Consider the following 72,089-nt stretch of genomic DNA (forward strand, 5'->3'; position numbering starts at 1 on the left):
TATTCACAAATAAATCAGTGTCATACACCACATCAACAAGAAAAAGAATAAAAACTATATGCTCATTTCAATAAATGCAGAAAAAGCAATTGACAAAGTATAACACCTGTACATGATAAAAACCCTCAGCTAAGTAGGTTTAGAGGGAACATACCTCAACATAATAAAGGACATATACAAACAACCCACAAATAACATCATACCCAATGGGAAAAAATGGAGAGCTTTTGCATTAAGGTCAGGAACAAGGCAAGGATGCCTACTGTCACCACTTTTATTCAATATAGTATTGGAAGTCCTAGCCACAGCAATCAGACAACAAAAAAAAATAAACGGCATCCAATCTGGTAAAGAAGTAAAGTTTCACTACTTGCAGATGACATGATACCATACACACACACACACACACTATATATATATATATATATATATATATATATATATATATATAAAGATACTATATATATATATATATAAAGATACTATATATATATATATATAAAGATACTATATATATATTACTATATATGTGTGTGTATGTGTGTGTGTGTGTGTGTGTGTGTGTGTGTATAAAGCCTTAAAGATTCCACCAAAAAACTACTAGAACTGATAAATAAATTCAGTAAGGTCACAGATACAAAATCAATGTACAGAATCCATTGTATTTCTATACTAATAATGAAGTAGCAGAAAGAGAAATTAAGAAAACAGTCCCATTTACACTTGAACCAAAAAAATAATAAAATACCTAAGTATAAACTTAACCAAGGAGGTGAAAGACCTAAATTCTAAAAACTATAAAACACTATGAAACAAACTGAGGATGACATAAGTAAATGGAAAGGTATTCCATGCACACGGTTGGAAGAATTAATATCCTAAAATGTGTATGGACCCAAAAAAGAAACCATGTACCTAAAGCAATCTTTAAAAAGAAAAACAAAACTGGAGGTATCACAATCCCAGATTTCAAGATGCACTACAAAATTGTAGTAATGAAAAAGGTATTGTACTGACACAAAAATAGACACAAAGATAAACAGAACATAATACAGAGCCTCGAAATAAACCGACACTTATATGGTTAATTAATCTTCAACAAAGGAGGCAAGAATATTCAATGGGGAAAAGACAGTCTCTTCAAAACATGGTGTTGAGAAAACTGAATATCTACATCCAAAAGAATGATGGGGTGCCTGGGTGGCTCAGTCAGTTAAGGGCCCAACTTCAGCTAAGGTCATGATCTCATGGTTTGTGGGTTCGAGTCCTGTGTCGGGCTCTGTGCTGACAGCTCAGAGCCTGGAGCCTGCTTCAGATTCTGTCTCCCTCTCTCTCTCTGCCCTCTCCCCCACTCGCTCGCTCTCTCTCTCTCTCAAAAATAAACAATAAGCATTAAAAAATTTTTAAACAAAAGAATGAAATTGAACCACTTTCTTTTATTTATTTTTTTAATGTTTATTTATACTTTTGAGAGAGAGAGACAGAGCACAAGCAGGAGAGGGGTAGAAACAAGGAGACACAGAATCCAAAGCAGGCTCCAGGCTCTGAGCTGTCAGTACAGAGAACAATGCAGGACTCAAACTCACAAACCATGAGATCATGACCTGAGCTGAAGTTGGACGCTTAATCGACTGAGCCACCTAGGCACCCTGAAATCGAACCACTTTCTCACACCATACACACATATAAACTCAAAATGGACTAAGAACCTAAATGTAGAGGACTTTCGGCAAGATGGCGGCTTAGGAGGACGCTGGGCTCACCGCACATCCTGCTGATCACTTAGATTCCATCTACACCTGCCTAAATAACCCAGAAAACAACAGAGGATTAGCAGAACGGAGTCGCCAGAGCCAAACGCAGACGAGAGGCCCGCGGAAGAGGGTAGGAAGGGCGGCGAGGCGGTGCGCGCTCCACGGACTGGCGGGAGGGCGCCGGGGCGGAGGGGCGGCTCGCCGGCCAAGCAGAGCCCCCGAGTCTGGCTGGCAAAAGCGGAGGGGCCTGACGGACTGTGTTCCCACAACAAGCGCGACTTAGCGTCTGGGAGGTCATAAGTTAACAGCTCTGCTCGGAAAGCGGGAAGGCTGGAGGACAAAGGGAGGGAGAGTTGCTGAGCCCCCTGACAACAGAGCTCAGTTTGGTGGGGAACAAAGGCGCTCGCCAGCGCCATCTCCCCCACCCATCCCCCAGCCGAAATCCCAAAGGGAACCGGTTCCTGCCAGGGAACTTGCTCGCTCCGCGCAAACACCCAACTCTACGCTTCTGCGGCGCCAAACCTCCGGCAGCGGATCTGACTCCCTCCCGCTGCCACAGGACCCCTCCTGAAGTGGATCACCTAAGGAGAAGCGAGCTAAGCCTGCCCCTCCTGCCCCCGAGCACCTTGCGTACCCACCCCAGCTAATACGCCAGATCCCCAGCATCACAAGCCTGGCAGGGTGCAAGTAGCCCAGACGAGCCACACCACCCCACAGTGAATCCCGCCCCTAGGAGAGGGGAAGAGAAGGCACACACCAGTCTGACTGTGGCCCCAGCGGTGGGCTGGGGGCAGACATCAGGTCTGACTGCGGCCCCGCCCACCAACTCCAGTTATACACCACAGCACAGGGGAAGTGCCCTGCAGGTCCTCACCACGCCAGGGACTATCCAAAATGACCAAGCGGAAGAATTCCCCTCAGAAGAATCTCCAGGAAATAACAACAGCTAATGAGCTGATCAAAAAGGATTTAAATAACATAGCAGAAAGTGAATTTAGAATAATAGTCATAAAATTAATCGCTGGGCTTGAAAACAGTATACAGGACAGCAGAGAATCTCTTGCTACAGAGATCAAGGGACTAAGGAACAGTCACGAGGAGCTGAAAAACGCTTTAAACGAAATGCATAACAAAATGGAAACCACCACAGCTCGGCTTGAAGAGGCAGAGGACAGAATAGGTGAACTAGAAGATAAAGTTATGGAAAAAGAGGAAGCTGAGAAAAGGAGAGATTAAAAAATCCAGGAATATGAGGGGAAAATTAGAGAACTAAGTGATGCACTAAAGAGAAATAATATACGCATAATTGGTATCCCAGAGGAGGAAGAGAGAGGGAAAGGTGCTGAAGGGGTACTTGAAGAAATCATAGCTGAGAACTTCCCTGAACTGGGGAAGGAAAAAGGCATTGAAATCCAAGAGGCACAGGGAACTCCCTTCAGACGTAACTTGAATCGATCTTCTGCACGACATATCATAGTGAAACTGGCAAAATACAAGGATAAAGAGAAAATTCTGAAAGCAGCAAGGGGTAAACGTGCCCTCACATATAAAGGGAGACCTATAAGACTCGTGAGTGATCTCTCTTTTGAAACTTGGCAGGCCAGAAAGAATTGGCACGAGATTTTCAGGGTGCTAGACAGAAAAAATATGCAGCCGAGAATCCTTTATCCAGCAAGTCTGTCATTTAGAATAGAAGGAGAGATAAAGGTCTTCCCAAACAAACAAAAACTGAAGGAATTTGTCACCACTAAACCAGCCCTACAAGAGATCCTAAGGGGGACCCTGTGAGACAAAGTCCCAGAGACACCACTACAAGCATAACACATACAGACATCACAATGACTCTAAACCCGTATCTTTCTATAATAACACTGAATGTAAATGGATTAAATGCGCCAACCAAAAGACATAGGGTATCAGAATGGATAAAAAAACAAGACCCATCTATTTGCTGTCTACAAGAGACTCATTTTAGACCTGAGGACACCTTTAGATTGAGAGTGAGGGGATGGAGAACAATTTATCATGCTACTGGAAGCCAAAAAAAAGCTGGAGTAGCCATACTTATATCAGACAAACTAGACTTTAAATTAAAGGCTGTAACAAGAGATGAAGAAGGACATTATATAATAGTTACAGGGTCTATCCATCAGGAAGAGCTAACAATTATAAATGTCTATGCGCCGAACACCGGAGCCCCCAAATACATAAAACAACTACTCGTAAACATAAGCAACCTTATTGATAAGAATGTGGTAATTGCAGGGGACTTTAATACACCACTTACAGAAATGGATAGATCATCTAGACACACGGTCAATAAAGAAACAAGGGCCCTGAATGAGGCATTGGATCAGATGGACTTGACAGATATATTTAGAACTCTGCATCCCAAAGCAACAGAATATACTTTCTTCTCGAGTGCACATGGAACATTCTCCAAGATAGATCATATACTGGGTCACAAAACAGCCCTTCATAAGTTTACAAGAATTGAAATTATACCATGCTTACTTTCAGACCACAATGCTATGAAGCTTGAAATCAACCACAGAAAAAAGTCTGGAAAACCTCCAAAAGCATGGAGGTTAGAGAACACCCTACTAACGAATGAGTGGGTCAACCAGGCAATTAGAGAAGAAATTAAAAAATATATGGAAACAAACGAAAATGAAAATACAACAATCCAAACGCTTTGGGACGCAGCAAAGGCAGTCCTGAGAGGAAAATACATTGCAATCCAGTCCTATCTCAAGAAACAAGAAAAATCCCAAATACAAACTCTAACAGCACACCTAAATGATATAGAAGCAGAACAGCAAAGGCAGCCTAAACCTAGCAGAAGAAGAGAAATAATAAAGATCAGAGCAGAAATAAACAATATAGAATCTAAAAAAACTGTAGAGCAGATCAACGAAACCAAGAGTTGGTTTTTTGAAAAAATAAACAAAATTGACAAACCTCTAGCCAGGCTTCTCAAAAAGAAAAGGGAGATGACCCAAATAGATAAAATCATGAATGAAAATGGAATTATTACAACCAATCCCTCAGAGATACAAGCAATTATCAGGGAATACTATGAAAAATTATATGCCAACAAACTGGACAACCTGGAAGAAATGGACAAATTCCTGAACACCCACACGCTTCCAAAACTCAACAGGAGGAAATAGAAAGCTTGAACAGACCCATCACCAGCGAAGAAATTGAATCGGTTATCAAAAATCTCCCAACAAATAAGAGTCCAGGACCAGATGGCTTCCCAGGGGAGTTCTACCAGACGTTTAAAGCAGAGATAATACCTATCCTTCTCAAGCTATTCCAAGAAATAGAGAGGGAAGGAAAACTTCCAGACTCATTCTATGAAGCCAGTATTACTTTGATTCCTAAACCAGACAGAGACCCAGTAAAAAAAGAGAACTACAGGCCAATATCCCTGATGAATATGGATGCAAAAATTCTCAATAAGATACTAGCAAATCGAATTCAACGGCATATAAAAAGAATTATTCACCATGATCAAGTGGGATTCATTCCTGGGATGCAGGGCTGGTTCAACATTCGCAAATCAATCAACGTGATACATCACCTTAACAAAAAAAAAGAGAAGAACCATATGATCCTGTCAATCGATTCAGAAAAGGCCTTCGACAAAATCCAGCACCCTTCCTTAATAAAAACCCTTGAGAAAGTCGGGATAGAAGGAACATACTTAAAGATCATAAAAGCCATTTATGAAAAGCCCACAGCTAACATCATCCTCAACGGGGAAAAACTGAGAGCTTTTTCCCTGAGATCAGGAACACGACAAGGATGCCCACTCTCACCGCTGCTGTTTAACATAGTGCTGGAAGTTCTAGCATCAGCAATCAGACAACAAAAGGAAATCAAAGACATCAAAATGGGCAAAGATGAAGTCAAGCTTTCACTTTTTGCAGATGACATGAGATTATACATGGAAAATCCGATAGACTCCACCAAAAGTCTGCTAGAACTGATCCAGGAATTCAGCAAAGTTGCAGGATACAAAATCAATGTACAGAAATCAGTTGCATTCTTATACACTAACAATGAAGCAACAGAAAGACAAATAAAGAAACTGATCCCATTCACAATTGCACCGAGAAGCATAAAATACCTAGGAATAAATCTAACCAAAGATGTAAAGGATCTGTATGCTGAAAACTATAGAAAGCTTATGAAGGAAATTGAAGAAGATTTAAAGAAATGGAAAGACATTCCCTGCTCATGGATTGGAAAAATAAATATTGTCAAAATGTCAATACTACCCAAAGCTATCTACACATTCAATGCAATCCCAATCAAAATTGCACCAGCATTCTTCTCGAAACTAGAACAAGCAATCCTAAAATTCATACGGAACCACAAAAGACCCCGAATAGCCAAAGGAATTTTGAAGAAGAAGACCAAAGCAGGAGGCATCACAATCCCAGACTTTAGCCTCTACTACAAAGCTGTCATCATCAAGACAGCATGGTATTGGCACCAAAACAGACACATAGACCAATAGAATAGAATAGAAACCCCAGAACTAGACCCACAAACGTATGGCCAACTCATCTTTGACAAAGCAGGAAAGAACATCCAATGGAAAAAAGACAGCCTCTTTAACAAATGGTGCTGGGAGAACTGGACAGCAACATGCAGAAGGTTGAAACTAGACCACTTTCTCACACCATTCACAAAAATAAACTCAAAATGGATAAAGGACCTAAATGTGAGGCAGGAAACCATCAAAACCTTAGAGGAGAAAGCAGGAAAAGACCTCTCTGACCTCAGCCGTAGCAATCTCTTACTCGACACATCCCCAAAGGCAAGGGAAATAAAAGCAAAAGTGAATTACTGGGACCTTATGAAGATAAAAAGCTTCTGCACAGCAAAGGAAACAACCAACAAAACTAAAAGGCAACCAACGGAATGGGAAAAGATATTCGCAAATGACATATCGGACAAAGGGCTAGTATCCAAAATCTATAAAGAGCTCACCAAACTCCACACCCGAAAAACAAATAACCCAGTGAAGAAATGGGCAGAAAACATGAATAGACACTTCTCTAAAGAAGACATCCGGATGGCCAACAGGCACATGAAAAGATGTTCAGCGTCGCTCCTTATCAGGGAAATACAAATCAAAACCACACTCAGGTATCACCTAACGCCAGTCAGAGTGGCCAAAATGAACAAATCAGGGGACTATAGATGCTGGAGAGGATGTGGAGAAACGGGAACCCTCTTGCACTGTTGGTGGGAATGCAAATTGGTGCAGCCGCTCTGGAAAGCAGTGTGGAGGTTCCTCAGAAAATTAAAAATAGACCTACCCTATGACCCAGCAATAGCACTGCTAGGAATTTATCCAAGGGATACAGGAGTACTGATGCATAGGGCCACTTGTACCCCAATGTTCATAGCAGCACTCTCAACAATAGCCAAATTATGGAAAGAGCCTAAATGTCCATCAACTGATGAATGGATAAAGAAATTGTGGTTTATATACACAATGGAATATTACGTGGCAATGAGAAAAAATGAAATATGGCCTTTTGTAGCAACGTGGATGGAACTGGAGAGTGTGATGCTAAGTGAAATAAGCCATACAGAGAAAGACAGATACCATATGGTTTCACTCTTATGTGGATCCTGAGAAACTTAACAGGAACCCATGGGGGAGGGGAAGGAAAAAAAAAAAAGAGGTTAGAATGGGAGAGAGCCAAAGCATAAGAGACTGTTAAAAACTGAGAACAAACTGAGGGTTGATGGGGGGTGGGAGGAAGGAGAGGGTGGGTGATGGGTATTGAGGAGGGCACCTTTTGGGATGAGCACTGGGTGTTGTACGGAAACCAATTTGTCAATAAATTTCATTAAAAAAATAAATAAATAAAATTAAAAAAAAAAAAGAAAATTAAAAAAAATAATAAAAAAAAAAAATAAAAAGGCTACATGCTTCCAAATACGACCTTGAGAACCAAGAGAAAAAAGACATACTTAAATACAAGAGATCTGAGGATTTTTTTTGTAATATTTCATTTTGAAATATTTTCAGCTTTATAGAAAAGCTGCAAGAATAATATGGAACTTCTATATGCCCTTATTCCAGATTCCAAATGGTTAAAATTTATAATTGCTTACCAACCCCCCCCCCTTCTCTCTCTCTCTTTCCCTGTGCATGTGTCTTGTTTTTCTCTACATAGATACCTTTGGAGAGTTAGTTGCGGGCATCTTGCCCCTGTTACAGCACGCCAGCTGGGTTTAAGGGTTAACTCACCTTAAGGGAACACACTCTGCTTGCAAACCTAAGCGCCTTGATCTGTAACAGAACTAACTTACTTTCCTTGAGGTTTGCCGACTGCTGGCTTTGAGGAGTGACGGACCAGAACTTTCCCAGACTGCAGAGGCCAGCAAATCTCCATTTTCTGATTAGCCTAGCAACTTTTTTTTAGCAATTTTTTTTCTTTTTTTAGGTCACACAAATGATGTTACTAACCTCTTTTTGTGTATCTGTAAATCTTGCCCTCCTTTTCAGAAAGAAGAGAGTACTCCTGAACAAAACAAGAACCGGAGGCCCTCACACAACCCAGGAGCACTGAGATAACGTTTGCAGCTGGCACCAGTGAGTATGCACGTAATTGAGAAATGCTGCAGGCTATTACATTTCTTTTGCTGATTAACTACCTTAAACCCCTTTAAAAACTCCTGGGCAGGGCAGAAACCTATGGACAAGTCTGTCTTCTCCCCAGTTGACCCACTTCCTGAATAAAGCTCAAATTTCCTTTCCACTCAAAACTTGTCTCTTGAGTATTGGCATTTCAAGCAATGGGCAGCCAAACTTGGAGTTTGGTAACACCATTACACTTCAATGTTTCAGTGTGTATTTTTTTTTTCTTTTTAAGTTTTATTTATTTACTTTGAGACAGACAGCACAAGTGGGGAAGAGGCAGAAAAAGAGAATTCCAAGCAGGCTCCATGCTACCTGCACAGAGCCTGATGCGAGGCTCAAACTCATGAACCATAAGATCATGACCTGAGCTGAAACCAAGTCAGACACTCAACCAACTGAGCCACCCAGGTGCTCCCAGTATGTATTTTCTAGATATAAGGAATGGTTTCTCACATAACCACAATATGTGGTTTATATTTATATTGATATAATACTATTATCTCATTTAGGTCCTTATTCTATAATTTCCCTGATTATCCTGTTGATATCTTTTATAGTAGGAGGGAGGGACAGATTTCTTTTCCTGGTCCAGATCCAATCAACATTACAAATTGACCATTTTTAAAATCAAATGAGCCTCAGGGCGCCTGGGTGACTCAGTCAGTTAAGCATCCAACTCTTGGTTTTGGCTCAGGTCATGACCTCACAGTTTGTGAGTTGAAGCCCCACATCAGGTTCCGTGCTGACACACACTCTGACCAAGTGTGGGGGGTAATCTAGGAATCCCCCAGGCTTACACCAATGGGTTAACAAGGCATAAAGAAATACAAAGTCACAAAATGCTCACACCCGAATTTGGGTAAACCAGATTGGAACTCCTAGAATTGGGGGGCGCAAAGACACCCCGAGAAAAGGGAGACACAAAGGTGCCAGAAATAGGGAGATGTGAATGCACTCCAAATTAGGGAGGGGGTGTAGAGCCCCCAAAATAGAGAGGGAGAGGCAAAGACCTGAAATAGAAATGGCGCAAAGGTGCCCAATACATAGGTATATGAAATAAACAAGATTAGATGTTCAGGGTGGAAGCACCCCCAATTTAGTACTATAGCAGAAAAGCTGCTTTCACAGGAGGATAGGGCCAGGTTAGGTAAGTTGGTGAATTGGACTATGGACCCCTGTGCTGCAGGCAAAGCAGCCCAGAGCGGAGATGGTTAACAAAAGAAAAGGTGCCTTATTAACCCTGAGGTTATTCCCCCTGTCTCATCCCCTAGGCTAGCTAAGATAAACAGGCACGGTGCCTCCTGTCTGCTGTTTACAACCATTTACCCATCTACCAGGCATGGGATTTTGTTTTGTATTGACTCAAACCCCAAACGCTTTTCCCTCACATCCACAAGTTAATGCTCACAGTTTCTTTGTCTCTTTGTTTTTTTTTTTTATGAAATTTATTGACAAATTGGTTTCCACACAACACCCAGTGCTCATCCCAAAAGGTGCCCTCCTCAATACCCATCACCCGCCCTCTCCTCCCTCCCACCCCCCATCAACCCTCAGTTTGTTCTCAGTTTTTAACAGTCTCTTATGCTTTGGCTCTCTCCCATTCTAACCTCTTTTTTTTTTTTCCTTCCCCTCCCCCATGGGTTCCTGTTAAGTTTCTCAGGATCCACATAAGAGTGAAACCATATGGTATCTGTCTTTCTCTGTATGGCTTATTTCACTTAGCATCACACTCTCCAGTTCCATCCACGTTGCTACAAAAGGCCATATTTCATTTTTTCTCATTGCCACGTAATATTCCATTGTGTATATAAACCACAATTTCTTTATCCATTCATCAGTTGATGGACATTTAGGCTCTTTCCATAATTTGGCTATTGTTGAGAGTGCTGCTATGAACATTGGGGTACAAGTGGCCCTATGCATCAGTACTCCTGTATCCCTTGGATAAATTCCTAGCAGTGCTATTGCTGGGTCATAGGGTAGGTCTATTTTTAATTTTCTGAGGAACCTCCACACTGCTTTCCAGAGCGGCTGCACCAATTTGCATTCCCACCAACAGTGCAAGAGGGTTCCCGTTTCTCCACATCCTCTCCAGCATCTATAGTCCCCTGATTTGTTCATTTTGGCCACTCTGACTGGCGTTAGGTGATACCTGAGTGTGGTTTTGATTTGTATTTCCCTGATAAGGAGCGACGCTGAACATCTTTTCATGTGCCTGTTGGCCATCCGGATGTCTTCTTTAGAGAAGTGTCTATTCATGTTTTCTGCCCATTTCTTCACTGGGTTATTTGTTTTTCGGGTGTGGAGTTTGGTGAGCTCTTTATAGATTTTGGATACTAGCCCTTTGTCCGATATGTCATTTGCGAATATCTTTTCCCATTCCGTTGGTTGCCTTTTAGTTTTGTTGGTTGTTTCCTTTGCTGTGCAGAAGCTTTTTATCTTCATAAGGTCCCAGTAATTCACTTTTGCTTTTATTTCCCTTGCCTTTGGGGATGTGTCGAGTAAGAGATTGCTACGGCTGAGGTCAGAGAGGTCTTTTCCTGCTTTCTCCTCTAAGGTTTTGATGGTTTCCTGCCTCACATTTAGGTCCTTTATCCATTTTGAGTTTATTTTTGTGAATGGTGTGAGAAAGTGGTCTAGTTTCAACCTTCTGCATGTTGCTGTCCAGTTCTCCCAGCACCATTTGTTAAAGAGGCTGTCTTTTTTCCATTGGATGTTCTTTCCTGCTTTGTCAAAGATGAGTTGGCCATACGTTTGTGGGTCTAGTTCTGGGGTTTCTATTCTATTCCATTGGTCTATGTGTCTGTTTTGGTGCCAATACCATGCTGTCTTGATGATGACAGCTTTGTAGTAGAGGCTAAAGTCTGGGATTGTGATGCCTCCTGCTTTGGTCTTCTTCTTCAAAATTCCTTTGGCTATTCGGGGTCTTTTGTGGTTCCATATGAATTTTAGGATTGCTTGTTCCAGTTTCGAGAAGAATGCTGGTGCAATTTTGATTGGGATTGCATTGAATGTGTAGATAGCTTTGGGTAGTACTGACATTTTGACAATATTTATTTTTCCAATCCATGAGCAGGGAATGTCTTTCCATTTCTTTAAATCTTCTTCAATTTCCTTCATAAGCTTTCTATAGTTTTCAGCATACAGATCCTTTACATCTTTGGTTAGATTTATTCCTAGGTATTTTATGCTTCTTGGTGCAATTGTGAATGGGATCAGTTTCTTTATTTGTCTTTCTGTTGCTTCATTGTTAGTGTATAAGAATGCAACTGATTTCTGTACATTGATTTTGTATCCTGCAACTTTGCTGAATTCCTGTATCAGTTCTAGCAGACTTTTGGTGGAGTCTATCGGATTTTCCATGTATAATATCATGTCATCTGCAAAAAGCGAAAGCTTGACTTCATCTTTGCCAATTTGGATGCCTTTGATTTCCTTTTGTTGTCTGATTGCTGATGCTAGAACTTCCAGCACTATGTTAAACAGCAGCGGTGAGAGTGGGCATCCTTGTCGTGTTCCTGATCTCAGGGAAAAAGCTCTCAGTTTTTCCCCGTTGAGGATGATGTTAGCTGTGGGCTTTTCATAAATGGCTTTTATGATCTTTAAGTATGTTCCTTCTATCCCGACTTTCTCAAGGGTTTTTATTAAGAAAGGGTGCTGGATTTTGTCGAAGGCCTTTTCTGCATCGATTGACAGGATCATATGGTTCTTCTCTTTTTTTTTGTTAATGTGATGTATCACTTTGATTGATTTGCGAATGTTGAACCAGCCCTGCATCCCAGGAATGAATCCCACTTGATCATGGTGAATAATTCTTTTTATATGCCGTTGAATTCGATTTGCTAGTACCTTATTGAGAATTTTTGCATCCATATTCATCAGGGATATTGGCCTGTAGTTCTCTTTTTTTACTGGGTCTCTGTCTGGTTTAGGAATCAAAGTAATACTGGCTTCATAGAATGAGTCTGGAAGTTTTCCTTCCCTTTCTATTTCTTGGAATAGCTTGAGAAGGATAGGTATTATCTCTGCTTTAAACGTCTGGTAGAACTCCCCTGGGAAGCCATCTGGTCCTGGACTCTTATTTGTTGGGAGATTTTTGATAACCGATTCAATTTCTTCGCTGGTGATGGGTCTGTTCAAGCTTTCTATTTCCTCCTGATTGAGTTTTGGAAGAGTGTGGTTGTTCAGGAATTTGTCCATTTCTTCCAGGTTGTCCAGTTTGTTGGCATATAATTTTTCATAGTATTCCCTGATAATTGTTTGTATCTCTGAGGGATTGGTTGTAATAATTCCATTTTCATTCATGATTTTATCTATTTGGGTCATCTCCCTTTTCTTTTTGAGAAGCCTGGCTAGAGGTTTGTCAATTTTGTTTATTTTTTCAAAAAACCAACTCTTGGTTTCGTTGATCTGCTCTACAGTTTTTTTAGTTTCTATATTGTTTATTTCTTCCCTGATCTTTATTATTTCTCTTCTTCTGCTGGGCTTAGGCTGCCTTTGCTGTTCTGCTTCTAGTTCCTTTAGGTGTGCTGTTAGATTTTGTATTTGGGATTTTTCTTGTTTCTTGAGATAGGCCTGGATTGCAATGTATTTTCCTCTCAGGACTGCCTTTGCTGCGTCCCAAAGCGTTTGGATTGTTGTATTTTCATTTTCATTTGTTTCCATATATTTTTTAATTTCTTCTCTAATTGCCTGGTTGACCCACTCATTCGTTAGTAGGGTGTTCTTTAACCTCCATGCTTTTGGAGGTTTTCCAGACTTTTTTCTGTGGTTGATTTCAAGCTTCATAGCATTGTGGTCTGAAAGTAAGCATGGTATAATTTCAATTCTTGTAAACTTATGAAGGGCTGTTTTGTGACCCAGTATATGATCTATCTTGGAGAATGTTCCATGTGCACTCGAGAAGAAAGTATATTCTGTTGCTTTGGGATGCAGAGTTCTAAATATATCTGTCAAGTCCATCTGATCCAATGTCTCATTCAGGGCCCTTGTTTCTTTATTGACCGTGTGTCTAGATGATCTATCTATTTCTGTAAGTGGTGTATTAAAGTCCCCTGCAATTACCACATTCTTATCAATAAGGTTGCTTATGTTTATGAGTAATTGTTTTATATATTTGGGGGCTCCGGTATTCGGCGCATAGACATTTATAATTGTTAGCTCTTCCTGATGGATAGACCCTGTAGCTATTATATAATGTCCTTCTTCATCTCTTGTTACAGCCTTTAATTTAAAGTCTAGTTTGTCTGATATAAGTATGGCTACTCCAGCTTTCTTTTGGCTTCCAGTCGCATGATAAATAGTTCTCCATCCCCTCACTCTCAATCTAAAGGTGTCCTCAGGTCTAAAATGAGTCTCTTGTAGACAGCAAATAGATGGGTCTTGTTTTTTTATCCATTCTGATAACCTATGTCTTTTGGTTGGCGCATTTAATCCATTTACATTCAGTGTTATTATAGAAAGATACGGGTTTAGAGTCATTGTGATGTCTGTATGTTTTATGCTTATAGTGATGTCTCTGGGACTTTGTCTCACAGGGTCCCCCTTAGGATCTCTTGTAGGGCTGGTTTAGTGGTGACAAATTCCTTCAGTTGTTGTTTGTTTGGGAAGACCTTTATCTCTCCTTCTATTCTAAATGACAGACTTGCTGGATAAAGGATTCTCGGCTGCATATTTTTTCTGTCTAGCACCCTGAAAATCTCGTGCCAATTCTTTCTGGCCTGCCAAGTTTCAAAAGAGAGATCAGTCACGAGTCTTATAGGTCTCCCTTTATATGTGAGGGCACGTTTACCCCTTGCTGCTTTCAGAATTTTCTCTTTATCCTTGTATTTTGCCAGTTTCACTATGATATGTCGTGCAGAAGATCGATTCAAGTTACGTCTGAAGGGAGTTCTCTGTGCCTCTTGGATTTCAATGCCTTTTTCCTTCCCCAGTTCAGGGAAGTTCTCAGCTATTATTTCTTCAAGTACCCCTTCAGCACCTTTCCCTCTCTCTTCCTCCTCTGGGATACCAATTATGCGTATATTATTTCTTTTTAGTGTATCACTTAATTCTCTAATTTTCCCCTCATACTCCTGGATTTTTTTATCTCTCTTTTTCTCAGCTTCCTCTTTTTCCATAACTTTATCTTCTAGTTCACCTATTCTCTCCTCTGCCTCTTCAAGCCGAGCTGTGGTGGTTTCCATTTTGTTATGCATTTCGTTTAAAGCGTTTTTCAGCTCCTCGTGACTGTTCCTTAGTCCCTTGATCTCTGTAGCAAGAGATTCTCTGCTGTCCTGTATACTGTTTTCAAGCCCAGCGATTAATTTTATGACTATTATTCTAAATTCACTTTCTGTTATGTTATTTAAGTCCTTTTTGATCAGCTCATTAGCTGTTGTTATTTCCTGGAGATTCTTCTGAGGGGAATTCTTCCGCTTGGTCATTTTGGATAGTCCCTGGCGTGGTGAGGACCTGCAGGGCACTTCCCCTGTGCTGTGGTGTATAACTGGAGTTGGTGGGCGGGGCCGCAGTCAGACCGGATGTCTGCCCCCAGCCCACCGCTGGGGCCACAGTCAGACTGGTGTGTGCCTTCTCTTCCCCTCTCCTAGGGGCGGGATTCACTGTGGGGTGGTGTGGCTCGTCTGGGCTACTTGCACCCTGCCAGGCTTGTGATGCTGGGGATCTGGCGTATTAGCTGGGGTGGGTAGGCAAGGTGCTCGGGGGCAGGAGGGGCAGGCTTAGATCGCTTCTCCTTAGGTGATCCACTTCAGGAGGGGCCCTGTGGCAGCGGGAGGGAGTCAGATCCGCTGCCGGAGGTTTGGCTCCGCAGAAGCGCAGAGTTGGGTGTTTGCGCGGAGCGACCAAGTTCCCTGGCAGGAACCAGTTCCCTTTGGGATTTCGGCTGGGGAATGGGCGGGGGAGATGGCGCTGGCGAGCGCCTTTGTTCCCCACCAAACTGAGCTCTGTTGTCAGGGGGCTCAGCAGCTCTCCCTCCCTTTGTCCTCCAGCCTTCCCGCTTTCTGAGCAGAGCTGTTAACTTATGACCTCCCAGACGCTAAGTCGCGCTTGTTGTGGGAACACAGTCCGTCAGGCCCCTCCGCTTTTGCAAGCCAGATTTGGTGGCTGTGCTTGGCCGGCGAGCCGCCCCTCCGCCCCGGCTCCCTCCCGCCAGTCCGTGGAGCGCGCACCGCCTCGCCGCCCTTCCTACCCTCTTCCGTGGGCCTCTCGTCTGCGTTTGGCTCCGGCGACTCCGTTCTGCTAATCCTCTGGCGGTTTTCTGGGTTATTTAGGCAGATGTAGATGGAATCTAAGTGATCAGCAGGACGTGCGGTGAGCCCAGCGTCCTCCTAAGCCGCCATCTTCGTCAGTCAAGAAACAACTCTTAATAAGCCTTTAAACACAATAACAGCTAACATTTACTGGGTACTTGCTGTGTGTCTGGCATTGTTCTAGGTATTAGCTCAGTTAAACCTCACAATAATATTATGAGGTGGTCACTGTTGTTACTTCCATTTTACACATGAGGAAAGGAGGGCAAGTTGTTTCAGTGACTTGGTCAGGAATGTTAGTGAGTTTAGAGCCAGGATTTGAACCCCTGCACTTCAGTTCTATCCATCTCTGCTGCTTCGTTATGATAGCTGATTATATATGAACCACTGCTAAACACTTTATAGGCATTATCTTTTTTAGTCCTAATGAAGTAGGCACTATTATACTCATTTTACAGAGAGGAGACTAAGGTATGGATAAGAATATAATTGCCCAAAGCAAACTTATAATAACGAGAGGTTAATTCAAACCCAAGTCATCTTAGCCAAAGCACATACCCTCACATACTGCCATTTTGTCATAACTTAGTTACAAACAATATCAAATACGGAAAACATTCTCAGTGTTAAAAGTTTAAAATCATTTAAAATGCTTACTTAATGTTTAGGACTTGTAAATGGCTAATTAGAACTTTAAGTAAATGGATATAATATTGAAAACACACTGTTAATCCTCTGTGGGGAAAAAAAAAGAAGGAAATAAAAAATCTAATCCTTGGGAAAACTAAATATTGGAATAAATATACCAATGATATCCTGTGTCTCTAGTAAAAGTATACTTGATTTTTTTCTTCTTTTCATTTTTGCTTTTTCTAACTACCTACATTAAGTACAGAGTATATCAAGAGGAATTTCGAATTATAATTAAGTATGTTATTTTATTAATAAAATAGTAAACTTGGCTCAATGATTCCTAGGTTTAAAGGACTGATATATCTTATGTTTATTCACCCATTATGAAATCTCAATAACTATACTGTTCACCTAATTCTTTGTGATAAAAATTGTATTTATAATGTCAGAATATATGTCATTCATTAATTTTTTCAGAATTAAATCCAGAGAGTTAATCCATGGCAATAAATTCATGGGGAGCAGGAAAGCATGAAGATTAGGAAAATGTCTATTTAAAAGTTGATAGAGAAAAGAAAAGGCTGAGAGTCTCACTCAGCTTGATCTCTCTCGTACTACAGAGAATATAGTAACTTTCTTTTCTCTGATAGCTCCTCAGAAAATGCAGATGACAAAATCCTAAACAAGACACACTGGGACAATTTCTGGAGCCCTCCAGCCCACTCTGGATCTTCATATGCCCATCATATCGCTTTCTGGGGAGTTTGGCTGGGAAGGCATTATAATGCCAAGAAAGATAAGCCAGAGTTCTCTCCTGAAACCAGCCTTACCTGAGCCTGCCATGGATTGGGCAGATTACAAGAACTGGGTCTATATCTGCACTTCCCTGGACCAGTGTAGTAGGCAGAATAATGACATTCCAAAGATATTCATGCTCTAATCTCTAAACCTATGAACTGTAAGGTAATATGGTTGCATTGTTTTTAGCCACTAAATTTGTGGCATTTGTTATAGCATCAATAAGAAACTAACACAATCAACTGGATAAGAACCTGGAATATTCATATTGTAGTAATACTCTGAAGGAAACTGTGTGCCAAGGAGCATGTGAACACATGTTCTGTTTTGACTATGTAAGTAACTACTTTGGGAAAGAAAGTAAAGCATGCTACTCTCCAGCTTAGCCAGCAGATGATAAAATAAACAATTAGTATGATCCAACTTGGTAGCAAGCTTCAAAATATGGTAGTAAGTTTAAAAAGTTGAAAGAAGACACATCTAATAAGCCTATGCATATAAGCTCAACTAATCTTTGGAATAGGACTACCAAATGGGGAAAGGATAGTGTCAATAAATGGTGTGAGAAAACTGGATATCCATGTGCAAAAGAATGAAATTGGAACTGTATCTCACACCATACACAAAATCAACTCAAATAGATTAAAGACTTAGATATAAGACCTAAAACTGGAAAACTCCTAGAAGTAACCATAAGGGTAAAGCTTCCTACTACAGGGGAAAAGTTTCTGGTCTGAGCAATAATTTTTTGGATATGACAACAAAAGTACATGCAACAAAAGCAAAAACTAAGTGATACTACATCAAACTAAAAATTCTGCACAGCAAAAGAAACAAACAAAATGAAAAGCGACCTGCAGAATGGCAAAGTATTTGCAAACCATACATTTGACAAGAGGTTAAAACCCAAAATATATAAAGAACTTCTACAACTCAAAAAATTTTTTTTAATTTTTACCAAAGTTTATTGGTGAATGCTGAGTGGCTATGCTAGTTTAGTTTCATAATTAGCATAAAGAGAAACAAAAAACAGGACATCTGGGTGGCTTAATCAGTTGAGCGTCTGACTTGGCTCAAGTCATGATCTCGCAGTTGGTGAGATGGAGCCCCACATTGGTCTCACTGCTGTCAGTCTGAGAGCACAGAGCCTGCTTCAGATTCTCTGTCCTCCCTCTCTGCCCTTCCACTGTTTGCACTCTCCCAAAAAAATAAATAAAATTTTAAAAAGGAAAGAAAAAAAAAGAAAAACAAAACATGCCCATAATCTAATCTTGTCCAGCTACTATGACCAGTGAAAAGAAGATGACAGAATTAGGTAAGACAAAAGTGGTTTGCTCTTTCTCCAAAAAAGTTGTAGAGTGAGTCATCTGGAGAATAAGTGTAGATTACATATTTATAGGTGAATTTGAAGAGCAGAATTTCATAATTCACCTTTCCAAAGTACATAATAGTTTCAAAGAAAACATAAAAAAATAGCACCCATCTCATAGCATTTAAGTTGTCAAAAGTTTATTTGGAAAAAATGTTTGACTGGGTTGTTTGAAACCTGAAACAAATTTGTTCATCTAAACATTGCTACAAATGGTAGTAGGGCTATAATGTACCTGCCCCTATGTCTTTGTTGGTCTCTCCAGAAGTAAATCCTGAGACAAGGATTCCAGTGCAGGTAGCTCATTTGGGTAATGAAGGGAACATTGACAGGGAAAAGTGAAACAAAGAAGGGAAGTATTCCAACAAAAGGTACATTGTCAAGCCAGCTACCACTGTGGGTAATGAGATAATCCCTCTGGAGAACCCCAGAGTAGCCAAGTAGACATCCCAGAGTTATCCCACTATATGATCGAGGAAGCTGGAATATTGATGCCCCAACTGTCATCTGTCTATAGTTGAGGGCTTCTGGTGAGTCCAGAGGTCATTAACTATAGAGCTTCTGGCCTGGAAGAATAAAGAATGGGCAGGCAAAGCTGGTTTCCCAGTCAAGAAAAAAAAATTGGGAAATAAATGTGGATGTTGGCAGTTATGCTGAAGTGAAAAAAAGGAGGAAATATGGAGACAATATGGACAAGAAACCAATGATCTCCATTACATTATACTAATACCACCTCCAAGAATTCTATGAGAAAATATCTGGGCTGAGGGGAACAATTAGAGGAGAGGCTAACAAAAAAAGAAAAGGAATATAAAGAGGACATTTCAATAAATTAGCTCTCTTCATCTGTATGAGTAAATTAATCTCTCTGTGTCCCTCACCCCACAGGGCTTAACTCCCCTACTGCTAGTCGTTAATGCAATGCTTCTGTCTACTTTTCAGAGGATAAAATTATTCACTCCATGAAAATATAGGATCTTCCATTGAGTGCCTAAGTAGACTGATGTGGCCATGACACAAGAACATCTGTAGGAAATGGTGAGGAAAAGGAATATAACAACAATAATAGTAATAATAATGATGGGCTCAAACTGAACAGCAGGTGTCCTGATTTGCCAATTTTGAATCCTGTGTTGTGGACTGAGAGAAACATCAAAGCTGTTCAAACATGGAAATGAAATTAACTAAGTCTTTTTTTTTTAATTTTTTAATGTTTATCTATTTTGAGAGAGAGAAAGAGAGTGCAAGCAGGGGAGGGGCAGAGAGAGAGGGAGACACAGATCCAAAGCAGGTTACAGGCTCTGAGCTGTCAGCACAGAGCCTGACACAGGGCTTGAACCCGTGGACCACAAGATCATGACCTGAGATGAAGTCAGAGGCTTAACTGACTGAACCACCCAGGTGCCCCTAAAAAGTCTTTAAGATGAAACTCCTTCCACAGTTGGAAACAGGGAGAGAGAATGAGTTGTGCTAAAAGAGCTGCACCCCATCAGAGATGAGGAAGGCATAAAGCCCAACTCCTAGGTGCACCTGCTGGCGTGGAACTATGAACTGCCCTGCTCTGGCCTCTCTTGGACCTGGGAACTGTGCCCTGAGACTCAGCTGCTTGAGGCTCACAGAGCCCAGCCATAAACAAGAAAGGGAAAGATCTATGAAGAAACTAGGTAGGAGCCAAGAAGATCGATTCCTGCTGTAACTGCGCAGCCCTCTATGCCTGAGCTCTCATCACACTTTCCCCCATCTCTCATTTCTGGAAAATCAGAAGAGGCACTGTTCCTAAAACCCATGATTGACAACACTCAGCAGAGGCCCAGTGAGTGGCTTCCTTCATACAGCCACCATACCCCATGTTACTTTGATAGACTTTCCCTTGGGCAGCTGGCAGGTGCTCCAAGTAGTTTGGAGATTGACTAGACCTCTTGTCATCCCTGAGAAGTTTGTGGCTGGAAAAGGTAATATTTTCTACTCTACTGGAATACAAAGGCAGAGTGCTCGCTTCGGCAGCACATATACTAAAATTGGAACGATACAGAGAAGATTAGCATGGCCCCTGAGCAAGGATGACACGCAAATTCGTGAAGCGTTCCATATTTTTGCTAATTGGAATACAAAGGCAGAAGGCATCAGGGTCTCCAGAGAAAGCAGGCCCCATGGGAAGAAAAGAACTAGCACAGAACAGTCTCCGGATACCATTCTTCTTCTAGAAGTAGAAAGGTGATTCTCATGGAGTAGAGCTCACTCCCTGGAAGCTCTGCTTATAATCCCTCCAACCCCTGGCAAACACCAAGAGATCATCCTATTTCTACACTTTCACTCCTTGATGGTTTTGTGGAAGAGACCACCTCTCTTCTGCAGGAAGATCAGACACCATAAGAGAAAACTTCAGGTTTGGATTGCCCTTTTGTCCCCTTGAAAGGAATGAAATCGTGCTTGGAGGAGAAAATAAACATAAAAGAGCTAGAAAAGCTAGAAAAGGTACTACCCCCTAAATAAGTCTCCCCTTTACTTTGCTTCAGGTACATATTCTAGAGCTAACAATTCCTAAGCATTTTTGTGTGTCAGGAGGTGATAAGATTCTTCCACAGGTTCTCTCATTCAACCATTTGGTGAAAGTGTTACTCAGCTCATTTTACAGATGAACAAACCAGGAAATAGTTTATATAATTGATCTGAGAAAGTTTCCACAGTTGGTAAAGTATGATTTGTAATTCAAACCCTAGGTTCATTACTCAAGTTGTTTGCTTTTCTACTATGCTGAGCTGCCTATTACTTCTCATAAATGAGAACATTGTCCTTATTTTCAAGGGTTTTGCAGAAATGACACAGGTGTGACAATATGTCCAAACCAAATGAAGTAGATGGATGTGCTGTTATGAGAGCAGACCAATAACTCTTTCATGTCATTGTACCTTCTTAGACCTGCTTTAGGAAAAAAGTAAAATATCAGAGAAACATCTTTCTCTCATCTTACACATTATATCTCAAGACCTGGCTGTCCTAGATTGGGTCTATCCAATCTTTCCAAAATATAATAGAAGTGAGAGTGTAGTTTATTTTGTTTGGCTCATCAATTGATTCAGTCCAAGCATCCTGAATATGTAACATAACTTCAGCAGCAGTGTATTCATATGTGCACTATGTCCGACACATCACTTTCTAAAACAATCTGGAGGAACCTTCTGCCACTGACCAAAGCCTCATGCCAGGTAAACACCACTGCCGCTCTCTGTACAGAGAAGCCAAGTAATAAAAGGCGGGTAACAATACAGTCTTGTTAGATTTATCTTTTGGAGGGGGGCACTTGGGTGGCTCAATGGGTTATGCATCCAATTCTTGATTTTGGTTCAGGTCATGATCTCCCAGCTTGTGTGATCAAGCACCATGTCAGGGCTCTGTGCAAGCAGTGTGGAGCCTGCTTAGAATTCTCTCTCTCCCTCTCTCTCTGCCCCTCCCCTGCTCTCAAGCACATGCATGTACTTTCTGTCTCTCTCTCAAAATAAATAAATAAACTTAAAAAAAAGAAATATCTTTTTTTTTCACCCACTGTCAATTTAGTTAAGTCAAGCATGAAATGATGATGGCACATAGAGAATCATTTTTCATCCCTTCTTGTTTTCCAGGGCAGCTTTCGTCAGACTCTCAAAGTCAGAGAATGCCCTGAAAGGTAGTTGGCCTGGATCTTTTGGCTTCATGTATGAGCAAAAATCTATCCAACTGATGTTTTATATGAGACATAAATGTAACTAAAATATCACCTCTAGATCTATTAAAGTCTATATAGCATGTGTATGAGTCCTGTACTTGGAATAGGAGTAAGCATTTTATACTAAAAAGTGATTAAAAATCATATGCTGTTGCTCCCCTTTCATATAAAGAAAATAAAGCTTACAAAAACAAACAAACCTCCACTATAGCCACTAAGCAACTTTGTTGTGATGCCAAATTTAGAATTTTCATCCCAATCTCTCCTACTTCAACATCCAGAGCTGTGGGACCATAACTATCTTTAGCAGTCAGACCGAAACCTCTGGGTTTGGAGTGGAACATGTTCTACTACCCAGAATATTCCATCTCACATTGCTTCCTTTGGAAGGAATTCCTCTCAAGTCTGAACTAATGCTCTAGTAGTCTCAGGTCAGTTGGAGCCTTTCTTGTACATTTCATTTCCTAAAATTTCATCTCACAACTTTTTTGAAGTTCAAATGAAGTGGCTGGTAAATGTTTATCTATCATCTATCTATATTCTCTGTACAGTATAGGTAATCTTTTTTTGACAGATATTTACAAAATACTATTTTCTTCAGACTGTGCTGGGCACTTAGGATAAAGAGTGAACTTGAAGGACGAAAACCATGAGTCAGGAAAGTATTTTGTTGCTTCTATTAACTAGAAGAAGGCCAATATTCTATTTCTGAACTATCATGTGCACATGCAAATTGTGTGTATACACATGTATGTATGTGTGTAGAGACAGAGAGAAAAAGGCGAATCCTGATGGCTTTGTAAACTCATTTAATAATTTAGCTGAAAGCTGGCCAAACAGGTCTGTTAGCTCAGTAGAAGAGGTTGATTGCAACTGCTGACCACTATAGGTCCTCTCTTTTTCTTATAAAGTCATTATTGTTGGACCAAGTTACCACTATTCCACAGTCAAATGGATGGTTCTTGCCTTCCTGTCCCTATAAATATACATAGAGCAAGAGTCAGCAAACTGTGACCAATGGACCAAATCTAGCCAGCTGCCTGTGTTTGTACGGCCACTGAACTAAGAATTTTTACATTTTTAACTTAAATTTGAAAATCAATATATGAATAATACTGCAACACATGCAAGTTATATGAAACTCAAATTTCAGTGGACATAAATAACATTTCGTTGAAACACAGCCACATGTGTTCATTTAGGTATTGTCTGTGGCTGCTTTAACATAACAGCAAAGGGGAGTAGTTGTGATAGAGACTATATTGCCTTCAAGCCAAAATTTTTAAGAAAAAGCTTGCTGACCCTCAGTTTAAATCATTATAGAAATGGGTCCCTCTCTACTGAAATGATGACTAGGGTGGGTATAATCCAAAGATGTGTATCTCCCCGGGAGATCAGCACAGGGGATAATGTACACCCTGTAACCCATCTGCTTGTGGAACCCTATTTTATATTTGAAGTCTTTATGTTAGTGAAGTATGTGTGTGCCTCCTTTTCACAACAGAGTGTATGTATATGTGTGTGGGCATGTGAGTATAAGAGACAGAGAAAATGTGTATATGTGTGTGTTTGGTTAACAGTATCACAAGATGAGGTTGGGGATATTAAGAGGGGCAAATCAAAGACCCTAGTTTGGAGATTTTCATTTTATTCTAAGTGCTTTGGGAAGTTAATTGAAGTCTGTGTGCAAGAAAAAGGACTGATATGATTTCCCTTTTTCCAATAGTCATTCTGGCTGTGGCATGGATAGGAGGTTGTAGAGGGCAATGGTGGAAGCCAGAAGCAGTTAGGACAGCATCACAGTGGTCCAGCGGAGAAAAGACAGCTTGAAATACAGAGAAGTGGGTGGAGCTGAGACTTATTTTGGAGAAAAATGAACAGAAATTGCTGATAATTAGACATGAGGGTAAAAGAAAGGGGGGAAATACTACACTGAAGTAAGTTCTATCAGGGAAAAAAAAAGAGTTCTTAAACATTTAATCCAAGGGGCCAATTATTAGATTGTTGAGCAGAAGCTTACTCCTAAAATGAAATTTCATAAATACTAGCAAATCAGCCCTGGTCAAAAATACTAATTATTAGTAACATTTGTTTTTAGTTGATCATAATTAAGTTACCTTGCTCTACATTGGTACTAGACTTTTGGACTTAATATTTTTCAGAATCCACCAAGGACCTTTACACATAGCAGAATGCTTCCTGTGTGTCTTTGTTTTTATTTTTGAGCAATCAGCGGGCTCATGTGACTCCATATAACTGAAAACACACTTCCAGGTATACTGCAAAAAAGGCTAAATGCTTAATGTCCTTAACCACAAGTGGAGCTGGTACAGAAAGACTTTTTAAAAATGTTAACAACTTCTTTTTAAAAAAATTTTTTTTACATTTATTTATTTATTTTTGAGAGACAGAGACAGAGCACAAGCGGGGGAAGGGCAGAGAGGGAAGGAGACACAGATTCCGAAGCAGGCTCCAGACTCCAAGCTGTTGGCACAGAGCCTGATGCGGGGCTCGAACTCACAAACTGCAAGATCATGACCTGAGCCAAGTCGGCCGCTCAACCAACTGAGCCACCCAGGCACCCCATTAAACACTTCAGTTGTCTGCTTCCGACTCCCTTTTATAAAAGATAAATATGTGGTCTCAGAAATTTATTGGGCCCCTAAACAACTAAGTTTAAAAGCAGATGCTGAAAACTATAGAAAGCTTATGAAGGAAATTGAAGAAGATACAAAGAAATGGAAAAACATTCCATGCTCATGGACTGGAAGAATAAAGATTGTTAAAATGTCAATACTACCCAAAGCTATCTACACATTCAATGCAACCCCAATCAAAATTGCACTGGCATCCTTCTCGAAGCTAGAACAAGCAATCCTAAAATTTGTATGGAACCACAAAAGGCCCCGAATAGCCCAAGTAATTTTGAAGAAGACCAAAGCAGGAGGCATAACAATCCCAGACTTTAACTTCTACTACAAAGCTGTAATCATCAAGACAGCATGGTATTGGCACAAAAACAGACACATAGACCAATGGAATAGAATAGAAACCTCAGAACTAGACCCACAAAAGTATGGCCAACTCATCTTTGACAAAGCAGGAAAGAATATCCAATGGAAACAAGACAGTCTCTTTAACAAATGGTGCTGGGAGAACTGGACAGCAACATGCAGAAGGATGAAACTAGACCACTTTCTCATACCATTCACAAAAATAAACTCAAAATGGATAAAAGACCTGAATGTGAGACAGGAAACCATCAAAACCCTAGAGGAGAAAGCAGGAAAAAACCTCTCTGACCTCAGCTGTAGCAATTTCTTACTTGACACATCCCCAAAGGCAAGAGAATTAGAAGCAAAAATGAACTATTGGGACCTCGTGAAGATAAAAAGCTTCTGCACAGCAAAGGAAACAATCAACACAACTAAAAGGCAACCGATGGAATGGGAAAAGATATTTGCAAATGACACATCAGACAAAGGGCTAGTATCCAAAATGTATAAAGAACTCACCAAACTCCACACCCGAAAAACAAATAACCCAGTGAAGAAATGGGCAGAAAACATGAATAGACACTTCTCTAAAGAAGACATCCAGATGGCCAACAGGCACATGAAAAGATGCTTAACATCACTCCTCATCAGGGAAATACAAATCAAAACCATACTCAGATGTCACCTCATGCCAGTCAGAATGGCTAAAATGAACAAAACAGGAGACTATAGATGCTGGAGAGGATGTGGAGAAACGGGAACCCTCTTGCACTGTTGGTGGGAATGCAAACTGGTACAGTCACTCTGGAAAACAGTGTGGAGGTTCCTCCAAAGATTAAAAATAGATCTACCCTATGACCCAGCAGTAGCACTGCTAGGAATTTACCCAAGGGATACAGGAGTACTGATGCATAGAAGCACTTGTACCCCAATGTTTATAGCAGCACTCTCAACAATAGCCAAATTATGGAAAGAGCCTAAATGTCCATCAACTGATGAATGGATAAAGAAATTGTGGTTTATATACACAATGGAATACTACTTGGCAATGAGAAAGAATGAAATATGGCCATTTGTAGCAACGTGGATGGAACTGGAGAGTGTTATGCTAAGTGAAATAAGTCATACAGAGAAGAACAGATTCCATATGTTTTTACTCCTATGTGGATCCTGAGAAACTTAACAGAAGACCATGGGGGAGGGGAAGGAAAAAAAATGGTTAGAGAGGGAGGGAGCCAAAACATAAGAGACTCCTAAAAAGTGAGAACAAACTGAGGGTTTATGGGGGGTGGGAAGGAGGGGTGGGTGGGTGATGGGTATTGAGGAGGGCACCTGTTGGGATGAGCACTGGGTGTTGTATGGAAACCAATTTGACAATAAATTTCATATTAAAAAAAAAAGCAGAGGGGCACCTTGGTGGCTCAGTTTGTTGAGCGTCTGACTTCAGCTCAGGTCATGATCTCACAGCTCCTGAGTTCGAGCCCCGCAACAGGCTCTGTGCTTACAGCTCAGAGCCTGGAGCCTGCTTCGGATTCTGTCTCCCTCTCTCTCTCTGCCCCTAACCCACTCACATTATGTCTCTGTCTCTCTCAAAAATAAATAAACATTTAAAAAAAATTAAAAAAATAAAACATGTTAGTGGGTTTTAAAAAAAAAAGCAGAAAAGGAAAAGACTTCCAGAAAGTTAAATTCATAGTGCGGATACCAGAATCTAGCCTACTTTCACCCCACCAAAAGCAGGGTCCATTAAGCCCTATACTAGTTTATATACATTAAATAGAAACAGATCTGTAGAGATCTTATCGGCTCCAAGAATCCCCCATGGCATTGGAATCAAGGGGTCCTGAGTTTAAAATGATGCAGAAGTGTTTTAAAAGAATATTTATTGTGTTATAACTCCCCAGTTTCATCACCACCCAACACAATTGCATTCTTCTTCCAACACAACACTCTAAGTGTCCACACCTAAATCTTGAGATGGGGTGTCAGCTGGCTGTGCCACCTTTTGCTCTTGACCCTACAGATTTCCCAGAACTTGACTACTCCTAGTAAGAAATTATTAGGCTCCCTGGGTCTCTTGCCAAATTTCAAAAAGCAAAATATGGATTTAACACTAAAAAAGAAGCAGTGAGGGACACAACTCTCTTTATGTTGCTCATTTATATACTTATTTACAGAGGATTCGAAGTGATTCCAAGTCCTGAGGCATGATTGTTCAACAAAAGTACTCTTACTCATTTAGAATAAAAGAAAGGCATTATGTGAATATTCATCCTTTAAAAGCCACTCTGTCTTGAGATGCTCCCCAGTAGTTTCTAGGAGATGGAGTAAAATTTTAGCTCTGCATCCCCTACAAATCCACTATTTAGAATTCCATGTTATCAATAACATCCATAACTTGCACTGCTGGAATAGAATTCTATCTATAACTGTAGAGTAGGCAAATTCGTATCTCTTTTTCAGGTAAGCACAGACTTGTTTCAACATGGGCCATTAACGATTCTTTCACCTTGGTCAACTGGATGACTACAATTGTTGTTTTAACACAACAGAAACTAAGATTAATTCCCTCCAGTTGGCTTGACTGTTTTACACATGAAATTGGCGTATATTATTAAATTAATAAGTTAATCATTTAGTTTTAAATAAGGCCAGTTTCAAGTCATGTAAAAGAAGTCATTCGAAAAGTTCTGAGTTTGTGTAACATAACTAACGAGTTTGACTCAGTTTCTGCCACAACTACAATGATGTCACCTCTTTTAAAAATGGAAAAATTCCATTTTTGAAAGGATATGTAGGTAGGTAAGTAGGTAGATAGAAACTCTATTAAGCATAAGGTCTAATATAACCTTAAAACACCTCTATAACACTCTCCTTCAAGACCTTATCAATTCTAACCAAAGTTTTCTTGATTCCACAGTGAAAATGTGAATGAAAATAAAAAGCAACCCAGGTCAATTATTTCAATTTCAAAGATAAAAGGTAACTATTAACATACATATCTTTATTTTCTTTCCCAAAATTGTTTAAATATAATCTGAGGCCTCATGTGTCTTTACAGTCATTCAATAATTTGATGGGTTTTTTTACAGCTCCTAGATACATGAATATCTCCAACACCCCCAACACCTCCAGCACCATCACTGGCTTCATCCTCCTGGGCTTCCCTTGCTCCAGGGAGGGACAGATCCTCCTCTTTGTGCTCTTCTCTGTTGTCTACCTCCTGACCCTCGTGGGCAATGGGTCCATCATCTGTGCTGTGCGCTGGGATCAGAGACTCCACACCCCCATGTACATCTTGCTCGCCAACTTCTCCTTCCTAGAGATCTGGTATGTCACCTCCACTGTCCCCAACATGTTAGCCAACTTCCTCTCTGACACAAAGGTCATCTCCTTCTCTGGGTGCTTTCTCCAGTTCTACTTTTTCTTCTCCTTGGGTTCTACAGAATGCTTCTTCTTGGCTATTATGGCATTTGATCGGTACCTTGCCATCTGCCAGCCTCTACACTATCCAACCATTATGACTGGACGTCTCTGCACCAATCTTGTGGTAAGCTGCTGGGTATTTGGTTTCCTTTGGTTCTTGATTCCCATCATCATCATCTCACAAATGTCCTTCTGTGGATCCAGGATTATTGACCACTTCCTCTGTGATCCAGGTCCTCTTCTAACACTCACCTGCAAAAAAGCTCCTGTGGTAGAGATTATCTTCTCCACTTTAAGTCCTCTGCCCCTCGTTATTCCCTTTCTCTTCATCATGGGATCCTATGCTCTGGTCCTAAGAGCAGTGTTGAAAGTCCCTTCAGCAGCTGGGAAAAGAAAGGCTTTCTCCACCTGTGGGTCTCATCTGGCCGTGGTTTCACTGTTCTATGGCTCAGTACTGGTCATGTATGGGAGCCCAACATCTGAGCATGAAGCTGGAACACAGAAGATTGTGACTCTGTTTTATTCTGTTGTGACCCCACTCCTTAATCCAGTGATATACAGTCTTAGGAACAAAGATATGAAAAATGCCCTGCAGAAATTTCTGGAAATATAAAAAGTGTTCATCAAAAAGGCTCTTGGGAAATTACAGCCCAATATTATATTTAACTTACTTACAAAGATTTACAAAAATTGTATTTAACTTATTTTCAGGTAAAAAAAACTAGTTTTTAAAAAAAAATTTGAGTGTATTTGACACAATATTACATTAATTTCAGGCATATAACTTAGCAGATTGACAAGCTTATACACTATGCTATGTTCACAAGTATAGCTACCATCTGTCTCATTAAATCACTGTTACTATATCATTGATTGTATTCCTTATGCTCTGCTTTTTATTCCTGTGATTTACTCATTCCATTACTGGAAGTCTGTATCTTTCTCTCTTCTTCACCCATCTTTCCCAACCCCCACCCCCCTCCACCCCTGCAACCATCAGTTTGTTCTCTGTCTTTATAAGTCTAATTCTGCTTTATGTTTGCTTGTTCATTTTTAAAATACCATTTTTGAGTGTAATTATATGGTATTTGTCTTTCTCTGACTTATTTCAGTTAGCAAAGAAACCTCCAGGTCCATCCATGTTGAATCAAATGACAAGATCTCATCCTTTTTTGTGGTTGTGTAATATTCCATTGTGAATATTTTCCTTATCCATTCATCTATTGATTTACACTTAGGTTACTCCCATGTCTTAGTTGTTGTAAATAATGGTGCAATAAACAGGGATGTGTATATCAAGTTAGTGTTTTTGTTTTCCCTGGTTAAATATCCAGTAGTGGAATTACTGGATCATATGGTACTTCTATTTTTAATTTTTTGAGGAACCTCCATATTGTTTTCCACAGTCGCTGCACAAATTTACATTCCCACCAACAGTGCACGAGGGTTCTTTTTTCTCCATTTCCTCAGCCAATACTTGTTTCTTGTGTTTTTTATTTTAGCCATTCTGACAGGTGTGAGGTGATATATATCATTATGGTTTTGATTTACATTTCCCTGATGATTAGTGATGTTTAACATAAAAAAAAACTAGTTTATTCCAGTAATTGTTCATCCTAGTATTAACCAAAAACCTCAAGCACTTGTAAGCATGTGTCTGTTGCTTACTGCTTCACTTGGTTCTTAATCATTTATCCTGTTTCTTAGCATGCAGGTTTTTTTAATTGAATGCTGAACATTATACTTCAAAAACTGTGAAGACAATGGGTACAGTAAATCCACAAAAGTTAAGTTTTCTTGTAGCAGTAGAGAAAGTAGAGGCAGATCACTTTGATCTCATTTAAGGACTATATTTAAGTACAAAAATAGCCTAGGCCAGTTTTGCCTTTATTCCCGGAATTGACTCTTACTCCATGAACAGAGCCTGAGTCTCATCTGCAAGCCTGGACCCCTCCACTTTAGTGGGCCCTAGTTTCCTATTTCTGTACTCCTTGAACCCCATGCTCCTAAAACTTCTGCTCAGCTCTTTAGACTCCCAGTTTTGCTTTCTGCTAGATTTCTTGAAAACCGATTTGCATGTTAATGGCTTAGAAATTAAAGAAAAAAATGTCTTGAAGGGATACTGCATCATATGTTGAGTCTCACTTCTCTGTGGTCCTCCTCTCTCCAGGATTTCTCAAACTCCAGTTTCTTTAGCAGCCACAAACACCAAATCCTTTATCTTCTCAGTTCAGTGAAACTACTGCTTTCTGCTGAGACTTTATTCTTCCTTCCCCTCATTCTTTCCCACATCTCTCCATTTCCCCATAGTAACCCCATCCAGTGAATTGTCAAACATACTCAAGAGAAAGCACCCAAGGTGAATGTGGAACTCATTTCCTTGTCTTTCCCTTCTTGGAACTGTAGCCCCTGAATTCTTGCTTGTGTTGACTGCTCTTCAGTACCTTCAAATGATTGTGTTAGGTATTCTGCCCAGATTGTATGGTTACTTTTGGCGGCAAGGTTAGTTTAATACATGATGCTAGTCATGACCATAACCAGACATGCTTTTCTATTGCTTCTATTACACCTAAATTCTACACTGTCTCACTTCCTTCACTTTCCAAAAATGATCTTGTAACAAAATCATGCAAAAACTCAGAGGCAAATCAGAGATGAGTGGATATAGGGACTGAATAAACACAAGTCTGGGATACAGACCTGCTTTTCTTTTCATTGCAAGCAGCTGCAGATTCCCAAAGAGAAGCAGGTGAAGGAGGGAGATCCCTGCTTACAGTAAAATAAGAGGTAAAACCAAAACAACAGAGAACAGATTTAAGCTTTTTTTTCTGTATAGGAGGTGCTCAGGAATTGTACATCAGTAAAAGTATTTACTCAGGAATTGTATTAGTCACTTGCCCTAGTTCCCCTTGAACTCCCTCCTAGGTCCTAAATGAAAGGTAATCTTAATATTGAAATGTCTTCACCAATTCAACACCCTGATCTGCATAAAAAGAAAATAATGGTTAGGAATCAGGAGTGATGTGCTAAGGATAATAACTTTAATGGTAAAAAACAAAAATTTCCTATCGACCACCCTTTTCATTAACCCAAGTTGCTTTTTTGTTACCAACTCATCCTATATTTCTATCTTGAAGACTTTTCATTATTTGCCCATCAATAATTTAGGATGTCTCAATTATTTGTCAAACAATGTTTCCTTGATGTGCATAAAGGTCTATGAACAGTAAGAGAACAGAACAATATCCCAGTAGGAAAATAAGCAAAAGGATATAAACAACATACAGAAAATATCCTTAAACATATGGTAAGAGCACAAATTCATTCATAAAAAAGATAAAGGCAGAATAAGCCTATTTCATTTTTAACCCATCAGAGTGACAAAGACCAAGCAGTTTGATAACCATTGTATGGTTGAGGACGGTAACTTCTCTGACACTTGCTGGTAAAGTATAAATTTTACAAACTCTATACAGGACAATTAGACAACTTTGATCAAAATTTAGAATATATACACCCTGAAACCCATAAACCCAACTTCTAAGTTACTCAGTCTACAGATATTCTCACATATGTGGGAAACGATGAAAGTATAAGAATATTCATTGCATTATTGCTATAACAGTATATTATATTGCAAAATGTTGAGAAAAATGTCAATTCCCATTAATAGAAGACTAGTTAAATAAACTATGGTTCAGTCATACTACCTTAAATCTTATATGTAATGTTATATAGTATCTCCAAGATATGTTGTATTTTGGGGCTTATTATTATTATTATTGAAGTATAGTTGGCATCCAAGATATATTGTTGAGTGAAGAAAGAGAGGTGAGTAGCTGAGAGTAACTACCTTTCATGTAAATGTATAGACTATCTCCTGAAGGAGATCTAGAGACTGATAACAGTGGTTGCTTTAAATGACAAGACTTTGGTGTCTGAAGAACAAGAGACAAAGGAGCGGTTTTCTTCATACCCCCTTTTGAACTCTTTACATTCTTTTTTGTATGGCTGTATTATTTATTTAAAAATAAATAATGATACAATTGTTTTTAGACAAAGAATAACTTCCTGGATTAATTTTCTTTTTTAAGTTTATTATATTTATTTACTTGAGGCAGGGTGGGGGGTAGAGACAGGGAGAGAGAGAAAGAGAATATCAATCAGACTCCACATGGTCAAACTCACAAACCTTGACCTGAGCTGAAATTAAGAGTCGGAGGCTTAACCCACCGAGCTGCCCAGGTACCCCTAGAGCAGCTTTCTGATAATTAGATCTAAAAAATCATTCCCACCCACCCACCCCCAACAATTCTAGGATTCCTTAGGAGCCTATTCACTTATAGAAAATTTGAAGTAGTGTCCAAAGAACATCTTAACATTTTTTTACTCAGAATTTTTGGTACTTCAGAGAAAATAAGAGACATGTCTTTTTCCTGTTAGGGTTTCTACAAATATACTGTGACAAACTGTAACTACCTTATAACATTTATATTTAGACATCCTCTTTTTCATTGTTCAACTATATATTCTTGTTTTTGTTGTTGAGCACCTACAATCCAAGACACTGAGCCTGGAAATAAATTTGATCCAGAAGTATATAAGAGACATTTTCTTCCCTCAAAGGGCTCACAGTCTCGTGATACAGAGGCATAAAAATATTGCAAGGGTTTTCTTTTTTTATTAAATGGTACACATGCAATGAGAGGTGAGAACCAAATGCTATGAAAGATCGTGATAAGTAGCAGGTGTATAAGCATGGATCTGTGTCATGTGAAAGAAGTTTTAAGCATAGCTAATCATAGGGCATTGTCTTTTTGTAAGTACACCTCAGGCTACAAAATAAAAGCGCTTTAATAAAAAGCATCTGTGCTGGTAAAGAAGAAAATAAACTGTCACTATTTGCAGATGACATGATACTATTTTTAGAAAGCCCTAAAGAATCTACAAAAAAACTGTTAGAATAAATTAAATCAGTAAATTTTCAGGACACAAAATTAATTCTGAGAAATCAATTGTGTTTCTATATATTAATAAGTGTAGAAAGAAAAATTAAGGAAACAATCCCAATTATTACAGCTGCACCAAAAAGAATAAGATACCTAGGAATAAACATCACTAAGGAGGTGAAAGACCTATACTCTGAATATTATAAAACATTCATGAAAGATATTGAAGATGACAAACAAATTGAAAGATATTCCATGCTCATGTTTTTGAAGAAGTAATACTACTAAAATTTCCATACAACCCAAAGCAATCTATGGATTCAATCCCTATTGAAATACCAACAGCATTTTTCACAGAACTAGAACAAATGATTTTAAAGTTTGTATGGAACCACAAAAGACTCCAAATAGCCAAAGCAATCCTAATAAAGAATAACAAAGCTGGAGGTATCACAATTCTAGATTTTGAAATATACCACAAAGCTATAGTAATTGAAACGGTATGGTACTGGCACAAAAACAGACTGTGGAAAACAGTATGGAGTTTCCTCAAAAAATTAATAATAGAAATACTATATAATCTAATAATTCCAGTACTGGGTATTTACTCCAAAAAAACAAAAATACTAATTCAAAAGAAACATGCATGCTTAATGTTAATTGAAGCATTGTTTACAATAGTCAAGATATGGAAGCAACCTAAACATCCATCAATAAATGAATAGATCAAGAAGACATGGTATATACATACAATGAAATATTACTCACCCATAAAAAAATGAGATATTGCCATTTGTGACAATGGATGGACCTAAAGGTCCATTATTATACTATGTGAAATAAGTCAGACAAAGAAAGGCAAGTATGATATGATTTCACTTCTGTGTGGGATCTAAAAAACAAAACAAACGAATAAATGAAGAAAAAGCAGAATCAGACCTATAAATACAGAGAACAAACTGATGGTTGACAGAAGGGAGAGGGGTAGAGGGGTGGGAAAAATCTGTGAAGGGGAATGGGAGATATAGGCTTCCAGTTACGGAATGAATAAGTCATGAGAATAAAAGGCACAGAAAAGGGAATATAGTCAATGGTATTGTAATATCATTGAATGGTGACAAGTGGTAGCTACACTTTTGGTGAGCATATCATAACATATTATCGACAAGCACCAAGTATGTATAGAATTGTTAAATCACCACATTATATACCTAACATCAATATAACACTGTATGTTGACTATACTAGAATTAAATTTTTTTTTTAATTTTTTTTTTCAACGTTTATTTATTTTTGGGACAGAGAGAGACAGAGCATGAACGGGGGAGGGACAGAGAGAGAGGGAGACACAGAATCGGAAACAGGCTCCAGGCTCTGAGCCATCAGCCCAGAGCCTGACGCGGGGCTCGAACTCCCGGACCGCGAGATCGTGACCTGGCTGAAGTCGGACACTTAACCGACTGCGCCACCCAGGCGCCCCTAGAATTAAATTTTTTTAAATAAAGTTGTTGAACCACTATGTTGTACCTGAAACCAATATAACATTGAGTGTCAACTATACTCAAATTTAAAAATAAATAAATAATTTTTAATTTTTTTAGAGCAAGAATATAAGTACTTACAGAAAATCTTCTATAAGCCACTATATAGCTAACTACTCCCAGAGATTAATGAGCTCCCCAAAACAAAACGGCTATAAAATGCAATGTAAATTAAAGCCCAAATTGAAATATTATTTACAAAATTTTAGTAAACACAAATTTTCATAATAGAAAGATGGTTACTTCAATCTACCATCCTGATAAGAATAAAGAAAAATACTGATTTTTTTTTAAGTAATCTCTATGCCCAACGTGGGCTTGAACACATGACCATGAGATCAAGAATCACATGCTCTACTGACTGAGCCAGCCAGGTGCCCCTCAAAAATACTGCATTAAAAAAAATAAAACTTGAAAATACTGACAATATGAAGAGTCAATAGGAAACTCCTAAATTAAAAAATTTTTTGGAAGTCTGAATGGTAAGCACTGGTCATGTTCAGAATGCACTTGCCTATAAATAAAATCATTATGCTTCATGGCAGTGCCTGGCTGCAGAAATGGAGATGGGAACCCAGGGCTCACATGAAGCTGGAACCCGTAGTGGTCTTCATCCTCAAGTAATTATGGACCAGAACTAAACCTGACACCACTCAAAAGGAAAATCAAAAATCAGCCATCCCTGGAAGTTTATGGCCATGGTTCAGCTGTTGCTTGGATTTGGACTTCACATACGATTTTCTCCAATTTCCCCAACATATTGCCAGCAGCTGTGGGTGAGTGGAATGGGAAGTTATTGTTTAGTGGGCATAGAGCTTCAGTTTGGGATAATGAAAAAGTTCTGGAGATGGATGTTGGTGGTGGTTGCATTACAATGGTAATGTGTATAATGCCTCAAGACCATACACTTTAAAATGGTTAAAATGGTTATTTTTATGTTATATATATTTTACCACAATAAAAAATATTATAAAACCATCAAAAAGAGGTAATAGAGGAAAATGACATAAAAATACATGAATAATATGAAAGAAGGCAAGAAAGAAGAAACAAAGAACAGATAAGACAGATAGAAAACAGTCTTGGGACACCTGGATGGCTTGGTCAGTTGAGTGTTCAACTTGATTTGGGCTCAGGTCATGATCCCAGAGTCATGGGATTGAGCCCCAGAATCAAGCTCTATGTTGAGCATGGAGACTGCTTAGGATTTTCTTCCTCTCTCCCTCTCTCCCTCTCTCCCTCTGCCGCTCTCCCCTGCTCACATTTTCTCTAAAATGAAAATTAAAATGAATAAAATAAAATAGTCTATCAGTAACTAAGGACTGGAAGCAAAAATTTGCAGATGTCAAGTATGTAAAGAGAATACTCTCCCAGAGTATAAATAATGCATGTTGTGAACATTTTCTATATTTCACAGTGAAAAAGACTTCTGAAAACAAAAAGAAATTCTCTAGAAATCCACATATAGACACCTCACCATTGCCTTTTAGACATTATTCCTACCTTCACTCTAGGAGCCAATTTAACCCAAACTGTATGAAGACTATGGATAAAGAAAGGATGCTACACCAAGGGGTCTTGTGAGAGTCATAAACCATCCCAAGGGGAGACTGAAAACTTCATAATAATCTCTATGATGAAACTTTAATTGTACCCTTGAGAGTCTCAATAATACATCCTATGCATTTATTTATCTGTACCCCTTCTCAAAATCTCCTCATGAAGTTTATATCTTACTTTGTTCAGCTATTTTAAAACAAAAGTAACCAATATATAAAATTCACCTCTTGAATTTCCTCTGCTGAGTGAGACAAATGAAAGATCCAGGTGCTTGGGGGTGATTGAGGTCTCTCATACAGCTCTTGATGAAGATATTGATATGTCAATGGAGGTCCGCACCTCAAGGATAGATTGTAGGGCTGTACTTCTTTCCACTGGTTATCCTATTGCCCAACAGAAGTACCCTAATGCTATAACTGTTTCTTTGGAGCACTTCAGGAAGGGAAGAAAGGGAGTGTCAGAAGTTAATTTTGTCTATCCCAGGATTCTCAAGGTCAGGCTCCCCCCATTTTGATTCCACATAAAGGAAAGAGAGGAATCAATAAGAAGATATCAACTCAGAGTTCACTCCCAGCTTTCTCCACACTTAGACCTATCATGAAGGGTAAGTAAATTTTCTGTCTAGGCATCATTGCACTTTTTCTAAGACATCCATAAATGGAATTCTAGCTCCAGTAAAATCCCATTTTAAAATTAATACATTTTGGCAAACTTGGGTGGGTTTCATGCCTCTGGATATGTGATTTCATCCACAATATCTCTCATAACATAATAATAAGTTATGTTACATGAACTGTTGACTCCAGTGCCCAGCTACTCAGATCTCCCTCAGCTTAACAATCCCTGAAATTTTCTTGCCTAATGATTCATAAAAGAATGCCTCATTATTCAGAAATTTGATAAATTACATAATTTTGTTTTAGAAACTGTTCAACGTTGTACTCAATAACTCATTTTCTACAATGCCCTCAATTAAATATAACTTATTCCCAGTTAGTCTTATGCACATCACAGGTAATATAATGCCCTTCCTTTAACCATTTTTCTACATCTTGAATTGTTAACACTACTATCATTTTTTTTTTAATTTTTTTTTCAACGTTTATTTATTTTTGGGACAGAGAGAGACAGAGCATGAACGGGGGAGGGGCAGAGAGAGAGGGAGACACAGAATCGGAAACAGGCTCCAGGCTCTGAGCCATCAGCCCAGAGCCTGACGCGGGGCTCGAACTCACGGACCGCGAGATCGTGACCTGGCTGAAGTCGGACGCCTAACCGACTGCGCCACCCAGGCGCCCCAACACTACTATCTTTTAATGTCTTCTTCTTTTATATCAGACAAAGCTCTATGTCTTTAAGTACCAGAATATATAAGAAAGTTAATAAAATAAAAAACCTGAGCAACCAAAGAGAGCTACCCATAGCTCTGCTATGTGATGCACTGGAACCTACTGACTTTCTAACCAGTTTTTTAGGTTTATTTAATATTGGTTTTCATTTGGGTTTTTAAATGGTTATGTTAAAAAATTTATCCTAGTTACTTGGTAATCATTGTTGTTGGTAATATTATTATACTAGCATATTCCAGGAACTGTACTAGGCATACATGTTCAACAGTATTTTCACAAAAGCTCTGAAAAATAGGTGCTGCCTCACTTAAGAGCATACAGTACGTCATATGGTTTTTGATCCCAAATCAATCTAGAAGTTATCATTTATTTTCCTCTAACTACAGTTATATAAGAGGACCAGTGAGTTATGTATTACTGGACTGAGCCAATCACTTGTGAACCTGATCCAGCTATGGTATGTCACCACATAGCTATTGTCAGAGTGGGTGATCTCGTCCTCACCAAAGCATCCGCTTTCCTCCTAAAAATACATTCCTAGTCCATCAGAGAGGCCCATTTTTTCTTTCTAGGTTATATGTACAGCAGCTCCACTCCACTACTGGACCATCCAAACAAAGAAAGTGTTTACATTGATCTATGCGCCCAAGACAGATTTGAAAAACATTTGGTAGGGAAAATCAACAGGATATGGTGATTGACAGCCTATGAGAAGTGACAGAATTAGAAAGTGCCTGGAATGATTCTCAAGTTTTTCGCTTTAGCAAATGCCAAGAGTGGAGCCATTCACCAAGAAATGTACAAAAGGGACAGGAAACTCTTAGAAAGAAACAGATGAAACAAGAGGTATTAAGCAGAATGGTGATTATAGATTTGAAAATATAAAAAAGGGTAAATAACTAAGGAGGCTTATATTTAGAATGAACACTCAAACATGACAGAGATATGAGGCAAGAAGGGATTAATGGGCCACTGGTTTAAACATGACCTTGCTACAAGTCACATAAGACTCTGTCCAATGATGTTCAGATTGGACGCTCAGTGATAGCCCATAAATTCAGTAGATGAGCTTTATTGTGATAGGATTGGCAAGACCAAAATTTACCCAACAACTAATTCACTCAATAAATGCCTACTATGCACCAGAAACTCAATCAACTGAGAATATAAAGTAACATCATTACTTAATCATAAAAGTTGTCAAGCTAGAGGGAGGGAAACATAAATACATGATTTAGTATTTGCACATGCTCTAGTAGAGACATCCATAACATGCTATAGAAATATTAAGCAGGAATTTATCTTATAGGTAAAGACAGAGAAACTCAAATATCATATGATCTCACTTCTATGCAGAATCTAAAAAACAGAATGAATAAACAGTAACATCATTACTTAATCATAAAGTTTTATGATTATAAATCAAAAGTAACATCATTACTTAATCATAAAAGTTGTCAAGCTAGAGGGAGGGAAACATAAATACATGATTTAGTATTATGCACATGCTCTAGTAGAGACATCCATAACATGCTATAGAAATATTAAGCAGGAATTTATCTTATAGGTAAAGACAGAGAAACTCAAATATCATATGATCTCACTTCTATGCAGAATCTAAAAAACAGAATGAATAAACAAACAAAAAGCAGAATCAGACCTATAAATGCAGAGAACAAATTCATGGCTATTAGAGGGGAGGGAGGTGGAGAGATAGGGCAAATAAGTGAAGGGGAATGGAAGATACAGTATTCCAGTTAAGGAATAAGTCATGGGAATAAAAGTTACAGCACAGGCAATATAGTCAATGGCATTGCAACAGCATTGTACAGTGACACATGATAGCTACACTTGTGGTGAGCATAGCTTAACATATAAAGTTGGTGAATCACTATACTATACACCTGAAATTAATGTAACATTGTTACACTCAAAGAAAAAATTATTTTTGTTTTTAAATAGTTTTGGAGTGCCTGTGTGGCTCAGTAGGTTGAGCATCTGACTCTTGATCTTGGCTCAGGTCATTATCTCACGGTTCATGAGTTTGAACCCTCCGTTGGGCTGTGCACTAACAGTGCGGAGCCTGCTTGGATTTTCTCCTTCTCCCTCTCTGCCCCTCTCCTGCTCATGCTTTCTCTCAAAATAAATAAACTTAAATAATAAATAAATAAACAAATAAATAAATAAATAAATAAGTTCTGACTTGATGACTTTAGTAAATATCAAAAAAAATCTAGAAATCTTCATCATCAAAAACTAGGATGTAAAAAATTGATTAGCCTATTAATTTTTTAATCATTATAAGCACTTTATGGGTCAAGTATCTGAAGATATGTGTTTAAGAATATTAATAAAGTGCTTATTATAATATAAAACATTGATCATCTAAATCTATCACAAGGGAGTTGATTAAATCTATGGAAGACAATGCAGGCATTGAACTGATGATATAGAGCTATAATATATATTTTTAAATTTCAATTGTAGTTGGAGTATATATTAGTTTTAGGTGTACAACATAGTGATTTGACAATTACCTACATTACAAAGTGCTTACCACCATATGGGGCCCCTGGGTGTCTCAGTTGGTTAAGTGTCTGACTTTGGCTCAGGTCATGATCTCATAGTTCATGGGTTCAAGCCCTCCATCAGGCTCTGTGCTGACAGCTCAGAGCCTAGAGCCTGCCTCAGATTCTGTGTCTCCCTCTCGCTCTCTGCCCCTCCCCCACTCACACTCTGTCTCTCTCTCTCAAAAATAAATAAACATTAAAAAAAAATTTTTTTAATGCCCATCACCATAAAAATAGTTACTGTCTGGCACCATACAATGTTATTACAATATTATTGACTACATTCCCTATGCTGTACTTTTCACCCTGTGAAAGGTCGTTTTATAACTGGAAATTTGTGCCTCTTAATTCTCTTATTTCCCCTACTCCCCCAAGCCCCTCCACACTGGCAACCATCAGTTTGTTGTCTATATTTATAAGTCTATTTCTATATTTTTGATGTTCATTTTGGTTTTAGATTCCACATACAAGTGAAATCATATGGTGTTTTTCTTATTCTGTATGATTTACTTCACTTAGCATAATACCCTCTAGGTTCATACATGTTGTCTCAAATGGCAAGATTTTAATTTTTTTATGGCTGAGTAATATTCCACTGTGTATATAAACCACATCTTTTTTATCCATTCATCTACTGATGGACACTTAGGTTGCCTTCATATATTGGCTGTTATAAATAATGATGCAATAAATATAGGCATGCATATACCTTTTCAAATTAATGTTTCCATTGTCTTAAGGTAAATACCCAGAAGTAGAATTACTGGATCATATGGAGTAGAGCTTTATTTTTAAAAATGGAAAAAATACTAAAGTATCTTAAGTCTTAAAAACATGCTATAAACAGCCTATTTTGAAAAATCCCATTTTAATTTTTAAAGAAAAGAAGTATGCAATTCTTCAAAGAGTTAAAATTTGCTTATTCTAAGAAGTGGGATTGTTTTGGGGGTTTTTTGGTTTGTTTCTATATTTTTCATGCTCTTAATTATTAAAAAATAAGATTTTTTCACTTTGAAAGTAAATTTTATTTGGGTAAGATAAATGTAGTATTTATAGGGGCGCCTGGGTGGCGCAGTCGGTTAAGCGTCCGACTTCAGCCAGGTCACGATCTCGCGGTCCGGGAGTTCGAGCCCGGCATCGGCTCTGGGCTGATGGCTCAGAGCCTGGACCCTGTTTCCGATTCTGTGTCTCCCTCTCTCTCTGCTCCTCCCCCGTTCATGCTCTGTCTCTCTCTGTCCCAAAAATAAATAAACGTTGAAAAAAAAAATTTTTTTTTTAAAATGTAGTATTTATAGCATCTGTAGCATTAGTAAACTGAAATGACAATACATAAGCATTTTACATTGTTTGAAATGTATTGAATAACTTAATGTTTAAAAATATCCTTGCATTTGGAGAAATCTTATTTAATATTTTTACATAAGGTTTGTGTATAACCAAAATGGCATAAAATATCATTTGTGTTCAGCAAGAAGAATTAATCTTTTGCAACATTTAGAGCTACGTTACGTTTGCTTGTTTGTCTATTTGACTTTTGATAATTAACCTTTCCCAGTTTATGAAGATTCTGAGCTTCCTGCATGTGAGCAGGGGAGATTGCAATCAGTAATGTTGAAACTCATCATCTGTGATATGTAGACAGCATAAGAATGAATCCTTCCAAGTAGCTGAACCATATATTTTGAAATAAATACTTACTTTACTTTAACAAACACGTTACTTTAATGAGAGATTTATGGTAAATTATTCAAAACACTGTACTTGTTTAAAATAGTGAAGATTCAATTGACTAATTAGGGGAGGTTTTTTATGCTTTTTTAAAATTATTTATTTCAAGAGACAGAGAGAGAGACACAGTGTGGGGTGGAGGGAGGGGCAGGGCAGAGACAGCAAGAGAGAATCTGAAGCAGGCTCCAGGCTCTGAGCTGGCAACATACAGCTCGTCGCAGGGCTCGAACCCACAGACAGGGAGACCATGACCTGAGCTGAAGTCTTCAGAAAAATATTACTATGACCCCTCCTCCTGGTTTTTATGCTAAAATTTATAATTCATTAATATGTTTTAAGAGAAAATTATTCTGATGTGAAAAGCTCAGAAAGCATAATGGACATTCACAGCCCTAGGATATCTGAGATGCCAAGTACTTTCTACTTAGTGAGAGATGTCAAAAAAGAAAAAAAAAAGTTATCGCAGTCCTAATTCTTGGCTAAAAAATTAGCACAGACTAAAAGCTGTTCTATCAGCTTTTTTAACTATGGGTGGGGAAAAAATACAAATACTTTACTGCATTTAACAGTGGGTAATACTCCGAGTTTCCAAAATCTCAAAGGTAAGATAGTATTTTCCTTTCAAACCTAACCCCACTGATAATGAAAATTTAAATAATGTAAATCATTCCGTTGTTATGAACCTAAGTTTATTGAAATTTGGGATAGTCAGAATTATTGATTGGTTACTTTTAAATAAGATCTGATGAGTTAGTGGACGAGTTATTACAAACTAATTGCCAAATAGCCAACACACACACCTTACATAGGTTTCCTACCAGTTTTCCAGGAAACAAAATATCTTGTATGATGGTGTTTTCTGTCTCCTCTGCAGCCCTGGAATTTATGAACAGTTCAGAGACAAGCACTGTGACTGAGTTTGTCCTCCTAGGCTTCCCTGGTTGTCAGGAGTTGCAAAGTTTCCTTTTCTCACTGTTCTTGGGGATCTATATATTTACCATAATGGGAAATGGGATTATTGTCTGTGCTGTGAGGTTGGACCAACGGCTCCATACCCCAATGTATATTCTCCTAGGCAATTTTGCTTTCCTTGAAATCTTGTACATTACCTCCACTGTGCCCAGTATGCTAGTCAATTTCCTCTCAGAAACAAAAACCATCTCTTTCGTTGGCTGTTTCCTCCAGTTATATTTTTTTACTTCCCTTGGTACAACTGAGGCATATTTCCTCTGCATCATGGCATATGATCGGTACCTCGCTATCTGCCACCCACTGCACTACTCAACCACCATGACCCAACAACTCTGCTATATCTTGATGTCTCTTTGCTGGGTGTTGGGGTTCCTTAGTTACTCTGTCTCCACTATACAGCTCTCTCAATTGCCTTTCTGTGGACCCAACACCATTGACCACTTTATGTGTGACATGGACCCACTGATGGCTCTGTCCTGTGCTACAGCTCCAGTCATGGAGATCATCTTCTATGTCCTGAACTCCCTCATCATCATCCTCACACTTCTGTATATTCTTGGCTCCTATACTCTTTTACTGATAGCTGTGTTAAAAGTGCCTTCAGCTGCTGGCCTGCGGAAGGCCTTTTCCACCTGCGGATCACATCTGACAGTGGTATGCTTATTCTTTGGAGCCCTTTTGGCAATGTATGTGAGTCCCACAGCTGATAACCCAGCTGCAATTCAGAAGATTTTGACTCTGTTCTACTCCGTGGTGACTCCCTTCTTAAACCCTCTGATTTACAGTTTACGAAACAAGGACATGAAGGCTGCAATGAAGAAAATCCTGAGGATAGAATGAACGTAAACTAGTCTACATGAGACCAAGCAAACCAATGTCCAGACATAAAAAATTAATTAAGAACTTGATTTACTGTTGCCAGTTCTCCAATGCACACTTCAAAAAACATATTTCTCAGTGAGAATGCTTTATTCTTCAACCAACCTGGTAGAGTTAAACCATAACTGATTCATTTACATTGCAAATGTAACAATATTTCCAACATGGATAACTCCAGTAGATAGTGATATGAGGGCATCATACTGTGCTATTGTATACTGTGTAGTTTTGGTTATTTGGAGATGGTGGTGGAAGGTAGAACAAGGGCAGTTATCCCAGGTGCACATCATTGCTGTATTCAAAGCATTAAGATAGACCAATATTTTTTAAAGTGAATAAAGAATCTAATTTAAATGCCTAATGGATACATACTTAAGAGATTTAATAACAATGCCTTCCTTATCCCTTGGGTCTGCATGGTTGAGAATCTTCCAGGTTAGGGATAGACTGAAAGTTTCATGCTTATATAAGAAATACGTGTCCTAACATCAGATAAAATTGTAATAATTCTTTCAAGAAAGAGTTTGTTAGTATTTATTATGTTCTTGGCACTCTTTTAAGTACCAGAGATACACCATGACCAAAATATTCAAAGACCCGTATCCACATAGTTTACTTTCTAGTGGGGACAGACAATTTAAAAAATAAGTAAAATATATAGGATGTCAAAGCATGATAAGCACTTTGGAGAAAGTGGAATGAGGACAGGAAGTGTGGAAGAAGGAGCTGAAATTTTAACTAGGATGATCATCAGAGAAGGCCACATGAAGAAGGCAGTATTTAAGCAAAAGCTTGAGTAGATGAAGAAATGAGCCACACAGACAGCTGAGGCCAGAGCATTCCAGGCAGAGGGAAACAAGTTCTCTATAAGATCCCAAGGCAGAATTATGTTCAAGTAACAGCAAGGAGGTTGGTTTGGCTGAAGTAGAGAAATTAAGGGGGAAATTTTTGGAGATTAAGTCAAAGAGAATGATCAGAGGGCCAAATTGTGCAGGACCTTGTACACCATAGTAAGAACTTTTAATTCCATGTGAGATGGGAAGCCTTTGGAGATTTTTGAACAGAGGAGCAACATTACCCCATTTATATTATGAAAATTTTGTTGACAATAGACTAGAGAGGGGCATGGCCATTTTAAAGCTCTTATTTCCAGTTAAATTAAAAAAAAAAGTTTGTTTCTTTTCAAAGGAATTTGTATCTGTAATCTGTCCTTAAGGATACATAGTTGGGGATGGGGAAAAGCCAGGGAGCTCATTTGCTCAGAATGAATGGAAAGTTCTCCTAGATTCTAAAAAAGGACATTCTAACTCTGGAATGATGTTTTTGTGACAATCTTAAGAGATAATGCAGGGGAGAGCTTGGGGAGATGGCAGAATAAGAAGGCCCTGACCTCATCTCATCCCACACTTACAAGTAAATATCATAAATATCCAAGTCAATAAACCAGAGAGCAATCCAAAGACCGGCAGAACAAACTCCACAACTAAATATAGAGGAGCTGCACCTGAAAGATTATGAAAGTCAGAAAGGCAGAGGAAGGATCCCTGTAGGAGGGAGGTAGCTGCACAAATGGAGAGGGCAGAGAAATGGGCCCTCATCTCAGGGAGCTCACACAGAGAATATTAATCCCAGTAATGTTTAGCTTTGAAAACCAGAAGGGCTGAATTCTGTGAGTTTGTAAAACCAGTGGAACTTGAAGCCTGGAGCTTTAAAACTCAGCTGACTCAGCACTAGGTGATGTGCCACGCTTAATGAGACAGCAGCCTGAACAGAAAGACAACATAAAAAATGGCAGTTTACACAATGAGGGTCAGGGGGAGGTGGAAAATGGGAGACAAATATGTCCATACTGATTTAGGAGCATGTTGGGGGACTCCTTGGAAAATAAGGGAGCTGGCAGGTGGGCGGTGTGAAGAGGTGAACTGGGGGAAAGAGAAGCCCCACAGGGTAGGCAGCTGTTTTTGCAGAGACAGGATAGAGGAAGGGAGGGGGGTGTGTGTGGCACATCAAGTGAATAGAAGAAAAGCACTCCCCCTGAAGGTAGCTGGAGAGAAAGAGAAAGAGTGGAAACACAAGGGACTGAACAAAAAATCTATTCCCCAAACCAATGACAGGTAGGAAAGAGAGGGTTTCAATACCATTAGGACTCTATAAACAGGGGATCACAGAGTCAGAAATTCTAGAGCTCAATACCTGGCATTGCTCTGGTGGGGATGAAGGGAGAATTCCCAGAAGCAGGCAGAGAGGTCCAAGGGATCCGTGGGCCACATGGGGAGAAGAGGTTCCCTGTTTGGAGAACAAACAGTGGCTCCAACCCCCAGGGGACTCCAGAGAACAGCCACATTTGCTAGTATTGGAACAAAGATGCCAGAGTGCGGTGAAACCTGGCGCCAGCTGTGTGTTGTGATTCGCCATAATCTCTGAACCTCTTCTGGCGCAAGCCAGCACCTGGGCACAATCTCTAAACCTCTGCCACAGTGCAATCCAATGGACGTTCTCTGGGGCAAGTCAGCACCCAGCCATTGCTCAGCAAGACCCTCCCCCAGAGGGTTGGAGCGGGTCCAAGCCACAGGGTTCTTAGAAGTGAGGGGTTTGGAAACGCAGCCCCATCTGAGTTAAAATTTAGGAGGGAGGTGCTGCCTGTCAGGCTGATGGCTTGGACAGGGACAGTGTAGAAGCAGGAAGGGGGCAGAAGCCTAAGACAAAGGAGGGGTACTTGATTGCAGGTTGGTGAGAGCGCAGAGTTCCTGTGCCAGAAATTAGGAAGCTGGGTGATTCTATATTCACCTCTCCCATGAATGGCATACTTGCACTTGCTGCCTACACTGATCGACCCCCAAATTAAGTAAAGACAAATATTTATATCTGTATTTGTTATATCTATATCTATACAAATATAGATCTACAAATATCTTATATCTATACAAATATCTGTATAGACAAATAGTTTTTTTTAATTTAAGTGCTTAGAGGTTTGGCACCAAGAATAAAGCAAGTATATTTGGGGAAAATCTCTCTCCCCACCAACACACACACACACACTTTTCTCCCCTATTAACCTGTGCCACTCGCTGCTCTCCTCCACTTCATCCCCCAGGTAGATCAGTTCCTTAGAGGAAGGAATCTCCACCAAGAGGACAATTTTCCCTCCCTCTCTTGGATATTTATTCCAACCTCTGTGTCTCACTATTTCAAACCACTGGGGGAAATATAAACAAATATTGGACCAGAGATACATAAACAGAGAACTAGATGCCTCCCAATGAACGTTCTGGGGAACTATGACTTCTGTTCAGGAGGGACATGTAAATTCTTAGTAATTACTGGCATGAAAAATACATTTCATTTGGTTCAGAATACTAAAGGAAGGAAGTCTCTGGGGCCACAAATGCTGCTCTCCACCCATGAATGTTTTAGATTGTTAAATGAGGACACTCTTGTGGCTGGAGTTTCCCCTTGCGTCTTCCTCTTGGAGCCAGAAACACCATCAGGTATGTAAGGAAAGTCTGCCTACATCAATGCTTCACTGCTCCTAGATACCCACGGCTGTCAGATACTAAGAATGTGCTGATTCATCTACAAGTCCATTCATTCTTTGTTCCTTTGTTCTTTGTAAGAACGTGTTAGGCCCTGCAGTTCTCTTCTCCCAACACATGGGGTAATAGATTCACATGAAGGATTCACTGGTATCACAGAGTTCCACTATGCAACTCACTTAGGAAAAATGGGGCTCAGATGTCTTGGATATTTGCGGGGGGGGGGGGGGGGGGGGGGCGGCAGGAATTAAATCTTCTTCAGTTACAATGTAGCCTGAGTCTTCTACCACTTTGTTTCTAATATTGGTCAGTAAATTTTGGTTGACAAATATCCTTTGGCAAGGGCAACTAAAATAGGATGTTATTTTTCAGAGTTGTTGGCAAGGGACAATTGGAAAGTGGAAACTGAGAAAGTAATAGGCAGACTCTCTTGTCCTTTAGATTTACCAAATTTATCAAATTACAAAATTTATGGATTAATCTTAAAAATATAAATATTTAGGGGCGCCTGGGTGGCGCAGTCGGTTAAGCGTCCGACTTCAGCCAGGTCACAATCTCGCGGTCTATGAGTTCGAGCCCCACGTCAGGCTCTGGGCTGATGGCTCAGAGCCTGGAGCCTGTTTCCGATTCTGTGTCTCCCTCTCTCTCTGCCCCTCCCCCGTTCATGCTCTGTCTCTCTCTGTCCCAAAAATAAATAAACGTTGAAAAAAAAAATTTTTTTTAATATAAATATTTAAAGGAAAAAGAACCCCTGCACTTAGAATTTTTAAAGTGCTCTTCTTTGGGCAAGCAGCTTAAATTTCAAGCAAGTAGCTGGTGTTATGGAGGAGGAGCTGGCTTCCTTATCAGTTCATATAGAATGGATTGTCCACGTTCTTTGTTGTTCCTCTTCTAACTGTTCATTTGTTGCATCACTTGAGGTGAACAGAAAGCTGAAGGAAGTGGATTTAAATTCACCCTTTGAGCTACTAACAGATGTGTTGTGAAGGTAAAGGAAGCAGAAATGGATGGATGCAGTGAGTTTCAAATTATTTGTGAAATTCATTTATCCCTCATTTTCTGATCCTGTATTCCACAGATAACTAAAGTTTCAATGTAGCACAAATTTTAAAAGGTCCTGGACATCCTGAAGTCAGATGACCAGGAAGGAGTTAAGACTTATGAGTTTGGGTTCCAACTCAAAATCATGAACTGGAATTCTATTTCTTTTCTTGGTGCCAAGAACTACCTGGCCTATGAATAGAGTAAGTCAATTCATGTCTCATATCTCTATTTTCTTGTGAAGCAAAAAGTATCTCATTTATGTCAAATAAAGTCAGCAATCATGCTACTACCCTCACTACATAGATTTATCTAAGTTATTATGAACTGGAATAAATATTTTTTTCAGGCCCACGGCACATAATTAGATATGTGCTATGAAACACACAGTTCAAGACACTACAGAGGTAGGTGGCAGTCTTGATTGCTTTCATAAGTCATAAGTTCCAAAAGGGGAGGAATTTTATTCATCATGTTTACTATTGTACCCCAGAACTTAGTACGCTGCTAGGAATATAATCAATAGTGAATAAATGTTTGTTAAATGCCCAAATGAATAAGTAAATGGGTAATATGCTACAATTTAAATTTGACATTCAACTTTTTTTTTTTAATTTTTTTTCAACGTTTATTTATTTTTGGGACAGAGAGAGACAGAGCATGAACGGGGGAGGGGCAGAGAGAGAGGGAGACACAGAATCAGAAACAGGCTCCAGGCTCTGAGCCATCAGCCCAGAGCCTGACGCGGGGCTCAAACTCACGGACCGCGAGATTGTGACCTGGCTGAAGTCGGACGCTTAACCGACTGCGCCACCCAGGTGCCCCAACATTCAACTTTTTTTTTTATAAGCCCAGTAACTATTTTCTGACCAAAAATGACAGCATGCAGTCTGAAAAACATAGGTATGGTTATGGAAAATATATGCAAAATTACAAATCTCCTGGAAATGTTTATACATATGGTCATAATTATAGTCCATTGAACTAACTTGCTTGGAAAATTTTAAATTTGCATAAAAATAATATTTATTATGCAGTTTTTTTCATCATTCTAAAACATTGTTAATCAATACAAATATCCACAGTTACCTTGGCAGTAAAACATTTACCATCTGAGTTTGCTCCAGGTTTGATGAAATACTGAGAAGCAAGCTTCATGCTCTCGGAAGATTATATAAATGGCATAAGGATGCAATTTTGTGAGTATCATAATAGTGACATTAATAAATAATGTGGTTGGGGTGCCTGGGTGGCTCTGTCAGGTAAGCGTCCAAATCTTGATTTCAGCTCAGGTCATGATCTCATGGTTTTTGAGTCTGAGCCCTGCATCAGGCTCTGCACTGATAGTGCTTGGGATTCATTCTCTCTCTCTCTCTCTCTCTCTCTCTCTCTCTCTCTCTCTCTCCCCCTCAAAATAAATAAACTTAAATAAACAAATAAATAAATTGATCAATTATCCTATGTTGGTTGTCAATATATTACTAAATTTAAAATACTGGTGGTGGTTTACCCAGCCAAATATCTTGAACTTTAACAAGAAAACTTTAGGACATAGAAATAAGCCTGAACATATTGAAAAAAAAAAAAAAGAAAGAAAGAAAGGAAGAAAGAAGCCTGGACAAATAGTTTTAGAAAGGTTGTTACCAATATCCAAGTTTATAGTAATATCTCAACTCCTAATTCATCCAATATGAGGAAGATTTTTCTGGTCTTGACATATCCTAAGGTAACCTTTCTATTTCTATTCATTATTTATTTAATTTAGGTAAAAGCAAGATGATGAATGGAAAGTTATGGTGCTTAGGGTTTAATTCATAGCAAAAAGTGAAGAAACATGGTGTTATATACTAGAAAAATTTGGCATACCCAGCTGTAAGTTATCTCAAGAGCCTAGCCATGATGTAGAATAGTGCAGCTTAGGGGAAAACAAGCCAGGATAAATGTTGGCATCCAAAAGAAAGTAATGTATAAGGGACATAACAGCTTCCATTTGTTATATAAGCCTCCAACCATCACCATAATGGAAGAAGAATGAGACTTACTTTGTTTTTTGGTTTTTTTTAAAATTTTTTTCAATATATGAAATTTATTGTCAAATTGGTTTCCATACAATACCCAGTGCTCATCCCAAAAGGTGCCCTCCTCAATACCCATCACCCACCCTCCCCTCCCTCCCACCCCCCATCAACCCTCAGTTTGTTCTCAGTTTTTAAGAGGGAATGACACTTACTTTGTATAGCTTTGGCAGAGTCCCAGGATCAATGCACAGAAGTAATAAAGGAGACATATTTTGTTCAACACAAAGTACTTTGAGAGAGCCAGAGATCCTCAAGAGGAAATGAACTAAATTGTTCTACAAATCCAGATGCCCCCTAGCAGAATGTGACCTAGAGAGGGCTACTCAGATGATTTTCACACCATTTTACAGAATCCTGAGGTTTCTAGATCACCTCTCTCAGAGCAGCAAAAGCAAAGGGTCTCAACACTCTCACCACACAGTTCCACTTATCTGCTTTTTATTGGACTTTTGTGTATGAAACTCTAAGAAAATTTATTGCTTCAGATTTATATTCAATTTTGTTTCAAAGTAAAGGAATGTATCCAAAATCTATACTTACACGTAGAATATCTAAGAGGTAATGATTTTAACATGAAAGATAAAATATTACTGAGACTCAGAGTTATAGGAATATTTGAAAAGAAGTGAGGTTCGTTCCAAACCAATCTTCAAATGGCCAGAGTATCTAGGAGTTACTGGCTTTGCACATTTAAGTAAACCCCTTAAATTTCTCTGAACTTCAGTTTCCTTATCTATAAAAGAGAAGGATGAAGCACACCTCCCTACAGCTCAAAGGGTCATTTGGAAGATCAAATGAGATAATTTATGTAAAAATACTTTGTACATTTACAAGTGAATTGTTAGCAAAACCCACAAATGTTCATTGTTATTCACTCCTTGGTTACTTCTGTTTCTCTAACAGCTTTGGAATCTCAGAACGCAACAATGCATTTTGTGACTGAGTTTGTCCTCCTGGGTTTTCCTGGTCAAAGGGAGATGCAGAACTTTTTCTTCTCATTAATCCTTGTGGTCTATCTCCTTACTCTGCTGGGGAATGGGGTTATTGTCTATGTAGTGAAATGGGACAAGCGGCTTCACACACCCATGTACATCCTCTTGGGAAACTTTGCCTTCCTAGAGATCTGGTACATCTCCTCCACTGTCCCAAACATGCTGGTCACCATCCTCTCTGAGACCAAGACCATCTCCTTCACTGGATGCTTCCTCCAATTTTACTTCTTTTTCTCACTGGGTACAACAGAGTGTTTCTTCTTATCAGTTATGGCTTATGACCGGTACCTTGCCATCTGTCGCCCACTACATTACCCTTCCATCATGACTGGGAAGCTCTGTGTGATCCTGGTCTGCGTTTGCTGGGTGAGTGGATTTCTCTGCTATCCAATCCCCATTGTCCTCATCTCCCAACTTCCCTTCTGTGGACCTAACATCATTGACCACTTCGTGTGTGACCCAGGCCCATTGTTCGCACTGGCCTGCATCCCTGCTCCTTCCACTGAACTTATCTGCTATACCTTCAACTCAGTGATTATCTTTGGGCCCTTCCTTTCTATCTTGGGATCTTACACTCTGGTACTCAGAGCTGTGCTTCGTATTCCTTCTGGTGCTGGTCAAACTAAAGCTTTCTCCACATGTGGGTCACACCTAATGGTGGTGTCTCTATTCTATGGAACCCTTATGGTGATGTATGTAAGCCCAACATCAGGAAATCCAGCAGGAATGCAGAAGATCGTCACTTTGGTATACTCAGCAGTGACTCCACTCTTAAACCCCCTTATCTATAGTCTTCGAAATAAAGACATGAAAGATGCCCTAAAGAAACTCCTAGGATTAAGAAGTAACCCAAACTGAGACATGTTTGAGAGAGAAGCAGAATTTATCACTTCTAACCTTAATTATTCATAAAAACAATAGAGAATGGCTTCAGAAAGTCGTGTTCCAGCTCACACTTAAGTAGAGGGAGATACTTATTTTTCACGGTAACTTAGCAGTTCAAGTTCAGCTCATCAATGAAAAATGTTCAATAAAACATTTTAAATTATCTCACTGGATAATTATATTGTGTTATTATATATATCTTCTTTCCCTGTGATGTATCCTCATTGGTTTAATCTTAGCTGGTGGAAAGAATCACATATATGTGTACCTAGAGCCTTTCAATAGAGGGTGCAATCTTCTAAATTCAGAAAATACTCTTAAAGACAATGGACCAAGGGGCCACCACTAACAACAACAACAACAACAACAAGCCCACCCAGTAACAGACATTTTCCATTGTTTAAAGCTGTCTTTCACACCAAAAACAGAATATGTTTCATACTTCTTTCACTTAGAGATAAAGTACAAACTCTCCTTCCTGCCAAAGCTCTCATTCACTAGACTCCTCAATCCATTCTTCTTTCCTGTTGATCCACTGTCTAAGCCCTGCACTTCACAATGATCATTCTACATGTTCTCCCAAGTGGGCATCTTTACTCTTAGTGCTTACTCCCCAAATCAGTTGTGACAACTCCACTTGTAATATGGAATAACAATGTCCTAAGCATATTTTTACGCCTCTCAGAAGGCTATAGAGCAACATCTGAGTCAGGAAAGCATTAAGAGAAAATTATACCAAGAACAAATTCCATCTTTGTGCCCAAACCCCATGCTGAAACAGGAAAGCCATTAGGTGAAAGGCCAATGTAGTTAAAATGAAAGTACCCCCTTTTAGTTATGGCCATTCGGGAAATAAAATTAGGTGTGCCAGGAAGATAGGCCTGCTGGTACTAGTTGATTAAATACTCTCACACAGTGTTTCTCAAACCTTTCACTCCTCAATCCAAACAAAGAATGTTTGGCAACAGTGGTCAGAAAACATGGGGCATTTGGGGTCAATATTTCTTTGAAACTCTAAGTTTTATCTAAAAAATGATCACAAATTATACTTTCTGTTCCACAGTACATACGTATTTTGTGTAATAAAGAATTATCTTCTCTGAGTAAAACCTTCCCTTCAGGAAGATATTTAATTAGGAGCTCTGTGTATCCCATGGCATACAATCACATACCCTGTTTGAGAAATACAAACTTAAGGAGACAATGGGGTCCCCAGAGAGTCAATGTAGCACATTATCTAATAATAACTATGGGCCAGCCTACCAGAAATATTAATGAAACCCCCAGGCAAGAAGGAAGAAGGTCCCTAGAGAAAGTTACAAGATCACATGAAGAGATACCTGAGAATTCTCAACAATGGCCAAAATGGCACATAAACTAAGACCAGCACATAGTTTCAGCACACTCTGTAGGAAACAGACCACTAGAATCTCACAGTGCAAAGGAAGTGAAATAAGTCATGTATGAAGCTCTCACAGAGGGCTTCCACATTAAAGGCAGTGAAGGAGAGAATCTTCGTGGCCTCCCTATGAACTCTCCCCAAGATGACCTAGGAAAGCTTCACAGTATATAGGAATCATCATCTCTGATGGGCATTGCTGATATTATACACCACAGGTGGACCTATTCACCTATATATTTGTTCATTCAATATGCTCAAGAGATTGAGTATCAAGGAATATTGGTTACTCACAGCTCAAAAACAAAAACAAAACTCTCAGAGTGTTTAGATCACCCTGGAACTTATACTCCCCCAAATAAGTACACTGAATTGTGTCAAAGTAATCCACAGCTCTTCCCCATCTCAGGAAGTGTCTGGAGCACCAGGAATGGTATGACTTTCACAGGTATTTTGAACAAAACAGTGTGGAACTAGCTCCATCCACTGGGACTGAAACCAAGAGAAAACAGAGATTTGTTTTGTTTTGTTTTGTTTTGGTCTCCTCTCTCAGTTCTCTCCTCTTTGTTCATTCCATTACTTATGTCCACCATCAGGAGAGGTGGCATTAAAAAAAATTTTTAAGGGTAAAATCATATGAGTGTGTATAACAACTAAGATTCACATAGGGTTTAATGGTGAATATATTAGGAAATGCTTCTTATAATTATGTTGGAAACCATTTGTGAAATTCATTTACCATGCTTTCCCTAGAGCTAATAGTTTTTCTGTGAAGTCTTTTTTTAATGTAAAAAACAGTAGCCTCTAGCTCAAACACATGCATTTTTATTTTGAGTCAAAGTCTGTGAATCTGATTCAAGTCATTGTTGCTGTTTTCCCAGGGGTAAGTGGCTGCTCTCTGCATTACTCCTTTCTTGTCTTGTCGAGAAAAGAGAGCTCTTGTTTGGAAAGCACAAAGTTCCCACAGTGGGAAACCATTTTTTATACCAAATTATCTTACCAAAATCATCCATTCTATGGAACCCTTAACAAAAATTATGATCAATGCAGGTAAGTTTAGTTCTTCATAATCATCTTAATTTAAAAAATTAAAAAGAATTTATCTCCATCTTTCGATTTCCTTCTCTTCTTGGTTTCTTGTCCACAAGACTGCAACCTGCTTTGACTTAACCAGTCCAATAGGAAGGTTGTGTTTGCTTCTAGACGAATAGGTTCATAGTTCACTTTATGCATTATTCATTTAGTGAACTTGCAACAGCTGTTTCATTGTAAATATATTTATATCACTTAACATAATCTCACTGAATAGAAGGATTTTTCTTATGCTCAGTGAGTACTATAAATATTTTATACACACCACTTCTATCAAAATTATTTTTAAGCAGAATTTTCCTCTTATCAAAGAAGTATCTTGCTAAAAAAATTCTGGAGATTTTAATATGTTAAAGCTATCATTGTGTTCTTTTCTCTGAATTATTTGATTCTTAAAAAGGTATCTTTGGTGATGGTGTTGTAAAGAGAATAAGGTCAAATTTTGGAATATGGGAAATAATTATTTTTGATACATCTTTGATTCTTTTCTATTATTTTGAAAATTGAGAGTATTTTTTAAATAGACTAAATCTATTTAAAAATCTTCCAAATAATAAACTTTAGGAAGATTGTAGCAGCAGTGAGAAGAGCTTTACAAGAAAATCTCCTGATGATTTTAATTTTCTTCTCCAATACATTGTATCTGTTATATTCATCTTTAATAACATAGATGTAAATGCATATGAAGCATAACTTATCACATGAAATTAATCATTATGGAGTGAATTATAGTGACTTTTTATTGACAAAAACAAAGGAATAAATGCCAAATTGTAAATGAGCTTTAATGCAATGTAAACATCTTTAAATAGGAAGTAGCTGTAAGAATTTGATATCTGAACATCTTTGTTGATTTTCTCCCACTATCATGAAAAAAATGATAGAAAGTAAATCTCCTAATGGAAATGGCTCAAGAAAAAAGGTAGGGGAGACAGAGAGGGTGAGAATCTGTAATAATGTCAAAGCTCAAACCATTCAAATCTATACAATGTGCCAGATACAAACCTATTTTTACATGATAGCATATGTGTCCTCACATTCTGAAATGAATAGCACTAACTTCCATATATGAACAGTTTTCACTGAAAAAAAATTAAACATAAGACAAACCATTTTTGCCTCTAACACAAGATTTCTTTATATCTAAAAAAGATTAAATTTAACTGATTTTGCCCACTGATAAAGAAAGTTCAAGTAGCTTAGAATTGTACATTTACAAAAAATCAGGGCCAAAGAGCTCACTCAGAATAGAGCAGGACTTATTCAAAACTTGCTTTAGAATATTCAGTACATTTTTCTGCATCAAACTGCCTATCCTAAGAAAAGTTTCAAATGTCTCAGCAGAAAAGTGACTTGTCATTATCTGTCTTCTCTCCACAGTCTGGGGGCCATGAATAAGTCAGGGATATCTACTGTGACACAGTTTGTCTTGTTGGGTTTTCCTGGTCCCTGGAAAATACAGATCATCCTTTTCTCAATGGTTTTGTTGGTCTACATCTTGACTCTGACTGGGAATATGGCCATCATTTGTGCAGTGAGGTGGGACCATCGACTCCATACACCTATGTATGTGCTCCTGGCCAACTTCTCCTTTCTAGAGATCTGGTATGTGACCTGCACAGTCCCCAACATGCTGGTCAATTTTCTTTCCGAAACTAAGACCATATCATTCTCTGGCTGCTTCACTCAGTTCTACTTCTTCTTTTCCCTGGGCACAACTGAGTGCTTCTTCCTCTGTGTCATGGCCTATGATCGGTACCTGGCCATCTGCCGTCCACTGCACTATCCCTCCATTATGACCGGGAAGCTCTGTATCATTCTGGTGTGTCTTTGTTGGCTCATTGGTTTCCTTGGACATGCAATTACTATTTTCTTCATTTCTCAACTACCCTTTTGTGGTCCCAACATTATTGATCACTTTCTGTGTGATGTGGACCCACTGATGGCATTGTCCTGTGCCCCCACACCAATCATAGAGTATGTATTCCACTTTGTGAGCTCTCTTATCATCATTCTCACCATTTTGTACATTATTGGGTCCTATGCCTTAGTGCTCAGAGCTGTGCTTCAGGTTCCTTCTTCAGCTGGGCGGCAAAAGGCCTTCTCTACCTGTGGATCCCACTTAGCTGTGGTGTCTCTATTCTATGGAACCATAATGGTGATGTATGTGAGTCCTACATCTGGCAACTCAGTTGCTATGTATAAGATCATCACACTGATATACTCTGTAGTGACACCAGTCTTAAACCCCCTCATCTATAGCTTACGCAACAGGGAAATGAAATTTGCCCTCCGTCAGGTCATTTGTGGAATAAGAATCATCCAACCCTCATGAAAAGGTTTTGTGAGAAACAATGACTCTTTTTCTGAAAGTGGAACAGTAACTCTTTTCTTCCAATCCAAACTGATTTGACTTTATTCATAACCATAATGGTCCTGTGGTACAAAACAAAATTCATGTATTTAGTCATATTTGGATGTGCTTTTAGTTTCATGAATCTGTTTCCATGGAAAGAGATTGCCACCCAACACAGAGAAAAAAATAACTCTTAAAAATCTCAATATTTACCTCCAGGAAGGTTTTGATTTTTTCAGTATACAATCTCTGTCCACACAACTTGGTTAAGAGATATGAATCAAATTGGTTATTTGCTTACAAGGCTGTATAATGCTTCATTTTTAAAAAATTTTTTAGTGTTTATTTATTTATTTTGAGAGAGAGAACTTGCAAGGAGAGGAGGGACAGAGAGAGAAGGAGAGAAAGAGAAACCCAAGCAGTCTCCATGCTCAGTGCAAAAGTGAACATGGAGCTTGATTCCATGATCATGAGATCATGACCTGAGCTGAAATCAAGAGTCAAATGCTCAACCAACTGAGCCACCCAGGCATATAACACATAAAATGCTTTTTGTCATTTCAACTTGGACCAATCTTGAAAGGGTTTTCACCCCAAAGCACAACTTGGAGAATAAGGCCACCCCAAATGTGAGTCTATATGGAGTGGGTCACCAGAATCCAGGGATGAAAGAAGTCATAAGTAGCTAATCAATGAAGCACTACATATTTCAGGTAACTACAGTTTAGGGAGCTCTGCCCCCACCAAAAAAGGAAACACTCCATGAGAGAAAAATCAACATACAAACTTCTGCCAAACAATAGGGCAACAATACCACTCAAGGAAAAGCTTTTCACCTTTATTTTTCTCCCACCTGAAACCTAGAGTAACCAGAGGCAGTGTAGTCATGTGGGAGAAAAGGAATAAAAGGGCAGAGGAAAAGTAGTACAAGTCTGAGTCAGACACAGTCTTGAGAAATAAGTTTTAATTTGGATAAAAGATTAAAATTTTGCTTTTAAACTATACTACAATTTCCAATATCTGGACAAGAGAACCCTGTATTAATACTAAAAGTAACCATAAAAGCTATCACAGTGGCCCAAGATATTATCCACAGATGGAAACAAATAGAACATCAGAAAGTGTGTGAAGTAGAAATGGTGAGAAAAAATAAAGTTTCTTTGTGTTTGTATCCCACTAAGTCCAAAACAATCAATTAAATAATTAAAGTGCAAATGTTTTTAAAATGTTGTAGCCTAAAGAAGGAAGAAAACCTTCACCTGAAGACCAAAAGATATGTTTTTGAAAGTATTCTTGGGCAACTGGACAGCACTATACTTCAAGATGAGTACAGGAACTTAAAAAAGGTGGGAACAGAATCAGAAAATCTACTTGGGAAGCTACTAATGACAGATTTGAACAATCCACTACAGTTTGGACTTAATTCAGCACTAATATTTTAGTGATTCAGCTGCATTCATTAGCAGAAGGAAGAGAACGTATTTTGTATAAAATAGCTCACACGTATCCTACTACTGCAACTTATTAGATGTTGAATATGTAGCTATACCTATCAAACACCTATTCTTTTGTTAAGATTCAATTGAGACGTCGCTTCCACCAGAAAGTCTTCCCAACATTCCCAGGTTGCACTATGTGTCTCTTCATAATGCATATAAAACACACCAGGTAATTTTTCATCATTGTACTTACAAACTCTTTGAGGTGAGTCTATTATGTATGTCTCTTCCTCTAGAGTATAAGCCCTTTTAGCACAAGGACAATATCTTATCGTTTCTTCCCCAGCATGTAGCATGATAACTGACTGAATTATAGTAAGCATGTAAAGAAAGGAGGAGGAGGGGCCCACATGGTGGCGAAGTAGGGGGAATTCATACTCCCCCCTCTCTCAAAGAAGTGTAAAAGCCAAAGGACTTTGAACACCAGAGCCTGGGAGGTAAAGAGAATGAATCTGCTAGGAAGAAAATGGGAAAGCTGGAAAAAAGATAGGTGGGTAACTGCTGACTTGGGGGAGATTAAAAAAAGGCCACGTGGGCACGGAGGGGAGGGACCCCCTTCTGCAGAGAGACAAAGGAAAGAGAAAGAGCGGCTAGGGAAGTGCAGGACCATATCTGGACAGGAGAAAGACTTTGGACTGAGACTGAGAGGGATCCGATCTCTAACTGCGGGGCTTACTTCAGACTGGAGCTGGCTCCCTGTTCATACACCTGGGGAGGAGGGGAACCAGGCCGGGGTGTGGCTGCAGGTCAGGGGCTCAGTCGGCAGCTGGAGAAAGTGGTTCCCTCCTTGGAGGGCTGTGCAATAGCACAGAACCTGCCTGCGTCGGCCATCCCTGGGCACAGTGGCTGGGCTGAGGGCTCAGTCTGCAGAAGGATAAGGCTACCGTTTCCCTGGAGTGCTGTGGGAAAAGACAAAGGCTGCCTGTGTCCGCCACCCCGGGGGGCTCAGTCCACAGTAGGAGAAGGCAATCCTCCTGTAGTGCGGCTGCACAGACAAAGCCAGCCAGGACCACATCTCGCCGCACTGAGAGGCGCTTCCCCAGGGCTAGAGCGCACTGAGGGGGACTTTGAATCCTAGCCCAGCGCAGGGTGAGAGGAGTTGGTGGAGAAAGACCGCCCCATCTGTGCTCGCTGCACAGTGAAGACGACTCAAACTGAGTCCACCGGGTCCGGCTCCGTGGAGAAGAGACTGGGGGATCACCATCCCCTCCCCCCCACCGCCACCAAGACGGGGCCTCAGGGATCACTCCCGGGACCCAGAATGGAGGTGGGTTCAGATTATGCCAAACCATACCCCTTTGCACTGGGTAATTGTGTATCCACCAGAACGGCACAGACCCTGCGGACAGCTACTACCTACAAGCGCTGCAGCATTGCCCAGGTTAACTCTAGGTCAATTCTGGATATATAGATACATTCTCCACTTCCCCCACCCCCCGCCCCATTTCGTCTCCTTATCCCTTCCCTCCCCTCGGCTGGTTACTCTGGTTATTGGTCTGTCTAAACAAACATATTTAATCCATTGTCTTGACACATGTTCTATACCTCCTTCTTCACACTTCTTTCTCTCTCTGGAATAATCAAGCCATATAGTTTCTCTGTCTGGGTAACTTTATCTTTGTTTCTTTTTCCCCGCCTCCTTCTTTATTTTCCTTTCTCTCTCTCTGGATTAAGCCTTTTAGTCTCTTTGCCTAATCAATGTTTATTCCACCGCCCCCCTTCCTGTCATTTCTCTCTTTGTATGTGCTCTTCCATCAGCACTGCCTCCACCCTCTTCTTTACTTGTAGTCGGTGTTTTGGGGTTTTTTGTTTTTAGTCTTCAGGGTTTTTTGTTTACTTGTTGGTTTGTGTTGTTTGTGTGTTTGTGTGTCTTTTGTCTCCTGTTTGTCTACCTGTTTTCCTTTACAGGGCTACTCCAAGGAACAAATCAAAGCATATCTGGTGGAGGGTCCAAAATAGTAAGCATGTAAAGAAAGGAAAAGTTTTTAGAACTGGATGAGTGAGCTAGTTCCTGAATCAGTCCTCACTGAATTAAATATACTTTGGTCACAAAACCACTAACTGTTTACATTTTTTTAATTTAAGGAAATTATCACTTTTAAAACTATATTTTGGTATGTTTTATAATAAAAAAATATCATCTTGTCATAAAATTTTTGAACAATACGTAAGAGGTAAAGTTAAGAGTAAAAGCTGTCACCTTCCTCCTTACAATCCCACTTCCCACAAATAACAAGTTTAATACTGGTCAAAATTTCTATATATATATAGTGGCATGCAAATGCATATATATATAATGCATATATATATATATATATATATATATATATATATATATATATAAAATGGTTTTTCTTTTTTTAAACTGATTGTATTACACAGACTATTTCATAGCAGTTATTTATTCTCCTAAAATTGTGTAATTTTCTATACAGGTACAATACAAATAGATATGCTTCATTCTTTTTCACTTTCATATTGTCCTCTTGTGGAAATAAATCATAACTTTTTCATTTTTCCCCAACTGCTAGACAAACATTGTGTTAAAGTATTCTATTCTCACATAGGTTCAATCTATGGAAAATAAAAAATTAAAAGTAAAAAAAAAAAAACCTACAGTTCTAGGGAAGATCTTGTTAAAGAAAACAAATCTATCACAAATACCATCTAACTAAATAATAAGCCAAACACACACAAAGTCTATATAATGTATATGCAACTTTAAAGAATATAAAATTTGGAAATGCCTGTGTTCTTCTTCACCCAAGTAAAAATCATGGCACAGTGTCAGCACTTTAGACGCCTTTTGTGAGCCTATCCTCAGCTACATTAGTCTCCCTACACAGTAAGAGGGGGGAGAGATTTTGTATTAATCTTTCCCTTTTCTTTGGCTTTACTACTTACTTATCTCTAAATAAAAACTATGGAGTAGGGAACCCAAATAATATTTCTCCACAGAAATGCTGAAAAACTGATGAACACTGTCAGAATCTACTTAATTGGAATTCTGGAAAAAAAGTCAAGAATGTATAGCAACTAAGTTAATGCTTCTTCAAGAAAGAGGCAAATAACACATGGTAGGAGAGCTTTGTGAAATTTTAAATTATCTTTGCCACATCTCTTTCTCCTCAGAGAAGTAGCAGTCTTAAAGTTAGCAGTCTATACTCCTGGTGGAAGTTACTGGTTCCTGGTTCCAGGAGAAGCAGAATTGAACTTGTTCACAGAAGTTGTTTGTCTGTTTTGACATATCTAAGGGCTCCCTGAAAGACTGTAAGAGAGGGCTTGTCTTTATTTCACCTACCTTGGAACTCTCTCAAGACACAGAAACATCTATGTGGAAAGCATTCCTCAAAAACAATAAAAGGAAAATGAACAAGCCATTGCTGCCTAGGGCAAAGGATATCAATTGAGAAAGACAATAAACACACTGAAAATTCTAGGAGGAGAATTTTGGAGAGTTAGTTACTTATTCCTGGAAATCTCCCCAAACAGAAAATATCAATAACAGGAAAGGAATTATACGAAAGAATTAAATAAAAATTCTAGAGCTAAAAAGTACATTAGCAAACATTAAAAATTTCCTAGAGAAGTTCAACAATAGATTAAAAGTAGAAATAAAAATCACTAAACTTGAAAATAGGTCAATTGAGATTATTCAGTCTGAGGAAATAAAGAAAAAGAAATAGGTAAACCAAACAGAGCCTAAGAGATGTATGGGACACAATCAAATATACCAATATACACATAGTAAAGAGACCAGAAGAAGAGAGAAAGAAAGGAATATAAAGAATATTTTAAGAAATAATGGTCCAAAACTGCCCAATACTTAGAGATAGAATTTCATATCCAAGAAGTTCAATGAACTCAAAGAGATTCACACCGAAACACATAATAATCAAACTGTCAAATATAAAGTAAGCAAAAGAATCTTGAAAGCAAAAGAGAAGTGACTTTTACCCAAAGCAATCTACATATTCAATGCAATCCCTATCAAAATAATACCAGCATTCTTCACAGTGCTAGAACAAACAATCCTAAAATTTGTATGGAACCAGAAAAGACCCCGAATAGCCAAAGCAATCTTGAAAAAGAAAACCGAAGCTGGAGGCATCACAATCCTGGACTTCAAGCTGTATTACAAAGCTATAACCATCAAGACAGTATGGTACTGGCACAAGAACAAATACTCAGATCAATGGAACAGAAGAAAGAACCCAGAAATGGACCCACGAATGGCCAACTAATGTTTGACAAAGCAGGAAACAATATCCAATGGAATAAAGACAGTCTCTTCAGCAAGTGGTGCTGGGAAAACTGGACAGCGAAAAAATGCAAAAAAAAATGAACCTGGACCACTTTCTTACACCATACACAAAAATAAACTCAAAATGGATGAAAGACCTCAATGTAACACAGGAAGCCATCAAAATCCTCAAGGAGAAAGCAGGCAAAAACCTCTTTGATCTTGGCCGCAGCAACTTCTTACTCAACACGTCTCCGGAGGCAAGGGAATCAAAAGCAAAAATGAACTACTGGGACCTCATCAAAATAAAAAGCTTCCACACAGCGAAGGAAACAATCAGCAAAACTAAAAGGCAACCGACAGAATGGGAGAAGATATTTGCAAATGACATATCAGATAGAGGGTTAATATTCAAAATCTATCAAGAACTTATCAAACTCAACACCCAAAACACAAATAATCCAGTGAAGAAATAGTCAAAAGACATGAATAGACACTTCTCCAAAGAAGACATCCAGATGGCCAACTGACACATGAAAAAATGCTCAACATCACTCATCAGGAAAGTACAAATCAAAACCACATTGAGATAGCATCTCACATCAGTCAGAATGGCTAACATGAACAGCTCAGGCAACAACAGATGTTGGAGAGGATGTGGAGAAAGTGGATCTCTTTTGCGCTGCTGGTAGGAATGCAAGCTGGTGCAGCCACTCTGGAAAACAGTATAGAGGTTCCTCAAAAAGTTAAAAAGAAAACTACCCTACGATTCAGCAATTGCACTATTAGGTATTTATCCAAGGGACACAGGTATGTTGTTTTGAAGGGGCACATGCATCCCAATGTTTATAGCAGCACTATCAACAATAGCCAAAGTATGGAAAGAGCCCAAATGTCCATCGATGGATGAATGGATAAAGAAAATGTATATATATATACACCACATTTTCATATGTGTGTATATACACATATACACAATGGAGTATATATATATATATATATATATACACACACACACACACACACACAATGGAGTGTATATATATATACATATATATATATATACACATATATATAATGGAGTATTACTCGGCAATCAAAAAGAATGAAATCTTGTCATTTGCAACTACATGGATGGAACTAGAGGGTATTATGCTAAGAAAAATAAGCCAGAGAAAGACAAATATCATACGACTTCACTCATATGAGGACTTTAAGACACAGAACAGATGAACACAAGGGAAGGGAAGCAAAAATAATATAAAAACAAGGAGGGGGACAAAACATAAGAGACTCTTAAATATGGAGAACAAACAGGGTTACTGGAGGGGTTGTGGAAGGGGAGGTGGGCTAAATGGGTAGGGGCATTAAGGAATCTACACCTGAAATCACTGTTGCACTATATGCTAACTAACTTGGATATAAATTTTTAAAAATAATAAAATAATAAAAATTTAAAAAAAGAGAGACGTGACTTGTTATGAACAAATGATACTAAATAAGATTTATAGCCAATTTCTCATCAGAAACCAGGAAGGCTGGAAGGTAGGAGGATGACATATTTAGAGTGTTAAAATAAAAAAACAACCAAGGGGCGCCTGGGTTGGCACAGTCAGTTAAGCGTCCGACTTCAGCCAGGTCACGATCTCGCGGTCCGTGAGTTCGAGCCCCGCGTCCGGCTCTGGGCTGGTGGCTCAGAGCCTGGAGCCTGTTTCCGATTCTGTGTCTCCCTCTCTCTCTGCCCCTCCCCCATTCATGCTCTGTCTCTCTCTGTCCCAAAAATAAATAAACGTTGAAAAAAAAATTAAAAAAAAAAAAACATAACCAAGATTTCTGGCAAAACTGTCCCACAAAAAAATGCTGAAGGAGTCCTTCAGGTTGAAATGAGAGGACAATAGACAGTAACTTAAAGCCGTATGGATATAAAAACCACTTGTGATGAGCACTGGGTGTTATACATAAGTGATGAATCATTAAATTCTACTCCTGAAACTAATATTACACTATATGTTAACTAAGTAGAATTTAAAATCATATGATTTCATTCATATGTGGAATTTAAGAAATAAAACAGACGAATATAGGGGAAGGGAAGCAAAAATAAGATAAAAACTGAGAGGGAGGCAAACTATGAGAGACTCTTAAACACAGAGAAGTGAGGGTTGCTGAGAGGGTGTTGAATGGGGGGGATGGGCTAAATGGGCGATGGGCATTAAGGAGGGCACTTGTTGGAATGAGCACTGGGTGTTATATGTAAGTGATGAATCAAATTTCACTCCTGAAACATTATTACACTACATGTTAACTAACTTGGATTTAAATAATTAAAAAAAAAACTTAAGTGGAATTTAATAAAACTTTAAACTACAAAAAAAAAAGAGAGACACAAAAAACACTGACAAAGACAACTACATACATAAATATAAAAGCCAGTAATCCAGTATTTTTGGTTTGTAACTCTTCTTTTTTTTCTGTGTGATTTAAAGAACAAATGTATAAAATAATAATTTTAAGTCTATCTTAATAAGAAAACAATTCAGTGACAGCAAATCTCAAAGGGAAATTTATACCAATAAATATCTAATTTAAAAAGAAAGGGAGGGGCCATGGCGGAACAGCATAGAAGTTTTTTTGTGCCTCTCATCCCTGAAATGCAGCCAGATCAACACTAAACTACATTGCATGCCTAGAAAACCGAGTTGAAGATTAACACAACAATCTGCACAACCTGAACCATAGAACTCAGCAGGTACGCAGCACAAGGTGAACTGGGGGAGAGAGAAGCCATGGAGGGCAGGAAATGGTTTTGCTGGCAGAGACAGATTGGAGATGGAGCACAGGAGAGTATGGAAAAAGCACCAGCCCCCCCAAAAGCAGCTGGAGAGAAAAAGAAACAGTGGAAACAGCCACAGGGACTGAACAAAAAAGGGAGAAAGGAGAAAGGAGAGGGTTTAAATTCCATTAAGACTGTATAAATGGGGAGGGGAGCTCAGAGTCTGAAACTCCACAGCTCAATACCTGGCGGAGCTCAGGTGGGAAGCGCGGTTACCCAGGAGCAGAGAGCAAGATCCAAGGGGTCTGAGGGCCACACAGAAGAGGTGGTTCCCCTGCTGGGAGAACATTTGGTAGAGGCAGTGCAGCCTCCCCACAGACAAAGGCCCCAGCAGATCCCGGAGAATGGCCACATTCACTGCTGTTGGAGCAAGGACGTTGAGGGTGAAGCCTGGCACCAGATGTGTGTTGTGATTTGCCATAATCCCTGAAATGCTGCTACTACATGATTCCACAAACTTTTTCTGTGGCAGGCTGGCTTCTGGCCACAGTCTCTGGGCATTAGCAGCAGCACAGTCTCACGAACATTACTGGGGGTGGGCGAGCACCTGGCCATTGCTCAGGGAGACCTGCCCCCAGAGAGTCAGAATGGGTCAAAGCCTCAGTCCCTCAGCAGCAAGAGGTTGGGAGACACAGCCGCATGTGAGATAAAACTCAGGAGAGAGGTGCCGCCTGGCAGCCTGACAGCTTGGTCACGGACAGTTTAAAAGTGAGGAGTGGACAGAAGCTGGAGACAAAGGAGGGATGCTTGATTGCTGGCCAGGGAGAACACAGAGTTCTGATACTAGAGACTGCGTCATTGGATGATGCTGTTTTCATCCCTCCCATGCATGTGCATATACACCTACACATGCCACAACAATACACCCCAGTAACCTAAGCAGTGCCACCTAGTGGAGAACAGAGTTGTTACCCTGCCCAACTGGGCCAACCTTGTACTTGAGGAACACCGCAAGTCTCTCCAACTGCTTAGTTTACAGACTACAGAGTGCTTCATAGTTTGACTTTTAGAGGAAACCAGATGTAATTTCAATCATACTTGATTCTGTTTGCTGGTCCATCTATTCTATTTTTTTTCTTTTTCTTTTCTTTTCTTATTGTTGAATACAGAAAGAGAATAAATTTATTTTTATTTTCCATTTTTAGTAAAAAGATTTTTCTTTAATTTTTTCTACTTTTTTACCTCTTTGTAACATTTTATATTCCATTTTACTTCCATCATTTCATTCTATTCTATTTTACTGTATTCATTTTTTTCAAATTTTCAAAAATTTTTTTGCTGTTTTTTCCTTTTCTTATCTTTCCCTTTTTTCTTTAATCTATCAAGTTTCTTTCAACAACCAGACCAAAACACAGCTAGTATCTAGCATCCTTTATTTTATTTTTTGTGTTGTTTTTAATTTTTTTTTTTTTTTACTTTATTAATTCCTTTTCTTCCATCAAAATGATGAAATGAAGGAATTCAGCCCAAAAGAAAGAACAGGAAGAAATGACAGCCAGGGAATTCATCGACACAGATACAAGCAAGATGTATGAACCAGAATTTAGAATCACAATAATGAGAATACCAGCTGGGGTTGAAAACAGATTAGAATCCCTTTCTGTGGAGATAAAAGGAGTAAAAACTAGTCAGGATAAAATTAAAAAATGTTGTAACTGAGCTCTAATCTCAAATGGGTGCCTTGGTGGCACAGATGGATGAGGCAGAGCAGCAAATCAGAGATATACAGGACAAACTTACGGAGAACAATGAAGCAGAAAAAAAAAGGGAGACTAAGGCAAAAGAGCATGATATAAATTAGAGAACTCAGTGACTCGTTTAAAAGGAATAACATCAGAATCATAGGGGTCCCACAAGATGAAGAGAGAGAAAAAGGTATAGAAGGTCAACAAAAACTGACCATCAACAAGGCATATCATAGTCAAATTCAGAAAATATTCAGGCAAGGAAAGAATCATGAAAGCAGCAAGGGAAAAAAAAGTCCTTAACTTACATGGGAAAACATATCAGGTTCACAACAGACCTATCCACAGAAACTTGGCAGGCCAGAAATGAGTGGTAGGATATATTCAACATGCTGAATCGGAAAAATATGCAGCCAAGAATTCTTTATGCAGCAAGGCTGTCATTCAAAATAGAAGGAGAGATAAAAAGTTTCCCAGACAAACAAAAATTAAACGAGTTCATGACCATTAAACCAGCCCTGCAAGAAATTTTAACGAGGACTCTCTGAAGAGAAAAGCCAAAACAAAACAAAACAAAAACAAAACAGAAACAGAAAAACCCAAAAGCAACAAACACTAGAAAGGGCCAGAGAACACCACCAGAAACTCCAGCTCTACAGGTAACATAATGGCAATAAATCCATATCTTTCAATACTCACTCTAAACATCAATGGACTCAATGCTCCAATCAAAAGACACAGGGTAACAGAATGGGTAAGAAAACAAGATCCATTTATATACTGTTTACAAGAGACCCATTTTAGACCTAAAACACCTTCAGATTGAAAGTAAGGGGATGGAGAACCATCTATCATGCTAATGGTCACAAGAAGAAAGCCAGAGTAGCCATACTTATATCAATCTAGATGTTAAAATAAAGACTGTAACAAGAGATTAAAAAGGGCATTATATCATAATTAAGGGGTCTATCCACCAAAAAAAAAAAATCTAGCAATTGTAAACATTGATGCTCCACATGTGAAAGCACCCAAATATATAAATCAATTAATCACAAACATAAAGAAACTCATTTATAATAATACCATAATAGTAAGTGACTTCAACACCCCACTTATAGCAATGCACAGATCATCTAAACAGAAAATCAACAAGGGCTTTGATGACACACTGGACTGGATGGATTTAACAGATATATTCAGAACATTTCATCCTAAAGCAGTGGAAAGCACATTCTTCTCCAGTGCACATGGAACATTCTCCAGAATAGATAATATGTTAGGCCACAAAACAAGTCTTAATAAATTCAAAAAGACTGAAATCACACCATGCATCTTTCCAACCACAATGGTATGAAACTAGAAGTCAATCACAAAAAAAATTATAGAAATAACACAAATACATGGAGGCTAAACAACATGCTTCTAAACAGTGAATGAGTAAACCAATAAATCAAAAAGGAAATAAAAAATACATGGAGACAAATGAAAATGAAAACATCAGTTCAAAATCTTTGGATGCAGCAAAGGTTGTTCTAAGAAAGGAGAGTAAGCAGTACAGGCTATATAGCAAGAAAGATGTCAAATAAATAACCTAACCTTACATCTAAAGGAGTTAGAAAAAGAAGAACAAAGCTCAAAGCCAGTAGAAGGAAGGAAATAATAAGATTAGAACAGAATTAGTGATGCAGAGACTAAAAAAAACAATAGAACAGATCGATAAAACCAGAAGTAGGTTCTTGGAAAAGGTCAATAATATTTATAAATCTTTATCCAGATCCATCAAAAAAAGAAGAGAGAGGACTCAAACAAAATCAGAAATGAAGGATGAGAAATAACAACTTATACCACAGAAAAACAAAAGATTATGTAAATATTATTATGAAAAATTATATGCCAAAAATTGGACAACCTAGAAGAGATGGATAAACTCCTAGAAACATATAGCTTTCCAAAACTGAGTCATGAAGAAATAGAAAATTAGAACAGACCTATTACTACCAATGAAATTAAATCAGTAATCAAAAAACTAACAGGGTGCCTGGATGGCTCAGTCAATTAAACGTCCAACTTGATCTCAGCTCAGGTCATGATCTCACAGTTCATGAGATCAAGCCCCAGGTCAGGCTCTGCACTGACAGTGGGAGCCTGTTTGGGATTCTCTCTCTCCCTCTCTCTCTGTCCCTACCCCACTCATACTCTCTCTCTCTCTCAAAATAAATAAACTCAAAAAAAAAAAAAAAACTCCCAAAAAGCAAAAGTCCAGGACCAGATGGCTTCACAAGTAAACTCTACCAAATATTTAAGGAGTTAATACCTAGAAGCACCTGGGTGGCTCAGGCGATTAATCATCTGACTCTTGATTTTGGCTCAGGTCATAATTTCACAGTTTGAGGGTTCAAGCCCCACATCGGGCTCTGTGCCTACAGTGTGGAGCTTGCTTGAGAGTCTCTCTTTCCCTATCTATGCTCCTCCCCCATTCATGCTCACTCTACCTCAAAATAAATAAACTCAAAAAAAATAGTTAATACCTATTATTCTCAAACTATTGCAAAAACTAGAAGAGAAAGAAAAACTTCCAAATATATTCTACAAAGCCACCATAACTCTGATACCAAAACCAGATAGACACACAAAAAAAGAAAACTACAGGCAAATATCTCTGATAAACATAGATGCAATTATTCTCAATAAAATATTAGCAAACTGAAGACAATAATATGTTTTTAAAAATCACCACAATCAAATAGATTTTATTCTGAGAATGTAAGGATGGTTCAATACTTACAAATCAAAGAACGTGATACATCATAAAAACAGAGTTGTTAATGAGTTCAAACCTCACATCGGGCTCCAAGCTGACAGGCAGAGCCTACTAGGAATTCTCTCTCCCTCCTTCCTTGCCCCCCCCCCCACTTTCTTTCTCTCTCTCAAAACAAATAAACTTTAAAAAAAAAAACAGAAAGAAAAAAACATTGGATCATGATGAATGGGCTCAGTAAAGTCACAGGACACAAAATTAACATACATATCTGTTGCATTTCTATACACTAATAATGAGGTAGCAGAAAGAGCAATTGAAATAATTCTATTTAAAAGTGTACCAGGGGCACCTGGGTGGCTCAGTTGGTTGGGCTTCCAACTTCGGCGCAGGTCATGATCACACAGTAATCTCGAGCCCCACATCGGCCTCTGTGCTGACAGCTCAGAGCCTGGAGCCTGCTTCAGATTGTGTCTCCCTCTCTCTCTGCCCTTCCCCCACTCACGTTCTGTCTCTGTCTCTCTCAAAAATAAATAAACATTAAAAAAATAAATAAAAATAAATAAAAAATAAAATAAAAGTGTATCAGAATGCCTGGGTGGCCCAGTCAGTTAAGCGTCAGACTTTGGTTCAGGTCATGATCTCACAGTTTGTGAGTCTGAGCCCGAGGTCGGGCTCTGTGTGGACAACTCAGAGCCTGAAGCCTGCTTCGGATTCAGTGTCTCCCTCTCTCTCTGCCCCTTCCCCACTTGTGCTCTGTCTCACTCTCAAAAATAAACAAACATTTAAAAATATTTTTTTAATGTACCAAAAAGGGGCACCTGGGTGATTCAGTCAGTTAAGCATCTCTGTTTGTTTTTTTTATGTTTGTTTCATTTTATTTTTGAGAAAGAGAGACAGTGTGTATTTTTGAGAAAGAGAGACAGAGCCCGATGCAGGACTCAAACTCACGAACCACGAGATCACAACCTCAGCCAAAGTCAGACGCTAAATGAACTAAGCCACCCAGGCGCCCCAAAGCATCTGACTCTTGATTTCAACTCAGGTCATGATCTCATTGTTCATGACAGTGTGGAGCCTGCTTGGGATTCTCTCTCTCCCTCTCTCTCTGCCCACTCATGCTCATACTCCCTTTCTCTCTCTCTCTCTCTCTATCTCACACACACACACACACACACACACACACTCCCTCTCTCTCTCAAAATAAATAAACATTTTTTAAGTACCACAAAGAATAAAATACCTGGAATAAACTTAACTAAAGAGGTGAAAGACCTGCACTCCTAAACTATAAAACAATGATAACAGAAATAAATGATCACACACACAAATTAAAGGCAATACATGCTTATGTATCAGAAGAACCAATATTGTTAAAATGTCCACACTACCCAAAACAATCTACAGATTCAATGCAATCCTTATCAAAATACCAGAAACACATGGGCACCTGCCTGGCTCAGTTTCTTGACTGACTCCTGCTTTTGGCTTTCAGGTAATGGGACTGAGCCCCTCATTAGTCCTGTGTCAGGCTTCACA

At 39.0% G+C, this 72,089-nt stretch overlaps 4 protein-coding genes and 1 non-coding gene across 5 annotated transcripts; all 5 read left to right on the forward strand.

The window, feature by feature from the left end:
• The first annotated feature begins 20,468 nt into the window (after positions 1-20,468).
• On the forward strand, positions 20,469-20,575 carry LOC125169134 (U6 spliceosomal RNA). The gene has a single exon (XR_007153467.1). It is a non-coding gene; the product is annotated as a U6 spliceosomal RNA (small nuclear RNA).
• Positions 20,576-28,255: 7,680 nt separating this feature from the next.
• Positions 28,256-29,218, forward strand: LOC125168362 (olfactory receptor 11G2-like). The gene has a single exon (XM_047863433.1). It carries the CDS (start codon positions 28,256-28,258, stop codon positions 29,216-29,218), a length of 963 nt encoding a protein of 320 aa, XP_047719389.1.
• A 13,933-nt stretch (positions 29,219-43,151) lies between these two features.
• Positions 43,152-44,114, forward strand: LOC125168090 (olfactory receptor 11H4-like). The gene has a single exon (XM_047863042.1). It carries the CDS (start codon positions 43,152-43,154, stop codon positions 44,112-44,114), a length of 963 nt encoding a protein of 320 aa, XP_047718998.1.
• Positions 44,115-51,665: 7,551 nt separating this feature from the next.
• LOC125168364 (olfactory receptor 11H6) lies at positions 51,666-52,658 on the forward strand. Its single transcript, XM_047863435.1, has one exon. It carries the CDS (start codon positions 51,666-51,668, stop codon positions 52,656-52,658), a length of 993 nt encoding a protein of 330 aa, XP_047719391.1.
• Positions 52,659-56,554: 3,896 nt separating this feature from the next.
• LOC125168349 (olfactory receptor 11H7) lies at positions 56,555-57,511 on the forward strand. Its single transcript, XM_047863415.1, has one exon. It carries the CDS (start codon positions 56,567-56,569, stop codon positions 57,509-57,511), a length of 945 nt encoding a protein of 314 aa, XP_047719371.1. The 5' UTR covers positions 56,555-56,566.
• The last annotated feature ends 14,578 nt before the right edge of the window (positions 57,512-72,089 follow it).

This window comes from Prionailurus viverrinus, chromosome B3, assembly GCF_022837055.1.
Source record: "Prionailurus viverrinus isolate Anna chromosome B3, UM_Priviv_1.0, whole genome shotgun sequence".
NCBI classification, from domain to species: domain Eukaryota; kingdom Metazoa; phylum Chordata; class Mammalia; order Carnivora; family Felidae; genus Prionailurus; species Prionailurus viverrinus.

Coding starts and splice junctions, on each gene's coding strand:
- LOC125168349 (XM_047863415.1), top strand. CDS start 56,567: ATGAATAAGTCAGGGATATCTACTGTGACACAGTTTGTCTTGTTGGGT.
- LOC125168364 (XM_047863435.1), top strand. CDS start 51,666: ATGTTCATTGTTATTCACTCCTTGGTTACTTCTGTTTCTCTAACAGCT.
- LOC125168362 (XM_047863433.1), top strand. CDS start 28,256: ATGGGTTTTTTTACAGCTCCTAGATACATGAATATCTCCAACACCCCC.
- LOC125168090 (XM_047863042.1), top strand. CDS start 43,152: ATGGTGTTTTCTGTCTCCTCTGCAGCCCTGGAATTTATGAACAGTTCA.